This window comes from Pinus tabuliformis, chromosome 3_2 (assembly GCF_031772625.1).
Source record: "Pinus tabuliformis cultivar Carrire ecotype Pingquan chromosome 3_2, CPIR1, whole genome shotgun sequence".
Classification (NCBI taxonomy): Eukaryota; Viridiplantae; Streptophyta; class Pinopsida; order Pinales; family Pinaceae; genus Pinus; species Pinus tabuliformis.
The window spans coordinates 241,748,910-241,820,998 of record NC_142302.1 but is presented as its reverse complement, the minus strand read 5'-3'; the positions used below and the strand labels follow the sequence as shown (position 1 = coordinate 241,820,998).

General features: G+C 39.7%; 1 pseudogene; it reads left to right on the top strand.

The window, feature by feature from the left end:
- The first annotated feature begins 36,580 nt into the window (after nt 1-36,580).
- Nucleotides 36,581-40,637, top strand: LOC149180584 (ABC transporter C family member 2 pseudogene; annotated as a pseudogene).
- Nucleotides 40,638-72,089: the final 31,452 nt, after the last annotated feature.

Here is a 72,089-nt window from a genome sequence, read left to right as displayed (position 1 = left end):
AGATGAAACACTTCATCATTATCTCCATCTTGGAGACCAAATAAACTCTTCCCAAGTCAATATTAACATTACATGCATGCTTAAAAACAAAGGAATCAACCCTTCAAGTTAATTACACATACATGTTCAAATACAAGGAAATCATCAGCATCCCTGTGTTCATGCACATCATTCTCGTGCATGCATTTTGTCCTTCAACTTTCACTTAAGTACACTGTACTTTTGAAGTTGAATTGAATATAATGTTGCAGCAATAAAGTGAGTCTCCTACTCAACTTTTTCCATTCACCTTCTTTGTAGAACCCTGCAACTTACATTCCATTAACAAGGAAATGCAAATAGATGCATTATATCAATAGACATGCAATCTTAATTGGATAAGAATTTTAACCATATCTTACCAATCCATTTCAAAGGTCCTTCCTTTTCTGCACATCAGCATCAACATGTGTATCATCCTGAAACACATCAATCATGGAATCCTTCTTTCCATTCCTGCCATTCTTTCTTTCCACCTTCTTCAAGTTTAGTGGAAGCATTGTTGGATTCAGAGTCCAAAACTTTTCAGCAATGTGTCCTTGCTTACGGCAATAAGTGCAACACATGTGCATCTTCTTGACAACATGATTTGCCTTGTCTAATGGACCTTTGGCTTTTTGCTTCTTTTCCTTCAAAAGTTTCCTGTATGTGGCCATTCTCTTCCAACATCTAGAAACATTATGTTTAACCAAACCACAAAAGGAACATGTAATTCTTTCCCATGCTTATATGGAATTTATCATGCTTAACATAATCAAAAGGAATATGATTAGAACCAGATTTATACCTTTCTTTTTCACCTTTATTACCTTCATGAGGAGGTGAACTGAATGAAGAAGTGGCTCCCTTTCGAACACCATCAACCTCTTCAAGGCTTTCAGAGTTTCCACAACTCTCTGATTCAAGTGTATGCTTATGAACACCTTCTTCCTGAAAATGATGTTTCAAGCTATTGCATTCCCCATTAATACAACCTTTACACTTCTGAGGTAGAAGACCTGAAATGAAACTCCTTCTTGGAACTGTTTCAATTGTCTTCATGGTAGCTTTGGAACTTTCTCCATAAGATTGTCCATAGCCAAGACCCAAATACTTAGGCCTTTCCTCAACCATTATTGGCTCAACAATACCCTGTGCATGTTTGCCCAAGCCTTTTCCTTCATAACCCATCTTGGACATTAACTTGGAACCTATGCCTCTGGTATGTTTTTCAAAAGAACCAATATAAACATTCTTAAAGGAAATTGAAGGCAAACTGGAATTATTTACCTCTTCTTCAAGCTGATACTTGACTAAGGATTCTTTGACAACAAAGAGTTGTGTCTCCAACTCATGCATCCTTTCTAGGTTCATATTTGCAATATGAAGTTGTCTCTCCATTTCCTACAATTTGTGAGAAAGCAACGACTTCTCTTCCTTCATGGTATTCAACTGCTCTCTAAGTAAAATTTTCTTCCTTCCATCCTCATACATTTCTCTAACCATATCCATCATGGTGAATAAGTCTTGCTTCATGTCTTCATCAAAGAATCTTGTGACGAAAGGAGAATTTGGGGACTCACTTGTAGAAGTTGTCATTATCAGAATGAACAAAAGAACTTCAAACAAGATTAACAAAGAGCTTATTCAAGCAACCTTTTGCAACAAACCTCTTATGCTTCAAGGATTGATTTGAGGTACTTTGGGATAAGAAGTATGCCTTCAGCCATTCTTCCTTCTTTTCCTCTCCTGGACTTAGCTATCAATAGCTTTCCATTCACCTCTGCAAACTCAAACAATAGTCAGTTTACAAACATCAAACAATCAATCCTTGATTGTTTAAACACCTTTCAAGTTAAGCAAGCAAATAGATTGCTCTGTCAATCAAGCATTTTGATCTAATACCACTTGCATCATGATACCATCTGCTTCATGATACCTCCTGCTCCATGATACCACCTGCTCTAGTATAACCAGTTCTGATATAACCTTCTTTGAAGGTGGGGTTAATCAATCGGGCTCTGATACGACCTGATCTGAAAATGGGGTGCTAAAGGCTTCTTGTCAGCTTACAATAACCTCTCCCACTCCAAAGATTAAACAATTTCCAATATCTATGCTTAGATCGATAATTTGCTGATTTAAATGTGCTTAAAAGAGGTGAATGTTTGTGTTTGTTTTTAAACTGTTCAAGTGCTTATATATATTTTCTTTTGCTGATATTTAAACACACATAATAGCAAATAAAGTAGCAAATCAACAAACACATAAGACAACAATATAATTAGGAGTTCACCCAAACCTCTTGGGCTACGTCTCCGTGAGCTCTAGTCAACTCGACTAGGCTCTCTGGGATTATGCTAATCTTTCTTTTACAAGTTCCACACTCAACTCGATTCGTTTACAACTAAACCTATGGGTTTAGAATACCATCTTATCCCTAGCTATCCTTACTCTGCAGACAGATCTAGGCTTCTCTAGACTAGACTCCTTCAATCAGCACTCTGAGCTATCTTGAGCTCTAGCTTGCACCAAATCCCTCACAGTTATTTTAACTGTCTTTGGAACTCCTTCTTCTATCTTCAACACACATTGGACATCAGCAATAACTTGATCATTTCATCTCTTTGCTGATCTCTGGCTCTGTCTGCCCTCTGGCTCTCTGGCTCTCAAGATCTCAGGCTTTGCAACTCAGCTGTGTTCAACTCTCTGGCTCTGCAACTCTGTTGTGCTTAGCTCGCTAAGGAATAACCCCTTTGCCATTGCCCCCAACCTCTGGTGGCTTCTCTGGGTTTCTCTGGAAATGCGGCTCTGCCTCCAACCTCTGGTGGCTCTGCCTCTATCAGCTCTCTAAAGGGAAAAATTGCTCCTTCGCTTGGCTCTCTTGACTTTGAGGAATCCTCTAACTCTGTGGATTCCATCCATTCCTTTGTCCCCAATCATGAGGAATCATTCCCTTGCGGCTCTTCAGCTCTGCGTGCTTCATAACGCATCCCCATTACAGAAATGCCCTCTCATAGCATGGCACAAGTGTGATGGTTGTTTCCAAATTGAAATTAACTGGCGGCCTCTTTCCATAATGAAATCCATGAAATAAAGCATTCTTCGTTTGGAATGAAAATACAAAGGAATACACAGAAAAACCCATCATGGGCCTTAAGCCCGAACTTCAAATGGCCTTTAATCGAATCTACATCCCTCTCGGGTCCGTCCTGTCATCGCAAATTGCAATCGCACAGGCGGAATGCTTAAAATTCAAGAATTTTACAAATACACAGAAAATCAGAAATTCCAGATTTCAAATTATATGCAATCGTGTTTATAATCCTATCGGGTCTGTGCCTTGATCGTTAATCGCAATCGCGTTGCACATATGTCAACGACCCTTTATATGGTTGCGATCCCAATCGCCGATCGCCGATATCGGTGTATCGCATATCACTATTGCAACGGCCCGGGGATCTATACAACTTTCCAATGGACTGTGCCGACCCGATATATATCACTGATGTCGATCCGCCGATCTGATCATCGCAATCGCAAGTCACACATCGCATGCCTAGGGTTCCGATATCACATGGAAGCCTACCTCTGATGCGATATATCAGAGATTTCTATCTGGGAGTCCTTCCGCCTTTGCTTAAGTCCTCCCTTTGCTCCTTTCCGATGTGATTTTCCTTAAGGAATGCATATTCTCCATTAAGTCCCATTTATAAGAAATTGCCTCCTTTTCTAAGGATAATGGGCAAATTTCTTTTTACAATAACTTCTTCATCTGAAGTCCATTTTAGCCCATTCAAATTGTGTTAGATTCAGAATGAAGAGATCTATGCAATGAGACTATTTCCAAGAGAATCCTTTGACTTTAATTTTTTTCTGTGAAGAAGATTTTTTAGACTTGGAAGTCTATGCTAGATCCGTTTTGGATCACGCCTTCCCACTAAAAAGATTTTGGACTCCAAAATACTGATATACTGATCTAAACAGTAAATGAGAGTACCTCACCCTCTTCTTTCATCCTCCATACACTTGCCTTGCATAGTGCCTCTGAACCAAAGCCTTTGAACACTCCCTTCCTGGATGTGCTTGTCCTCCTGGGAAGAACTGTCTTCCTCCTTGACTTCCTGCAGAACTCCTGCTGAGAAGGTCACAGAAGGTAGTTTGAACTTCTCTGCCTCGATCATTGATGAAAGGTGGATCAAACCAATGTGAAGTTACATCTGCTTCACAAAATTTTCATTTGTACCTGTTTGAAGCACTATCAACAAGAACTGTTAACAACAACATGATTACAAATAATAACTGGATGGCCTAAACTCTTGCTTCAACAAAAGAAATAGATTTCACATCTTGTGAACACCTCCATGTCTTTACATCTGCATACAAATGATTGACTATATAACAAGCCAACAAAACATGCCTTTAAAACAATTGACCCTTCAAGTCAAGCATGTAGAAAAAGAATTCTAAAGTTCTTTTTTAAAGATGAAACACTTCATCATTATCTCCATCTTGGAGACCAAATCAACTCTTCCCAAGTCAATATTAACATTACATTCATGATTAAAAACAAAGTAATCAACCGTTCAAGTTAATTACACATACATGTTCAAATACAAGGAAATCATCAGCATCCATGTGTTCATGCACATCATTCTCATGCATGCATTTTGTCCTTCAACTTTTGCTTAAGTACACTATACTTTCGAAGTTGAAATGAATATAATGTTGCAGCGGTAAAGTGAGTCTCTTACTCAACTTTTTCCATTCACCTTCTTGGTAGAACCCTGCAACTTGCATTCCCTTAACAATGAAATGCAAATAGATCCATTATATCAATAGACATGTAATCTTAATTGGATAAGGATTCTAACCATATCTTACCAATCCATTTCAAAGGTACTTCCTTTGTCTACACATCAACATCAACATGTGAATCATCCTGAAACACATCAATCATGGAATCCTTCTTTCCATTCCTGCCATTCTTTCTTTCCACTTTCTTCAAGTTTCGTGGAAGCATTTTTGGATTCAGAGTCCAACACTTTTCAACAATGTGTGCTTGCTTATGGCAACAAGTGCAACACATGTGCATCTTCTTGACGGCATGATTTGCCTTGTCTAATGGACCTTTGGCTCTTTGCTTATTTTCCTTCAAAAGTTTCATGTATGTGGCCATTCTCTTCCAACATCTAGAAACATTATGGTTAACCAAACCACAAAAGGAACATGCAATTCTTTTCCCATGCTTATATGGAAATTTATCATGCTTAACATAATCAAAAGGAATATGATTAGAACCAGATTTATACCTTTCTTTTTCACCTTTATTACCTTCATGACGAGGTGAACTGAATGAAGAAGTGACTCCCTTTGGAACAACATCAACCTCTTCAAGGCTTTCAGAGTTTCCACAACTCTCTGATTCAAGTGTATGCTTATGAACACCTTCTTCCTGAAAATGATGTTTCAAGCTATTGAATTCCCCATGAATACAACCTTTACACTTCTGAGGTAGAAGACCTGAAATGAAACTCCTTTTTGGAACTGTTTCAATTGTCTTCATGGCAGCTTTGGAACTTTCTCCATAAGATTGTCCATAGCCAAGACCCAAATACTTATGCCTTTCCTCAACCATTATTGGCTCAACAATACCCTGTGCATGTTTGCTCAAGCCTTTTCCTTCATAGCCCATCTTGGACATTAACTTGGAGCCTATGCCTCTGGTATGTTTTTCAAAAGAACCAATATAAACATTCTTAAAGGAAATTGAAGGTAAACTGGAATTATTTACCTCTTCTTCAAGCTGATACTTGACTAAGGCTTCTTTGGCAACAAAGAGTTGCGTCTCCAACTCATGCATCCTTTCCAGGTTCATATCTACAATATGAAGTTTTCTCTCCATTTCTTGCAATTTGTCAGAAAGCAACTGCTTCTCTTCCTTCATGGAATTCAATTGCTCTTTAAGTACGATGCTCTTCCTTCCATCCTCATACATTTCTCTCACCATATCCATCATGATGAACAAGTCTTGCTTCATGTCTTCATCAAAGAATCTTGTGATGAAAGGAGAATTTGAGGACTCACTTGTAGAAGTTGTCATTATCAGAATGAACAAAAGAACTTCAAACAAGATTAACAAAGAGCTTATTCAAGCAACCTTTTGCAACAAACCTCTTGTGCTTCAAGGATTGCTTTGAGGTCCTTTGGGATAAGAGGAATGCCTTTAGCCCTTCTTCCTTCTTGTCCTCTCCTGGACTTAACTATCAATAGCTTTCCCTTCACCTCTGCAAACTCAAACAATAGTCAGTTTACAAACATCAAACAATCAATCCTTGACTGTTTAAACACCTTTCAAGTTAAGCAAGCAAATAGATTGCTCTATCAATCAAGCATTCTGATCTAATACCACTTGCATCATGATACCATCTGCTTCATGATACCATCTGCTTCATGAAACCACCTGCTCCATGATACCACCTGCTTTAGTATAGCCAGTTCTGATATAACCTTCTTTGAAGGTGGGGTTAATCAACCAGGCTCTGATAGCACCTGATCTGAAAATGGGGCACTAAAGGCTTCTTGTCAGCTTACAAGAACCTCCCCCACTCCAAAGTTTAAACAATTTCCAAGATCTATGCTTATGATTGATAATTTGCGGAATTAAAAGTGCTTGAAAGAGGTGTATGTTTGTGTTTGTTTTTAAACTGTTCAATTGCTTATGTATATTTGCTTATGCTGATATTTAAACACACATAATAGTAAATAAGGCAGCAAATCAGCAAACACATAAGACAATAATATAATTAGGAGTTCACCCAAACCTCCTGGGCTACGTCTCCGTGAGCTCTAGTCAACTCGACTAGGCTCTATGGGATTATGGTAATATTTCTTTTACAAGTTCCACACTCAACTCCATTGGTTTACAACTAAACCTATGGGTTTAGAATACCATCTTATCCCTGGCTATCCTTACTCTATAGACAGACCTAGGCTTCTCTGGACTAGACTCCTTCAATCAACGCTATGAGCTATCTTGAGCTCTAGCTTGCACCAACTCCCTCAGAGTTCTTTTAACTGTCTTTGGAACTCCTTCTTCTATCTTCAACACATATAGAACATCAACAATAGATTGATCATTTGATCTCTTTGCCGTTCTCAGGCTCTGTCTACCCTCTGGCTCTCTGGCTCTCAGGCTTTGCAACTCTGTTGCGTTCAGCTCTCTGGCTATGTAACTCTGTTGTGCTAAGCTCTCTGAGGAATCACCCCTTTTCCATCGCCCCCAACCTCTAGTGGCTTCTCTGGATTTCTCTGGAACTTCGACTCTGCCTCCAACCTTGTTATAGACATTTTTGTGCCCTACAACTCCAAGCATGAAATGTCCATAAACTAAGGGTTCCTAAGTCCCTAAAAGTGTTGTTATAACCCCTAAAGGAACAAGGTCAACAAATTACAGCTTCTCCCAGAAGTTCTCCACCAGAAACTGCTCAGAATTGGTCAAAACAGGATCATTGCAGTTGCTCCATTGGCTAAGTGCGTTGCATCTCACCTAAATACACTATGAGGGTGCACTGCATTTCAAAAGTCCCTTCTGTGGGGTGCGATGGGCGAGAAATGACAAATGGAAGTGTCATTCCACGAGGTGGAGAGGCAATGGAAGCTTCCAGAATCTTCTCTTGTGACACTTGCCTCACTGAATTCGACCAAGGATGAGTAAGAGGCCCTCAGTCTCCAAGTGGAAGCAAGAACTGACAGAGAGAAGACACTAATCAAATCACAAGCTGACTCATCCCCCTTACAGATATCTATATATGGATCCCTCATCCCAGAGATCCAGAGGCTGGAATTTTGCATATTGTAAGGAATTGTTGTTGGTTTCTAGAGACAAACATCAGATTGTTGGGTGATCTAAGCTTTGTTTGAGGTGAAGAGGGGTTTCTTTGCTGGGAGGTTGATGCTGGGTCGGAACAACTGGTTGTAACTCCTCCTGGATCTTTTCTTGTTTATCAATAAAAACTATTTGAGTTTTCCTCCATGCTTTTGTATCATTGATGCTTGTTACATTTGTATGGTCAATTTACATCTGATCCTAGATTGTTTATGAATATAGATCCATGTCTTTGTATAGTGCTGTGCTTCTGTGATCTTACAGGTACTTTGTGGAGCTGGGCGTGCAAGGGAGCATGTAGCTGAGGACTATCAAAGAAGAGAGGGATCGAATCGAAGGATTAGCACAAGACAGAGGTTGGTCTTTCTGTTCCTCTCTATCTATAATTCATAAAGGAAAAACAAAAGTAGTTTTTCTCTGTTTGTTTCTAAGGCAGCTGTCACACCTTAGTGGGATAGAGTAGTTCTATATAGACACTTTTCCCTGTAACAAACCTCTGGTGGCTCTGCCTCTATCAGCTCTCTGAAGGGAAAAACAACTCCTTCGTTTGGCTCTTTGGCCTTTAAGGAATCCTCAGACTTTGCGCTTCCATCCGTTCCTCTCTTCCCAACCATGAGGAATCATTCCCTTGCGACTCTTCAGCTCTGCGTGCTTCATAACGCATCCCTGTAACAGAAACGCCCACTCATAGTGTGACACAGGTGTGATGGATGTTTCCAAATGGAAATGAATCGGCAGCCTCTTTCCAGAACGAAATCCATGAAATAACGCATTCTTTGTTTGGAATAGAAATACAAAGGAATACATAGAAAAACCCATCATGGGCCTTAACCCCGGACTTCAAATGGCCTTCAATCACATCTACATCCCTCTCGGGTCCGTCCTGTCATCGCAAATCGCAATCGCATAGGCGGAATTCTTAAAACCCAAGAATTTGACAAATACATAGAAAATCTGAAATTCCAGATTTCAAATTATATGCAATCGTGTTTATAATCCTATCAGGTGCGTGCCTTGATTGCTAATCGCAATCGCGTCGCGCTTATTTCAACGACCCTTTATATGGTTGCAATCGCCGATCACCGATATCGTCATATCGCAAATCGCTATCGCAACATCCCAGGGGTCTATACAACTTTCCAATGGACTGTGTCGACCCGATAGATATTGCCGATGCCAATCCACCGATCCAATCATCGCAATCGCAAGTCACACGTCGTATGACCAGCATTCCGATATCGCATGGAAGCCTACCTCCGATGTGATATATCGAAGATCGCTATTAGGGAGTCCTTCCGCCTTTGCTTAAGTCCTCCCTTTGATCCTTTCCGATGCGATTTTCCTTAAGGAACGCATATTCTCCATTAAGTCCCATTTATAAGAAATTGCCTCCTTTTCTAAGGATAATGGGCAAATTTCTTTTTACAATAACTTCTTCCTCCGAAGTCCATTTTAGCCCATTCAAATTGCGCTAGATTTAGAATGAAGAGATCTATGAAATGAGACTATTTCCAAGAGCATCCTTTCACTTTCATGTTCCTATGTGAAGAAGATTTTTAGACTTAGAATTCTATGCTAGATCCATTCTAGATCAACCAGGTTCTCCCAGGTATGAGAGGATAACCACTAAGCTTGGCCTTAGGTTGGAGAACTAGGAAGTTTGCAGGGTACTCCCAAGAGTCGATGGAGACCATCACATCCTCAATAATCACCTTAGGGGATATTGTGGAACGGTTTGCAAGATGCAAGACTGTTATGGTCTTTCTTAATGAACCCTGGAGATTGAGCTTGAGCATGGTGTCCTTAGTCATTATATTAATGGAAACCCCAAGATCAATCAAGGTATGTGGGACAATGGTGCCATTGATGTGCACATCTACTACATGGCTTCCAGGATCTAAATAATTTGGGCAAATTATCTGCCCCACGATTAATTTAGACCACTGTCCAATGACATTAATGGTAGGGGTGTCTCTTTTTCGGCTCCTTGGATGTTTGAAATACTTCTCTTTGATAAGTTTGTTGTAAATAGGTACATCCTTAATGGCTTGGAGAAGTGGAATTTTTACACATAGATTGTTCAATTCACCCAGAAGTTCATTCTCTTCTGGGGTAGGCTGGATTGGTTGAGTTAATATTTCAGGAAAGGGTGGTGGATTCACTCTAGGCATACTTTCCTCTCTTTCCTCCTCACTCTCCCTAGGTGGAGATGGGGGTTGTTTGTCTGGGAGTACTCTCCCAGACCTTTGGTTGATTTCCTGAATCTCCACAACATAAGCAAGGTAGGATGTCTCTCCACTGTATACTTGTTGTGCTTGTCTGTTGTTCAGGTTTGGATTTGGCTGGCCAGGCATCTGAGGTTGTTTAGGTGGAGCACGGTGTAAAATTTGTGATTGAGTAGGAGGTGAAGGCAACAAAGTTGGAGCATTGATGTATGGGGGCCTCCACCCCTAGGGTGGTGCATTCCATTGAAGCTATGGCAGAGTATATGGCTGAAATGACTAGTTGGTCGACTGGGAATGGTACTGAGGTGCAAAAGACCAAGGAGAAGGTGTAGACCAGGAAGGATGAGCAGGGGGGCCCCAAGAGGGACTAGATGTGTTCTGGTTAGGGTTGTAGTATGCATAGGATGACCCTTGCATGCCCTGCTAGTATGGTCGAGGCCCATGAGGTCTTCTTTGATTTATGTAGCAGAGTTGTTTAGTCACCCCTTCAGTTCCCTGATACACAACTTTTAGTCCAGGTAGAGAAGGGAACTTGTCTGTGGAGTGGTTTTCTTCACAGACCGAGTAGATTTCTATCAGGTTTAATGGACATTCATTCCTAGGGTGCCTCCTTGTGCATCTAGGGCAGAAGATGGCTAATGCTCTCTCTACTTCCTCCTGCTTCCTCTTGATGTGCATAGTGTCCATCTGTAGGGCAAGGGTTTGCAACATTTCACTCTTGAAATCTTCCAGCATATTTCCAATTTCACCTTTTATGGATGTGTTGGAAGAGGATGAGTTGGCCATTGGTTGACTACCCCTACCCTTTTTCCTAGCTGCCCTAGAATGGTTCTTAAATATAGTCTTGATATCTTCATAGGGTAGCTGGTAGATGTCCCCACCTGCTAGTAGGTTTAGGGTATCTAGAATATCTTCCCTTACCCCTCTGAGTAGGACTAGCTTCAGTGACTCAAGGTCAAGTGTGCACCTGGCCCTTTTGTAGCTAAGATGGAATATTTCCTCATAATCCTCCAAGGATTCATCATGCCCCAAGGTCATTCTAAAAATTTCCTCTTTAGTGTCTTTGGACCTGCAGTAGTCCTGATACTTATTGTTGAAGGCTTGCTACATCTGAGCCCAGGTTGTGATGCTATCCCCAAGTAAACCCATGAACCAGCGCAAAGCTGCATCCTTGAGAGTGGATGGGAATAATTTCAACTTCTGATCATCAATGGTGTAATCATAAGTTCTGCATATGACAACGAACTCAAACAAGAAAGTATCTGGATATTCTGAGGCCAGGCCATGGAAATGAGGAAGAGAAGAGGGGATTATGTTTTTCATCTTGGTATCCCCATTAGTCTCTCTGATGGGAAAAGCACCCTCAATTCTTTATCTATCTCCTCTGTCATTTCTATTTTCAGCCATTAAGTCAGTTGGAATGGGTTCTCCTTCTTCTTATCCCCTTGTAGGCTCTTCAAAAAGCTTTGGTTGTTCGCCTAAGGGGTGTTATCGGGAAATCTAGTGTCCACTCGAAGCTGCTAGTCCCACTAAGACTGGTAGCTATCTTAGAAACAAACAAACTAAAACTACTTTCGCTTTCCTTTATGAGAAGTAGATAAGAGGGGAACAAAAGACACCAACCTCAGTCTTGCGCTTGGTTCCTTGCTTGGTTCCTCTCCCTTCTGACAATCCTTACCGCTTTTCCTTCGTCCTGTGGAATCAAAGTAGCATAATAATATCAAAGAACAGAGATCTACAATCATAAACAATATAGGACCAGATATATATTGACCACACAAATGCATATATCTTCAAACATACAAGAATGTGGAGGAAAACTTGAATAGCTTTATTAATATCAAGAATAGCAAAGAGGATTACAACCAATTGTTCTGACCCAGCGTCATCCTTCCAGCATGAAAGCCCTTCTTCACCTCATGAAAAGCTTAGATCACCCAACACTATGATATTCCACCAAGAAACCAACAACACTTCCTTACAAGATACAAAATTCCAGCCTCTGGATCTCTGTGATGAGGGATCCATATATAGATGATTGCAGGGGGGTGAGTCAACTTCTGGGATTTTGATTAGTGTCCTCTCTCTGATAGTTCTTGATTCCACTTGGAGATTAATGATCTCTTACTCATCCCTGGGCGAATTCAGAGAGGCAAGTGTGATAGGAGAAGTTTTTGGAAGATTCCATGACTATCCACCTTGCAAACTGTCTCTGCCATTTGTTTACTCTTGCCCATCGCACCCTACAGAAGGGATTTCTAGTATGCATCGCACCCTTTACACTGAGCAGGTGAGATGCATTTCACCCTCTGCACTGGGCAATCTGTATGGTCCAGCTTTGACCAGTTCTGAGCAGTTTTCTGTGGAGAACTTCTGGGAGATGATGTAATCAGCTGAACTTGTTCCTTTAGGGTGTGAAGCAACACTTTTAGGGACTTAGGATCCCTAGGTTTATGGACATGTATGATTGGGGTTGCAGTGCCCAAAAATGTCTATAACAGTTGCCCCCTAAAGCATGAGGTTGTTAATCTTTTGATGTCGGGTGAAATGCTTTATCATGAGGATCCGAAGTTTTTTCGAGCTGGAAGGCGACCTGTAATAAGATACAATACAATACATTATCTTCATAATATTTTTCATGATCTAGCTGAGGCGGGCATTCCCATGCTCAGCTTTATAAATTCATTTTCATGTACATAGGATAGACAACCGTCTGTGTGGCATACTGATGATTCTGATAGAGCCATCATCCCTTGATTTGGATGATTATCTATGCAGCAATGATGTACATTTGATGTCTTTAATTTTCCTGAATATGTCGCAGCCCGGATGGATGAAACTAGATCCGGGGTTTTCAAACTCGTCCAATCTTCACTCGGAGTACAAGTCGATCCACGTGAAAGATGTTCTGGAGTCAAACATGGAAAGACATTGCCTAATTACTAGCCAGTGATGTAAGCTATTAACAGGCGCGAGAGGAATCACCGATAATGATGATGACCCTCAAGGTACTATAATACAATTCGCGTGGTGTGAAAAAGGGACTTGGCGTCGAACACCACACAAAATCTTTTGGTCGAAGGCCATTGATGTAAACCTCTCGCCGGAAGTGAGAAACTTGCCATTGAGGCATGAAAGCTTCAAAGTACTGAAAGGGTTGTTCCCAAGTCGACTTCTTGGATAATGAGCTGATGTCGACAAGAAGCAACCCGTCGTAGGAGGGCCTTAATGAATCCCACATCTACGACACGGAATGGAGTAAATGATTTTGGAGGTGAAAACGATTTGATGATACAGGGTTCAGGGTGGCGGTCATGAAAGAATGGAGCGTGAATGTATTGCAGCGGATGAGACACAGGTGAATTCTCTGAGTGACTTCTCTTGAACATACCGGTGACACTGACATGGATTGGTAGCGTTAACCCCAAATATGGATGGTGCGATGGACCAATGGTGATATGACCGGTGAACAGAATAACCCAACCCGACTCGGATGTGGAGTGAAAGTGTCATGTTCAAGAGCGACTTGCTACCAATAAAGTTTCTTCAAGTTTTCTTCCCAATTTTCCCCAGTCATTTCTGACCAGTACCTCTTTATTTTTATCAAGCTTGAGGAGGATAACATATGCTTTTTCTATAATTTGCCCTTCGGGCAAACCCGTCGCTATGATTTAACGAGCCTAGCGACAGTGAAACTCGTTCTTGTCTATATGGAAAAGTTTGTCGCTATTGGTTTTAACGAGTTTAACGACAAAGATAACTCGGTCCTTTTCAATTTTAGAGAGTCTGAAAGGGACGTAAAGGAAACTCCAACAATCCTTTTTCGTCATATAATCCCTTAAGTCCAAAAAATATAAAATAATACGAAAGGGATGAATTTTCGATAATTTTAACGAGCCAAACAAAACAAGCGCTCGATCTTTTTGTGTAATAATCCCTCAGGTCCAAAAAGATTAAAATCTAGAGGAGGGATAGCACTTCCAGTAGCTTTAACGAGCTGGAGAGGCCAATTGCTTGACAATCTTTTCATATTTTACGAGTCAAATGAAAAGATCTTAAAGGAGACTTGTCTTTTGAGGAACGAGTGATAATTTCAGGTAACAGCTGATTCCAGGTAAGGTTTGGAATTTTCCAATCACAACACTGTCACAAGGATGGCTAACAGGATCACTCTTTGTGTCTGTTCCTCAAAAGGGGTAAAAAATCAAATGGAGGTGAATGATCGGCTAAAACAGAGTGGAGGTGATGATGAGAACACGACCAAGGCTCAAAAGCTGATGATAATGCATTCACAATGGTTATTTACCGGAAATTGGTTCATTTTTTAATGAGCTTAAACTCTGGGGGAAACATTTGCTCATTGCTTAGGTTTAATTTTTAACGAGCTTGAACTTCACATAAAAACTGCTTGTGATAATGGTCATTGATTATTTGATTTCACCGCTAACCACTTTGTTCCTTCAATGGTTGTACTGCCTGTTCAATTGCTTCATCAAACCGATTAGAAATGAACAATACATGCTTGTAAAAGTAATTTAAAAGTGGTTTTTACCCCTCATTTTACCATTTCATTTGAACTTTGGTTTGTTGGAGCTCTGGAGGTGCCTTTCCCCCTTGATTTTCACTAGATGATTCCGGGAGATTCTGCGGACGATTCTCGGCGTCGTCTAGACTAGGTAGGAGCTAAACCTGAGCTCTTTAGTTGCATTCCTTCCTTTTTGAATTCTGAGCATGTTTCCCTATTTTTCTGAGCCCCGGGGGTTTCAAAAATTTGCCCTGGCTCCATCGCACCCTTTCTATATCGAAGGGTGTGATGCATACTGGCCTAGCCATTGGCCAGTCAGTATGCATCTCACCTAGTACACTGCCGGGGTGCGATGGGCGCGAGAAGGGAAACTTTTGCACTATTTCCTCATGGAATTTTTGCCAGTTTTTTGTCAAATCAGGACCCTGACTCCTCTCTTGTTTGTTTTGTAGAGATTCATCGGAGAAAAATGGTTGTTAGATGGCGAGAACGCAAGCATGAAGAAGAGACATGGTTGCTTTACATGATCCGGTTAGGCTAATTGCACTGCGGAACTGTGACCTGTTCAAGTTTTTCCGCATCTCTAGCATGAGGCAAAATGTCTATCTAACACATAATTTTCTAATGAGTCCGTTAATGTGTTTAATTTTCTGGAAATATGCTGATATTGAATAGAATTAAACTGCCTTTCCAAAATCTTGACCCTTAGGAATTTGCGATAGATAGCTGGATTCCGTACGGAGTAGATACCGGTGAGTTGTAGGATGACGAGTTGTGAGTCTAGTCTGACGATGAGTTGGTGTATGCCACGTGTGATGGCCTTAGAGAGGAGTTCTATCAATGCGTTGTATTCAGCAATATTGTTCGTTGACCGATCAATACATACCCCTCTGAAACTTACTAACTCGCTGCTTGGATCGAAGATGGTCCAGGCCGTAGAAGATAAGTTCCGCGAACTACGACTCACTCCTACGACATATCCAACAAATGATTCCAATAGGTCCGACATCTGCAACGAATGTAAAAGCGGATCACTTAACCAAAACAATTACCCTTAGCGAAAAAAAAATGTAACAAAAGCATAGGGGTTACTATCTTGATTCAAGCATAGTAACGCTTAAGGTACAACCCATTGCGGGGTTGCGCCAGTGGAATCCCATCATAATCCACTAACTCGTAGGCTCCTTTTGCTAATACACGCTTAACAATATAGGGGCCCATCCATAAAGACTTGAACTTGCCTGCTCCCAATTTATCGGACTCCTGGTCGTAAAGTAAGACCAGGTCACCTTCTGAGAAGACACGGGGTTTGACATTCTTGTCGAACTGTGCCTTAACTCATATCTTATGGGCTTCTTTAGCCAAAGCGGCATCACGATGGGTTTCATCTAATTGGATTAGTTTCAGGAAACGAGCCTCCTCTTCTGAAGTTCCGGGGAGAAGGTCGACCGCGAGTTTGAGGGACGAGATTTCACACTGAACTGGTAAGATTGCTTCCAGGCCATACACCAGTTGAAAGGGTGTAAACCCGGTTGCATTCCTCATTGATTTTCAGTATGCCCACAAGGCTGAGTACAGGATCAGGTGCCAACTCCTTTTATGGACTCCAATCATCCTTTGCAGCATCCGCTTCAGGACCTTGTTGATTGCCTCAACTTGTCCGTTAGCCTGCGGATAATACGGAGTAGAGCTGTTGTGGGACAAACCTAATTTGGCAGCCAACTCAACCATCATGTGATTGCGAAAATGCGATCCATGATCTGTAACTATGGCCTGTGGAACGCCGAATCTGGAGACTACATGATTGAAAAAGAAGAGGGCAGCCGTTTCTCCGCTGTTGTTTAATGTAGGCATTGCCTCGGCCCATTTGGTAAAATAGTCTACTGCAACTATGATATACCCATGCCCCTCGGCCGAGGTGGGGTTACATGTCATGAAATCTATGCCCCATTTGGCGAATGGCCCAACAACAACTACTGGTTGCAAAGGTGCAGGTGGTATTCTGGTTTTGCGATCGAAGATTTGATAGGCATGGAAAATTCTGACTGTGGTTATGCAATCTTTGAACATGGTTGGCCAGAAGTATTCTGCTCGTAAAATCTTTTGTGCTGTAGCGTAACCGGATTGATGCCTCCCACACATGCCTAAATGGAAATCATTCAGGACGTTTTCGGCCTCCTCGTGGGTGAGGCACCTTTGCAGAACTGTATCGACACCACGACGGTAAAGCATGTCACCGACGATCATGTAGTCTTTTGCTTGGTATCAAATTCATCTTTGTTCCACGTGTGAGGTATTAGACCTATATGTTTGGGTTTGGAGATAGATTATTATGTCTCCATACGACTGATTGCTTGAATATATCATAAACAAAGATTCGTCCACGACCGCTTCTTATGAGGTTGCATCGTTGGACGACGATGGGAGATCGCATAGTAACTCCGCGGAAACCAGGGATTTCTTCGATTTGGATTTTATAAATTCTAGATCAAACTCTTGTAGAATTGCTATCCATTTTGAATATTTTCCCCCCAGCAACTGTCGCGACAATATATAAGTCATGGGGTTGAAATCTGACAAAATGGTAGTTTTCGAAAGAGGACATAGTGTCAAAATCTCTGTATCGCTTGAACAGCTGCGAGAGCCAGCTTTTCAATGTAGGAGTACTTGCTTTCTGTATCATTTAAGTTTCTACTCAAATAATATATACGATGTTCAATTCATTGTCTTCTTGAACTAAAACCATTGCGATGGTCGTATCTGCTATAGCGAGATACAGGTTGAAGTCTTCTTGATAATCATGAGTGTACATTAATGATGCTTTTATTAGGGATTCCTTTAAAGCATCAAAGGAAGCTTGCGCGACCTAATCCCAGATGAAGGGTGTTATAGACATTTTTGTGCCTCGCAGCATGGAGCATGAAATGTCGATAATTACAGGGATCCAAAGTCCCTAAACATGTTGTTCTTACCCCTAGAGGAACAAGGTCAGCAAACCACAGCACTTCCTATCAGTTCTCCACCTGAAAACACTCAAAAACAGGCTATTTTTGGATCATGTCAGCTGCTCCACTGAGCATCTGCGCTGAATGTCAACTGCTCCTCCTTGTACCTGCGCTGAAAGTCAAATCCAATGAAGGCTACCTGCGCTGGGCGAGATTGGCCAAGTGGCACAGTCATTCTGCAAGGTGTCAACTGCCCAGGAAGCTTCCAAACTGACACTTGGTTCAAGGGATTCGCCCTGTGATGAGTAAGAGGTACTTGATCTCCATGTGTAAGCAAGGATCTCCAAGTGGACTCAAGAACTGAAGTTTAACTGAAGAAGGAGAGGACACAAGGCAGCTTTATGTCAGTCTCAAGCTGACTCATCCTCTCTTCTTTTCTCCTATATATAGAGCTCTTCTATGAGGTCTAAGGGGGCTGGAATTTTGTGCAAAGCAAGGAAGTGCTGTTGGTTTACAGTTAGAGCTATTGGGTGATTGCTTTTATAGAGGTGAAGAGGAGATTTCTTGCTGCTGGGGAGGTGCTGCTGGATTGGAGCCATTGATGGTTGTAACCTTCTCAGAACCTTTTACTTCTATCAATAAAGCTTTGAATGTTCTCCTATATACTTGTATTGCATTGATGTATTGTATTTACTTGTATATCTGATTCACTCTAATCCATGCATCAGTTATGAGTACATGTTTCTTGTAGTTTCCCTCTCTTGTTTGTGCAGGATCTTTGTGTAGCTGGGCCGGCAAGGGAACAAGGAGCTGGGAGCAAGGGACGAAGAGAGAAGACAAGATCGACAAAAGCGAAGGATATCGGTTGGTCAATCTTTTCTTCCTTCTCTGTACTTTCATAAAGGAAAATATCAAAGCTTTACTTTCAGTTGTTGCTAAGGAACTATCGCCCTTAGAGTAGGGATAGGGTCATTCCGAGTCGGATACTTTTCCCCACAACAAACTGGCGACTCCGCTGGGGAGCCTAGTATCTTGTTGGTGTTTGTAGTATCTTTGCTATTCATTTCCTGAACAAAAGAGTACCAAATCGAAAAGCTTTTGACTATATCAAAAGCGAAGTAGAGGGGCTGCTACTCTTGCTCATTTTCTGAGCAGATTCATGATTTGAAGAGCTGATCTACAAAAGACTCTTGTACTCTTTGTGATAGCTTTTCATCCTCTTGATCATCCCTTAGCTTGTACTTGACCTATAGCTTTTTATTTCAGCAAAAACAGTGAATTTTTGAGCTTTTTATGACCCGGAAACCCTTGTAAACGCAACTCTCGTGTCTCAGTGCAGGCTGTCCAAAGGCAGTTTGCATTTCAGCGCAGGTACTCCCTTCGGGAACTGCGCTGAGAGTCAGTTTGACAGACCAGAGCCTGCGCTGAACCAGTTAGGCTATGTCTTCCTGAGGTTTCCCACTGAGTCTTGGCCCTGTTTTCACTGTTATTTTGCTGCTGATTGCTTGTCATTTGTACTTGCTGTAAACCAACTTTCCTTGACATTATTCCGCCTCAGTTGTGTGATGAAACTGTGATTGTTCTTTCAGTATTTCTTGTTTCAGTTACAGTTTCCCATTGTGAAAAGCAAACCAGTATAGCTGTGGCCTCTTAGATCCTGAACTGTAAAAGTGTCTTTGTGATCTTAAGAGCTAGTTTTGTTACTGTTCATGGCTGTTTGAGTTTGTTTGTTTTTCGTTTTGTGGTTTGAATCTATACATTTCCAGTGTCTAAACAAGTTGATCTTAAGGTGTCTTTTGATTTTGGACAAGCTTGTTTACTTTCGCTTGAAATTAGATTCAAAGTTATACAACAGTTTCCTTTTTGTCTTACATCAACATTAAGGATAAAGAAAAGAAATATCTGCATTGTGCATGTGCATTATTGACAGTTTGCATGTTGATTTAGGAAAAAGTGCATTTAGTGTGTGTTCTATGATCTGTGTGAAAAGTTGATGTCTTTCTTTTCCTTCAGTAGATTAAGGTTTTCAAAGTTGAAAGATTGAAAAGTTTTGCTTCTCATCTTAGACTGCATTTAGGAAGTTGTATATATACATCTCGTGGTGATCCTTAAAGGCAAACTGCTAAGCAAGATCAACATTAAAATAAATCCAATTTACATAACAACGCTTTGTAACATAACGCAAACATCTAGAGGTCTAGGTAGAGACGTGTTCCGGCGTCGTTAAACGTAGTGACTGTCGATCTCTACGAAGGTGGGTGATTCCTCCTGAGAGTCGGTGGCACTAATACGGACTTGTGCTCCCACGTACCGTCGCGTATATATTGGGAGACCCCTATAGGCATTTATCCTTTATCCTTAGGAAGCCGTGTCGGCCGCCCTACTGATCGCGATGCAGTGAACACAGCATTCACGAAGATCGACCACCCGTACCGTAAAACGTATTCTGTGGTTTCGCGAAAGGTTTGGCACACCCTCTGCCTAGATCTCCAGAGCAGTTTCTTTTGGCCTTTTTCAAACTCTATAACTGAAAAAGTCCAACCGAGCATTTGTCACTTCGGGCTCGTTAATACATCGAAGGCGACTAGAGTCATCTTTAGCTTTTTCTCGACTCTTAAAATATGAAAAAGCAAGTTTGTGTCTAAAAGCGTCGTTAATAAAATTTATTTTAAGCGGAACAAAATCACCTGTTATTCCCACGTTGATCTTTCAGTTGAAAAGTATGGAGCCCACCAACCAAGGAGGCAACCTTGGCGGAAGTCCAAATCCCTTCTCCTCTTGGGGAGATGTTGGTGCGCCTCATATGGCGACATTGTCACTTCCAGGATTGACAATTGGCCTACCTGTATGGCTCTTTTCAACTAATGTAGTCCAGATCGCCACTAATCCTGAGCAGTCGAATCAACAGTCAGAACAGTCTAGAACTACCCACCAGCCTTCCACTTCTTACAATACTTCCTCTGATCCTTCATCTTCGCAAGGTGGAGCTGGCAAAATTCAACCTCCCAAGGAGAAGAAGGAAAAGAAGAAGAAAGAAAAGAAGCAGAAGGAGCCTATGGCGAAGGCGACTGGGGGCAAGCAGAAGACAACTGACAAAAACTCACACACTGCACCGACCGGGCCTAAATCGCCATGTGTCATTTGCAAAGGGACCCACTTCCATCGTGATTGTCCTTGTATTCCCCGGATACTAAGGGACTGGTCCCCGAGGTTGCACAATCCGGTAGCATCAACCTCTGATAGTCATGTTGATTGCAGTCCGTCGACTAGCGAGAGTGAAGGACGAAGAGGGAGATCAAGATCACCCTGTGTATTGTGTGAAGGCAAGCATGCCATCCACAAATGTCCATTCTTAGATGAGGCAAAGAGAGTTTTGGAAGATCGTCCGGTTTCACCGTTACGACTTCCTCCTGGATACCAAAAACTCGCGCCTAATCCCTTGATAGTTGAAAATCCAGCTGACCCGCCCAAGTGGTCAGCTGAAGTGTCGGTCATTGAGAATGAACCCACTGAATCCAGACCAGACGAAAGTCTAAAGGTCGAAACGGCAGTTGACCCGGTTCTTCCTTCAGAGGTTTCATCGTCCAATGACTCTGTCATTGAAGACCCATCTTCAAATGACACCGTCGCCGAAGAGTCATCTTCATGTGACACCCTCACTGAAGAGAATAAGGATGACACCATCCAGGTTCTTTTCATTAGCATCGACTCTGATGAGCGTCAGGGCAATGCGCCCATTCCTTTATCGCAGGAAGGAACATCATCAGGGTCATACCCGGCCGTATATTCGGTCCCACCACCAAGCAACCTGGTTGTATCCTTTGATTGGAATCAACTAGGCAGACCCCGGTTACCAGCCAGTATACCATTCAGAATCATTGTCCAGATCTATAGAATGATTATGGCTGGTACTATCATTGATGAGGGGGCGTCTGTGAGTATCCTTTCCTCTGTTGCTTGGAAAGCACTGGGTTCCCCGACGCTTTTACCTGAGTTAAGAAATCTCTCAGGTTTTGATAAAGGAACCAGTCGACCATTAGGAATCCTCCCCAATGTGCCTGTTACATTGAAAGGGAAGACCGTTAATTTGAACGTGATGGTCGTCCAAGGACCCTTGGATTATAACCTACTCCTTGGACGTGACTATATTTATTGCATGGGAGCGATAGTCTCCTCACTCTTTAGAGTAATGTGTTTTCCACACGAAGGAAGGATGGTCAAACTCGTAGACCCACTTTCGTTTCCGGGATCTCGCATCGCAAATAGTCAAATACCATTCCTAAATGGTCTGTTCACTCAAGATTCGCCTCCACCCCCAGTCCTACTTCCCGATGAGTGCGAGTGATTCGGAAAGAAAGACTGGAACCCAGGGGGCATGCACCCTGGTCTGCTCCGGGCAGAAGAAAACCTGGGTATAAGGTAGAATTTCCGCAGAAGAATATGACTAGTCCGTACCCCGTCCGTGGATGGAAGAGGGGTTGTTCTGGAATAGTATTCTTTTGTTAAAGTTATGTGTTTGGCAAAAGAGTCATTCACCTTTGTCTAAAGAGGTGGGCACTGCCCAAGTAGGAATTCCCTTATTGCGACAAGCAGTAACCATCTTTGGGGAAAAGCAAGCCTCACCCATCAAAACAAATGTTTTGAAGGATAAGTAGGGGCAGCCTCCAAAGAAGGAGATTCTGTTGTTGTGACAGAGGGTAACCATCTTTGAGTAACCCAATGATAGACATCGCCGAAGAAAGAGATTGATTTGCGGCAGCAAATAGAACCCTCTTCGGATAATAAGTAAGAGATGGCGGTATCTCGAAATTATACTTTATACCTGGGGGCATGCAAACTTTTGGAATGTGAGCGAGGGACGACTATTTATTTTTTTAAATTTTTAGGTCCTCCCTTTAAACCTGTAGGTCTAACCCTTTAAACTCGTAGGATTAGCCGATTCCGACCTTGCATGAAGAAAGTCTGTGGGGCAAAAGTAAAAACTTGCCAAAATTGGAGCATAGCTTCGTGAGATAAAGCTCCTTAAAAAATAGCTATCTCACAGGAGGCGTTCTTATTCTATGACTGGTATATCGAGCAGTTTTAGCACATAGTTCATGCTCGTTAAAAAATAAACGCAAGATCCGAGCAGTTTTAGCGCATAGTTCATGCTCGTTAAAAAATAAACATAAGTTTATGAGCAAGCTTTCCTTTAGAGTTCAAGCTCATTCAGAAAAAATGAACCGGTAAATACCCTTTTGAGATCGTAAATTCATCAGCCATAAAAGCCTTGGTCGTGTTTGTGCACCGTCACCTCCACCGTCATTTGGCCGATCATTCACTTCCATTTGTGTGTTTACCCATTTTGAGGAACATCTGCGAAGAGTGATTTCACCTAGCCATCCTTGTGACACTGCCGTGATTGGAAAATTCCAACTTGTACCTGGAATCAGTTGCTATCCCTGTTTATCACTCGTTCCTCAAAAGACGAGTCTTCTTTGAGCTCTTTTCACTGACTCGTAAAATATGAAAAGTTTGCCGAGTTTTGGCCTTCCAGCTCGTTAAACGACCGGAAGAGCTATCCCTCCTCTAAATTTTAATCTTTTTGGACCTGAGGGATTATTGCACAAAAAGATCGAGCGCTTGTCTTGTTCGGCTCGTTAAAAGTACCGAACACCCATCCCTTCTGTATTGTTTTATACTTTTTCGGACTTAAGGGATTAGATGACGAAAAAGGAATTATGGAGTTAACTTTCTGTACCTTTTCAGACTCTCTAAAAATGAAAAGGACCGAGTTTTCCTTGTTGTTAGACTCGTTAAAATGATTAAATAGCGACAAACTTGTCTTTAGACGAGAACGAGTTTCCCTATCGCTAAGCTCGTTAAATCATAGTGATGGGCTTGCCCGAAGGGCAGGTTATAGAACAAGCATATGTTATCCTCCTCAAGCTTGACAAAAATAAAGAGGTACTGGTCAGAAATGACTGGGGAAAAATTGGGAGAACATCGAAGCTTAATGGTAGCAAGTCGCTCTTGAACATGACACTTTTCTTCCGTACCACATCGGGTTGGGTTGTTTCATTCACCGGTCTCATCACCATGGTCTTCGCCAAACCATCCACATTTTGGGGTAATGCTACCGATCCATCGCATCAGTGTCGTTATATGTTCAAGAGAGGTCATTCTGAAAGTGTCAACCGTGTCCCATCCACTGCCATACATTATCCTTCATCCATTCATGATCGCCACCCTGAATCATGTGTCACAGTTTGTTTTCACCTCCACTAAAATCATTAGCTCCGTTCCGTGTCATTGATGTGGGATTCATTAAGGCCCTCCTTTGACGGATCGCTTCTTGTCGACTTCAGCTCATTATCCAAGAAGTTGATCTAGGAACAACCCCATCAGTACTTTGAAACTTGCATGCCTCAATGGCAAGTTTCTCACTTCCGGCGACAGGTATACATCAATGACCTTCGACCAGAAGATTTTGCGTGGCGTTCGACGCCAAGTCCTTTATTCACGCCACGTGAATTGTACTGCAGTACCTTGAGGGTCATTATCATTATCGGTGATTCCTCTCGCGCTTGTTAACGGTTTTCATCATTGACCGGTAATCAAGCGATGTCTTTCCATGTTCGACTTCAGCGAAATTCTCACATGGATCGACTTGTACTTAGAGTGAAGATCGAACGAGTTTGAAGACCCCGGATCTAGTTTCATCCATCCGGGCTGCGATACATATTCAGGAAATATAAAAGCATTTGTCATGTACATCATTGCAGCAGATGATCATCCTACTCAAAGGATGATAATTTCAGCAGAGAATTATCAGTCTACCATCAGACGATCGTCTGTTCTATGTACCAAAATGTATTTATAAAGCTGAGCATGGGAATGCCCGCCTCAGCTAGATCATGAAAACAGAATGAAAAATAATGTATTGTATTGTATTGTATTACAGGGCACCTCTCAGCACTTGAATGAACTTCGGACCCTCTGGATAAAGCATTTCACCCGATAAACGGCCTCATACTTTAGGGGGCAACTGTTATAGACATTTTTGTGCCTCGTAGCATGGAGCATGAAATGTCGATAATTACAGGGATCCAAAGTCCCTAAACATGTTGTTCTTACCCCTAGAGGAACAAGGTCAGCAAACCACAGCACTTCCTATCAGTTCTCCACCTGAAAACACTCAAAAACAGGCTATTTTTGGATCATGTCAGCTGCTCCACTGAGCATCTGCGCTGAATGTCAACTGCTCCTCCTTGTACCTGCGCTGAAAGTCAAATCCAATGAAGGCTACCTGCGCTGGGCGAGATTGGCCAAGTGGCACAGTCATTCTGCAAGGTGTCAACTGCCCAGGAAGCTTCCAAACTGACACTTGGTTCAAGGGATTCGCCCTGTGATGAGTAAGAGGTACTTGATCTCCATGTGTAAGCAAGGATCTCCAAGTGGACTCAAGAACTGAAGTTTAACTGAAGAAGGAGAGGACACAAGGCAGCTTTATGTCAGTCTCAAGCTGACTCATCCTCTCTTCTTCTCTCCTATATATAGAGCTCTTCTATGAGGTCTAAGGGGGCTGGAATTTTGTGCAAAGCAAGGAAGTGCTGTTGGTTTACAGTTAGAGCTATTGGGTGATTGCTTTTATAGAGGTGAAGAGGAGATTTCTTGCTGCTGGGGAGGTGCTGCTGGATTGGAGCCATTGATGGTTGTAACCTTCTCAGAACCTTTTACTTCTATCAATAAAGCTTTGAATGTTCTCCTATATACTTGTATTGCATTGATGTATTGTATTTACTTGTATATCTGATTCACTCTAATCCATGCATCAGTTATGAGTATATGTTTCTTGTAGTTTCCCTCTCTTGTTTGTGCAGGATCTTTGTGTAGCTGGGCCGGCAAGGGAACAAGGAGCTGGGAGCAAGGGACGAAGAGAGAAGACAAGATCGACAAAAGCGAAGGATATCGGTTGGTCAATCTTTTCTTCCTTCTCTGTACTTTCATAAAGGAAAATATCAAAGCTTTACTTTCAGTTGTTGCTAAGGAACTATCGCCCTTAGAGTAGGGATAGGGTCATTCCGAGTCGGATACTTTTCCCCACAACAAAGGGTACTTCTTTTTTCAATAGACGAGTATAACCTTTAGCAAGTTCGGCGTAATTTGGAATGAACCTCCTCAGAAAGTTTGCTTTCCCTTGGAGTTTCTGAATCTGAAGCAAATTTGAAGGTGGAGGCAAATTAATGATTGCCTGAACCTTACATGGGTCGAGATGAATCCCGTCCTTTGAGACCACAAAGCCAAGTAAACGACCAGAACTGACACAGAACACACATTTGTGTGGATTGAGTCGTATCTTGTAGTGTCGACAACGTAGAAATATCGCTCTCAAATGCTGCGGATGATCGGTTTGCTTTCGCGAATGAGCCGGAAGATCGTTGAGATATGGTTGAACGATGTTTTTGATGTCATGGAAGGCATAATTCATTGCCCTCTAAAATGTTGCTCCTGCGTTCTTTAAACCAAAAGGTAGCTTGCAATATGCAAATGTGCCCCAAGGACAAATAAATGAAGTCTTTAACTGGTCCTGTGGGTGGATATTTATTTGATTATACCTGGAAAATCCATCCATAAATGAAAAGATTTCACATTCGGGGCATTCATCAATTATCTGGTCAATTAAGGGTGTAGGGTAGTTGTCTTTCAGACAAGCTTGATTTACATCCCTATAATCGATGCACACTCTAATCGTTCCTTGTTTTTTCATTACAGGAACAATATTCGATACCCAATCGGTTAGAGGAACCGGGTAAATAAAACTAGCATGGAGAAGTTTTTCAACTTCTGCCTTGATGGCAGCGGCTTTCTTGGGGTGCACCTGCCATAGCCGCTGTCGTACCGGTTTGACATCTGTATACATCTTAATTTCGTGTTCAACTATGCTCGAGTCAATGCCTGGCATTTCATCATACGACCAAGCAAAGACATCTCTGAATTTGTGAAAAAGAGCGTAATATATTTCCAGTTATGTGTAGGAATTTACAGGGTAAGTTCCTCAGACAGAACACCAAAGGACACCGCTCACAAACAGATCACAGATCAATACACCAGTATTTTGACGTGGTTAAAACCCTCAAAGAGGGAAACAGTCCACGGCCTGAGCCAACGCGGCCACTTCAGGCAATTTATTAATAAAAAAATGAAAATTTACATATGCTTCTCTCATAGATGGATTACCCTACAAATGACCCTCCATGCTCTTTAAATAGAGATCATGGACCAATCGGGTGTTAAGCCACGGATCAAGTGTCGGTAATACCGAGGAGAGAATGAACCGTCGGATCACTACATATCGTGACCGTCGGATTGTAAGTTACAAAATGTACATAGTAAAGAAACACACTTTACCTAACTCTATACTAGACCAAGTTGTACTTAACTATTTCCTATGTGTCGGAATATCCTAACATCCCCCCTTAAGAACAACTTGGGATAGGATTGAAGGATTTACAAATATGACACAATAGGAGAAGGAAGGAGGCACTAGAGCCTATCCCCCCTTAGTGACAACTTCCTGAACTCCAACCATAAATCGAAGTTTAGTGAACTTCGCCTCTGTGAGAGCCTTTGTAAAGATGTCTGCAACTTGATCATCTGTTGAACAATATTGCACTTCAAGAACATGGTCGTGAATGAGCTTTCTGATGAAGTGCATGTGCAGTTCAATGTGTTTGCTGCGCTGATGTTGGACTGGATCTTTGCATAGCTGAATGGCACTTTGATTATCACACCAAAGTGTAGTCGAATGCTACTGCTGAAAGCCAAACTCTGACAGGATCTGACGAAGCCACAAGGCTTCCTCACTAGCTTCTACGGCACCACGATACTCTGCTTCTGCTGAAGAAAGAGAAATGGCACCTTGTTTCTTGCAAGCCCATGTAATAGGTCCTGAACCAAGAGTGAACACATAACCTGCAGTAGACTTCCGATCATCAGGGTCACCAGCCCAATCGGAATAAGTGAAACCAACCAATAGAGGAGCTGCTTCGGCACTGTAATGAATCCCAAACTGAACTGTACCTCAAACATAACGAAGTATTCTTTTAGCTGCTTTCCAATGACTTTCATGTGGGTTTTTCATAAACCGAGCAACAAGGCCAACAACAAAGGAAAGGTCAGGACGAGTATGGGTTAGATACAAAAGTTTTCCTACAAGTTGACGGTATAAGGTAGCATCAACTTTAGGAGAAGTACAAGTGACTGAAAGTTTGACTCCAGACTGAAAGGGAGAAGGGGCTGGCTTACAGTCTTCCATGTGAAAATGGCGTAGAATATCACAGGCATACTTGGACTGAGAAAGGGAAATACCTTCCTTGGATTGAAAGACTTGAGGACCGAGAAAATAATGTAAGTGTCCTAAGTCTTTCATTTCAAACTTCCTTTTAAGGCTAGACTTCACATGGTTTATAAGGTTGGGATCACTACCAGTCAGGATAAGATCATCAATATAAAGAACAAGAATGATAAGAGACTTGCCCACTTTCTTGGTGTAGACAATATTGTCAGAATGACACCTAGAGAAGCCAGATTCTAAAAGAAGGTTATCCATTTTGGTATACCGAGCTCGAGGAGCTTGCTTGAGACCATAAAGGGATTTCTTAAGCCGACATACAAGGTTGGAGTCTGTTTGTATAAAGCCAATAGGTTGTTCCATATAGATTTCTTCATGCAAGTCCCCATGCAAGAAGGCGGATTTAACATCCATCTGATGGACTTCCCATTTGAAAGAAGCAGCAAGGGAAAGAACAAGGTGGATAGAGTTCATTTTGGCAACAGGGGAGAAGGTTTCAGTGTAGTCAATGCCTTCAACTTGTGAAAAACCCTTAGCAACAAGACGAGCTTTATGTTTATCAACTTTCCCATCTGGTCCATACTTGGTTCTGTAAACCCATTAGCATCTAACAAGTTTTCGTCCCTTTGGTAGAGGAACAAGATCCCATGTATCATTTGCCAATAATGAATGATATTCTTCATTCATAGCTGCTTCCCAATCTGGATGGCCTGAAGCTTCTGCAAAGGTGTCAGGATCATAATTCACTGAAGCTTGAGCCAGTAAAGAAGATGCTCTCTCGAACTGAGAACGTGTACGTCGCTGATCTGTAGGATCACCGGCAAGATCACCTGCTGCATCCCGAGTAGCACGGACCCATTTTGGAGCTGAGGAGCTGAAGGAGGATCCTGAGAAGGTGGGGGAGGATTTTTATCCTCGCTTTCATCATCTGAAGAAGAAATATTTTCAAAAGTAGAAGAGATAGGGAGAGGTGGCACATCCGCCGGACTAGGCTCGTAGGCCGATATATTTTCAGCAAACTTTACATCTCTTCTAATGATAACATTTTTGGACTTAAGTGGAATAAGTCTATATCCTTTGACATCTTCAGACTATCCAACAAAAATACATTTTTCACTCTTAGGTTCTAAAGATTTATGTTTCTCATCTGGAATATGGGCCCATGCTTCACTTCCAAAAACACGAAAGTGACTTACATCTGGTTTGATTGAGCTCCATGCTTCTTCTGGAGTGATATTCTTTAAAACCTTAGTAGGAGTGCGATTTATTCTATAATTTGCACAGTTAATTGCTTCTGCCTAATAATTAAGACTAAGTCCTTTATATTGAAGCATACAATTAGCCATTTCCTTTAAGGTGCGATTCTCCCTTTCAGCTACACCATTTTGTTGTGGAGTATATGGAACAATATGTTGCATTTGAATTCCATTCTCAGTGCAAAAGTTGATGAATGTGTTTTTAACATATTCTCCGCCATTATCAGATCTTAGCTTAAGAATTTGATGTCCAGATTGTTTTTCAACAAAGGCCTTAAATGCCAAGAACATGTTAAATACTTCACTCTTGAGTTTTAAGAAGTATACCCAAGTGCGTCTGGAGAAATCATCAATGAAAGTTAAGAAATACTTGTAGCCAGAGAATGAAGCAACTGGAAGTGGACCACATAAATCACTATGCACAAGCTGTAAAGGGGCTGAGGCGTGCCAAGAGGCACGTTTTTCAAAACTGTCCCGATGATGTTTTCCGAGTACACATCCGGAACAAACACCATCTCTGCAAGATACCATTGGAAGACCTGTCACCATATTTTCTTTACATAGATTCTGAAGAGAGCGATAGTTTAAGTGACCAAATCGCTAATGCCAAAGTTTGCTCACTTCATCATTATGAGCAACAAATACTGAGGGAAGATTTGATGACCCAAAGTTGTGAAACTTATACAACCTTGTAGAATCATCAGCAATGCCAGTAGCTAAAATCTGTCTAGGATCTCTTAGGTCCTTAATTACAATATCGTGAGGTGAAAATTCAACGATTTTACCTTCACCTGAATGAGTTATCTGATATACAGATAGAAGGTTGCAGGATAAGGTTGGAACACATAATACATCATTAAACTGACCATTGTCTATATGAAAATTTCCAGTCCCTACAACACTAAGAGATCTATCATCACCAACATATATATTTTTGGTGTTACAGTCATTTAAAGAAGAAAACATGGCTTTGTTTTTGGCCATGTGATAAGAAGCTCCAGAATCAATGAGCCACTCATGAGAATGAGAAGAAGAAGATACATTTAGTGCATAGCCAGACCAAGATGCTTGACAACCACATGCATAAAGTGCCATTCCTGAAGATGAAGTTGAAGTTGAAGATTGCTCCAAATGGATATTATGCTTCTTCATTGCTGCTTCCAAGGATTCCATCTTCTTAAAGCATTTGGATTCTAAGTGGCCATCTCGATTACAAAAGTTGCAATGTCTATCAGTCTTCTTCCCTTTGTTTTTATTTGTCTTATCATTTTGTTGAAATAATTTTTCATTTTGAGGCTGAGATTGCTTAGGACCCTTGTTTGGTTTATGACCATTCTTTTTAGGATACAACTTCTTAGGATTATTTGGATTTGGTTGCTGCTGGGCGGCTAACGCTTTCTTAGAAGAGTTTCCAAGATGAAGAAGACCAAGGTGTAAGAGTTTTACTTGTTCTCTTATTAAAGAATCACAAAAGGAATCAAAGGAAGGGGACTTGTAGGTTTGTCCTTGAGAAATGAAGGCTTCTCTTGTAGAATGGAAGGTGGAAACAAACACAGAATAGGCTGGTCCCAACTTAGTAAGAATGGAGTAGATAAGGCTACTATCTTCTTTCTTAACCTTAACACCTTCCAAGAGAAGTCTAAGGGTCTTGAACTTGGACAAAAAATCTTCAATGCAAGAAAAATTGTTGGGGTCCAATGTAAGCAATTCATTTTCAAGTTGATGGGCTTTAAGTTCATTTTTAATTCCAAAGACTTTAGTAATCTTTTCATTGCTTCATTAGGAGTATCAAGTTCTGCAATATGGAATCTAAGATCTATAGAAATAGACATCCCTATCAACCCACGTGCTTGGTCTTGTCTATTTTCCCATTTAGCTTCCTTGTCCTCATCTTTCGGTTTGGTCTCTTGGCCTGTGGCTATTCTGTAAATACCTTTACTTCTAAGTAAATCCACAATGTAGGACCACCATTGGAAGTAGTTGGCGTGTCAAGAATAACTTGGCATGGACTTTCCATTTAAAAAAACTGAAGCTATAGATGCTGAAACTAAGTGTTGCAATGGAAAGATCTCGAAAAATTAGGCTGTTTCAAAAAAAACGGTTTTGAAAGCGGCTTCCGGATGAAGAAGTTATGGCTTTTTGAAGAAAATTTGATGAAGTCGCCGACGAAGTGCGGGAATGTGCGGAAACGAAAAATCCGCCCCCACAAAATGGAGACTTGAACCCAAGACCTCTACTCTCATAAATTAGCTTTGTACCAAGTAAGCTATACAAAAAGTTTGAGAGAGAGAGAGAGAGGGGGGGGGGGGGGGGTTGATGCTCTGGGTTGCGTGCTTGCTTTAAGAAAGCCCTTTTTCCCTACAAAAAAAAAAACAGAAAACCCAACACGGACATACAAAAAAAAATGAACCTCGCGGCTCGAAGTTAGCTTTAACCGGAAACTAAATATTTTCCTCAATGTTTCTGATCTTCCGAGATCACACTAAGGCGCAGCGGAAAAGAGCATATGCATGAGAAAAATCCTTCCTTTCTGTTTCTGATTTGCCCAGATCGCACGAGTTGCAGGGCAAAGAGCATACACAAAAATGAAAGGTATAGATCCGGTAATAAAAAAAGCTAAATAAACCGAAAACCGAAATAAACAGAGAGAAAATAACTGTAAACTGCAAATAAACACTGTATACCTACAGATTTTAAAAATGACGCAGCTAGGGCTACCAGAAACCTTTTCGGGTGAAACGAAAGGGATTCCTCACTGGAACAGATGCTCCCAACACAAAAGAGCAGTCCTCTTGGCCTGAAAGCAGTCAGAAACAATAGATCTAGGAAACGGTAGTCGGATGTAGTTCTACCGGCTTCAGATTTGGATCACCAACGGACGCGACCCTCAAATAGCTCTGATACCATGTAGGAATTTACAGGGTAAGTTCCTCAGACAAAACACCAAAGGACACCGCTCACAAACAGATCACAGATCAATACACCAGTATTTTGACGTGGTTAAAACCCTCAAAGAGGGAAACAATCCACGGCCTGAGCCAACGCGGCCACTTCAGGCAATTTATTAATAAAAGAATGAAAATTTACATATGCTTCTCTCATAGACGGATTACCCTACAAATGGCCCTCCATGCTCTTTAAGTAGAGATCATGGACCAATCGGGTGTTAAGCCACAGATCAAGTGTCGGTAATACCGAGGAGAGAATGAACCGTCGGATCACTACATATCGTGACCGTCGGATTGTAAGTTACAAAATGTACATAGTAAAGAAGCACACTTTACCTAACTCTATACCTAACTCTATACTAGACCAAGTTGTACTTAACTATTTCCTATGTTTTGAAATATCCTAACATTCTGAAGGAGAACAGGATTTGCCGACATGAATATTCTCTACAACATTTGTTTTGGTCGAGATATTTATGGCGATAGTCTCTTCAATATTGGACAAGTTTCATTTGGAATCCACTGTGTTTACAATATTTTATAGAAATTCAAAAGCTGATGGATGATGAAGGTCAGTAGGAGTATCTTCGTTGTAATCCGGAAGATGGGAACGATGGTGGTAATCTTCCCATGGTGCCCTGTCAATCATCATTGACTGAAAAATTCCTTCGTCTGCAGAAAGTACTTGCGACTAAGGATCTGAAGGGGTGCCATATTCCTTAGACCTATCTATCCAAATGCTTGATGAGCGTTGATTTGGGTTTGCCTCCCATGCTGAAAACATTGATTGCTACAATATTTCTATTAGGCTTGGAGGCAATACCTGTAGATGATCCATGTTAATATCATTTTCGAACATCTTTTGAATAGAAGATATCATATTGCAGGTTCCCACCGTTGCCACTTCCGCCATATTGATTGGAGGCAGTAGGGAAAAAGTCCCCATTAATATAGGGTCTTTTAGTAGGCCTACTCTGATATTTTGAAGCGAATTAGGGCTTCCGTGGATCATCGGAATGCTTCCCATAACTTGTGAACTGTTGGGGAGATGTTTTTTGGTCGACGATTGTAATTCCTCCTTGAAAGGGAAATGCAATCTTCCTGAAGTAGGTCGAAACAACGGTTGCCATAGCATATATCCAGGACCTTCCCAATAGGATGTTGTAATCGAGGTTTCTGTCAATTACTTCAACATCTATTTCTACTATTTTTCCCCCCAGTTCGACTTGCAAGTTACTTAAAATCCCATATGGGGTGTATGTTCATCCATCAAATGCTTTTAATGTCATCGAAGATCACGATAAGGGTGGAGATCCTAAAGTTTTCCAGCAACTCATCGACATAATACATGTAGATGCCCCCTCATCAATAATTGTTCAATGAACAGTTTTGTTGAGGGCTTTCACTTGAATAAGGAAAGCTAGTTGAGCTGGTAACTGAGGGTCATATCCTTTGTGATTAAAGGACACAAGATTGGAATCTGTTGGGTCAATCCCACCTATCGCTGATAATAAAGCCTACTTTTGGGAGGGGCAATTTTGCAGTACCTCAAGTGTCGACATAGCGGATGGCGATTGGGCCAGATCCTCCACTATATTATAATTTTGTGCTGCTCTGGCACGAGGATTAAATGTCGATTTGTGTACTACTCCCTTTGGCGGCTTTATAATTAGTTCAGGAATGATGGGTGGCACAACTTCGGTCGAAGTTGTTGTCGAACTACTAGGTTGATCATTAGCCTTGTTGTTCGACCGCTGTGGATTCCCGTAATATTTATTCCTTGTCGATATCAAAGCATTATTTTGTTGTTTTGAAACCAACAACATTAGCACTTGGGACGGGGAAGCATTTTCACTAGCAACTAGATTTGTTCTCAGATTTGGAAACGGATCAGTCAATACCGCCGAGGTTTTTGAATTCTTGAAGAATTTTCTAAGCTCAGCTTTATATGTGTTAGACTCTGTCTTGTATGTCAGTATGGGATTGATTCTTCTTCAAAACCCTGTTTTGAAGAAGAAATCATTAAATGTGTTGTTTTAGATTATGTAATTTATTCTCCAGCTCTTCAAAAGGCAGCAACGACTTCAAGCTCCTATCCCTGCACAAGCACAATTCAAAACATCATCAGCAATCAGCTTGTCAGTCTTCCATCAAAGTCAAATTCATCAAAATTTATCAACCGCTAAAGGAAAAATCTGTCAAAACAGTTGGTAGTCACCTACTCTGCTCTTCCATTAAAGGAAATTTGCCAACAGGCGCATGGCCTCTGATATTTATTATTAGTAGGACAAAGAAAATATCGAAGGAAGCATTGCAACATACAGACAAGAAGGTTGGTCTCATGAATGAAATTATGGCTGCAATGGACACGGTCAAATGCTATGCATGGGAAAATAGTTTTCGGTCAAAGGTCCAGACTATTAGGAATGATGAGCTCAGCTGGTTGAGGAAGGCTCAACTATTGGGATCGTGCAACAACTTCATTCTGAGTAGTATTCAAATCATTGTTATTGTGCTTTCTTTTTGGCTGTATACTTTGCTTGGTGGTGAATTGACACCCGTAAAAGCCTTTTCATCTATTTCCTTCTTTGCGGTATTGAGAGGTCCACTCTATATGTTCCGAGTCTTGATAAATAAGGTTGTTAATGCTAATGTATCTTTGAAAAGACTAGAGGATCTGTTTTCGCCAGAAGAAAGAATATTGCAACCAAACCCACCCATTCAGTCAAGCCTACCTGTTATATCGATTAAAAATGGAGCTTTTTCCTGGGACACAAAGGCAGAAAGAACTACACTATCCAACATTCATCTCGATATCCCGGTTGGGAGTCTTGATGCTGTTGTTGGTAATACGTGCCAGGGTAAAACTTCTTTGATCTCAGCAATACTTGGAGAGATATCTGCAGTTGCAGACACGGAGGTAGTTGTCAGGGGAAGTGTTGCCTATCTTCCACAAGTCTCATGGATCTTCAATGCAACAGTTCGTGACAAAATCTTGTTTGGGTCTCCTTATGATCCACTACGTTATGAAAAAGCAATCCATGTCAGCGCATTGGAACATGATCTTCAGTTATTGCCAGGTGGTGAGAGAGGAGTGAACATTAGTGGTGGCCAAAAGCAAAGAGTTTCTATTGCCAGAACCGTATATGCTAACGCAGAAGTTTATATATTTGATGATCCTCTAAGTGCACTCGCTGCCCATATTGGCCATCAGGTATTTGAGAAATGCCTCAAGGATGAACGCAGGGGGAAAACACAAGTTTTGGTTACCAATCAACTGCATTTTCTTCCACAAGTGGATAGAATTGTTTTGATCCACGAGGACATGATTAAAGAAGAGGGAACACATGAAGAGCTCATCATCCGTGGGCCATTATTTCAGAAATTGATGGAAAATGCTGGAAAAATGGAAGATGATGTAGAAGAAAGCATTCCTAATGGGCATCATGAATCAAAGTTGGCTACTGTTGAGGTTAATGGTGGGCAAATGAAGAGTGATCAAAATCCTTCATTCAAGAAAACAAGCAACAAAACTAAGGAGGGAAAATCAGTTCTCATAAAGCAGGAAGAGCGTGAGATAGGAGTTGTATTGGTAACGTTGACAGAGTCATTTTGGCTGGTTTTATCAACCCTTTATGCTGCTAAACAGTTGCATGACACTATGCTCAGTTCAATCTTGAGGGCTCCAATGTCATTCTGGAGAATTATCAGATTTGAGGGATATAGATAGATATGTTGCTGATCTTACCAGTTTTTTTTTATGAGCCAAGTTATTCAACTTCTTTCAACGTTTATTTTGATAGGAACTGTGAGCACAATATCTCTGTGGGCAATAATGCCACTTCTGATTGTGTTTTATGCAGCATACTTGTACTACCAGAGTACGTCACGGGAGGTTAAACGCTTGAATTCCATCACGCGGTCACCAGTTTATGCACAGTTTGGGGAAGTATTAAATGGTTTAGCTGCAATTCGTGCATACCAAGCACATGACCGCATGGCAATGATCAATGGGAAAGACAAAAGTTGGCCCTTTTGGAGTCTCACTCTTTGATTCTGCTATATCGGTGTCATCTAGTTCCAAGTCCGAAATCTGGACTCTGAAATTTGTTGACTTTCACAGAGAAATGCGGCGTGATGTTTGGCATGCTTTTATTAAAGAAATAATTTCTGTTTATGCATTCATTAGAGACTATGGCCCAGCGGACAATGACCCTTCAGTGACTATATGTGAATGAAACGAACAGTGGGAGCAGTAAAGCAGTAACTAGTGCTGTGCATGGCATTGCAAGACTCCAGTCTCTCCACTCCATCAGGATTTTGTTCCATGATTTCCGCCAGCGATTGTTGGGATCCTTTAGAGATTTTGTGGGATTACGGGGCATCTGTGGCTTTTGGATTGAAACGCACTGAATGGAAAGCAATTGACACCCAGTGCTGCTATGGGACCCTGGGATTCAAGCAATGCTCGTGATTTTATCCAGTATACAGTTGATCATGGTTACAAGATACAAGCATGGAAATTAGGAAATGAGCTATCCGGGAGTGGCGTTGGAAACAACATCAGTGCCGAGCGGTACGCAGCTGACGTCTTTGAGCTTCATAAGATTCTGAAAATGATTTACAAGAATCAGAAAGTGAAACCACTCCTCGTTGCGCCGGATGGAGTTTTTGACGCTGACTGGTTCACGAAGTTCATTAAACTAACGGAACCAAGAATTTTGAATGTTGTTACACATCATATCTACAAACTTGAAACAGATTTCGGTTGCCTATGTTTATTTTTAGCAATGGGATTGACACCTGGAATGCCACTTCATCAGTTATCAAGTAGAAGTATGCGCTATTCTCTCTTCAGAAGCGCTGAGTGTTTGTTTTTTTTTAGTTTTATTTATTAATAATGAAAAAACAAATCCATTGTCTTGGGGGTCGATTTGTTTTTTCTTAACAGATTTTTTATTTAATGTATCAAAAAAAAAAACAAAATCATTAGTAAGAGAGAGTAAGGAGGAGAGGGGAGATTTCTGAGTGCTGAGAGCTGGTGGAGAACAGAGCTTACCATGTACAGTTTTTGGCAGAGAGTTTAATGAAATTACACAGCTCTGACTTCTGAGATTCCTGTGGTATGAAAGTTAGCATGAGTTTTTCTTCTGTTTCATATGTAAACTGTTATGTTTCATTTCATTTCATGATCATTTCTAATTGAACAAATGAAGTGTTTAGGTAGAATTCATAGTATTATATGCTCTGCCTATAAGTTTGTTCATATTCAATGTTTTCTTTGTTTGACAAGGATTCATCTCCTATGCCCTTGTCAGCTCCTCACCAGTCTTGCCATCCCATTTAAATCTAGATTTGGTGTTAAATTTCTTGCCTACCTTGCCTCAGTCGATAATCTGTGTTGTTCATTATATTTCTCTGTTCAAGCTGTGATTTTGCCCATGCAGCCCAGAAAAACCCCGTCATTTAATTAAAAACCCCAAATCAACCTTTCTAATCAGTTTACTAGCCTAATATCAGTGTTACCTTGTTGGTCATCTCATCTATTGAAGATTTTACCGAGATAGACCGGAGAGAGCCTTCTCCTGCCCCGTAGGGCTAGCTACGAGGCTAAATGGTTTGATGTTGCCTTGAGGTTTACCTTTCTCAGCCTGAGGTGAAATTTCAAGCGCTAACATACTGGCGACCATACTGGGGAGAACATTCAACTTGTTGATTGTCTTGTCCCAGTACATGCAATCAAGGTGCAGATCTGATGTTGATGGTGGACAGCAGTCAGATACATATGCAGGCTGAACCATTCACCTGGCGACTCCAATTCGATCCAGACATTCCAACGCTTGCTGATCCATTCATGCAATGGTAGGGTATGTGGCAAACCCTACCCTGTGTGAAGCTCTAAACGAATTTAGAGAATGGTTAGTGAATATTGAAATTAATGAAGAATTTTTCAGTATCTTACTTCATTTGTTGAAATCTCCAAAGTTCCCTTGGTTTAAAACTAGTGGCTGTGAGATAGTTGTTGAAAGAATCGAAAAGGAGATTCAAGATTTAGATGAGCAGATCCAGTCATATGATTTCCAAGACCCTAAAAAGTTCTTGGAAATCCTTCCTCCATTGAAACAAGAAATCATAGACTTGCCTACAGATGTTTACATTGACAATGTGCAGCTGGAAGTATGTGTTGCAGAGTTGGGGCAGCCAACAGAGTCTAGCTTCCGTGATCCTATTGCAGCATATATGGAAATGTTTTTCAGTTTGATTGACAGATCAGGCTGTCTTTTCCGTGACCAGGGTCATTACGTGCATGAAGGGCTGCTAGCAACTGCATCTGTGACCTCGTGGAAGCATGCTCGAGCGGCATCATTCTCAGATTTAATTGAATGGTTAATTTGGCATTTTAGTATTACCTGATCTATTGTTTGTACAGCAAAGTAGGGTAGCTTTGTAAATAAATAAGAAGCCATAAGGGCAGCATCTTGTTTTAGTTTGCTTGAAGATTGTTTGAGTTCAGTTTCAGTTTGAAAATTAAGTCAAGAGTTGTGTCGATGATGACTCCATTGCCCAGTGGGTGGAGGCACTGTCTGCTCTCCCAAACTTCTGCGGTTCTTGGCACCTCCACGAAGTGGCAACTGCCATCCCAAGTGGAGCCGATGTTAGACTCTGTCTTGTATGTCAGTATGGGATTGATTCTTCTTCAAAACCCTGTTTTGAAGAAGAAATCATTAAATGTGTTGTTTTAGATTATGTAATTTATTCTCCAGCTCTTCAAAAGGCAGCAGCGACTTCAAGCTCCTATCCCTGCACAAGCACAATTCAAAACATCATCAGCAATCAGCTTGTCAGTCTTCCATCAATGTCAAATTCATCAAAATTTATCAACCGCTAAAGGAAAAATCTGTCAAAACAGTTGGCAGTCACCTACTCTGCTCTTCCATTAAAGGAAATTTTCCAACAGGCGCATGGCCTCTGATATTTATTATTAGTAGGACAAAGAAAATATCAAAGGAAGCATTGCAGCATACAGACAAGAGGGTTGTTCTCATGAATGAAATTCTGGCTGCAATGGACACGGTCAAATGCTATGCATGGGAAAATAGTTTTCGGTCAAAGGTTCAGACTATTAGGAATGATGAGCTCAGCTGGTTGAGGAAGGCTCAACTATTGGGATCGTGCAACAACTTCATTCTAAGTAGTATTCAAATCATTGTTATTGTGCTTTCTTTTTGGTTGTATACTTTGCTTGGTGGTGAATTGACACCCGTAAAAGCCTTTTCATCTATTTCCTTCTTTGCAGTATTGAGAGGTCCACTCTATATGTTCCCAGTCTTGATAAATAAGGTTGTTAATGCTAATGTATCTTTGAAAAGACTAGAGGATCTGTTTTTGGCAGAAGAAAGAATATTGCAACCAAACCCACCCATTCAGTCAGGCCTACCTGTTATATCGATTAAAAATGGAGCTTTTTCCTGGGACACAAAGGCAGAAAGAACTACACTATCCAACATTCATCTCGATATCCCGGTTGGGAGTCTTGTTGCTGTTGTTGGTAATACGGGCCAGGGTAAAACTTCTTTGATCTCAGCAATACTTGGAGAGATATCTGCAGTTGCAGACACGGAGGTAGTTGTCAGGGGAAGTGTTGCCTATCTTCCACAAGTCTCATGGATCTTCAATGCAACAGTTCGTGACAACATCTTGTTTGGGTCTCCTTATGATCCACTACGTTATGAAAAAGCAATCCATGTCAGCGCATTGGAACATGATCTTCAGTTATTTCCAGGTGGTGAGAGAGGAGTGAACATTAGTGGTGGCCAAAAGCAAAGAGTTTCTATTGCCAGAACCGTATATGCTAACGCAGAAGTTTATATATTTGATGATCCTCTAAGTGCACTCGCCACCCATATTGGCCATAAGGTATTTGAGAAATGCCTCAAGGATGAACGCAGGGGGAAAACACAAGTTTTGGTTACCAATCAACTGCATTTTCTTCCACAAGTGGATAGAATTGTTTTGATCCACGAGGACATGATTAAAGAAGAGGGAACACATGAAGAGCTCATCATCCGTGGGCCATTATTTCAGAAATTGATGGAAAATGCTGGAAAAATGGAAGATGATGTAGAAGAAAGCATTCCTAATGGGCATCATGAATCAAAGTTGGCTACTGTTGAGGTTAATGGTGGGCAAATGAAGAGTGATCAAAATCCTTCATTCAAGAAAACAAGCAACAAAACTAAGGAGGGAAAATCAGTTCTCATAAAGCAGGAAGAGCGTGAGACAGGAGTTGTATTGGTAACGTTGACAGAGTCATTTTGGCTGGTTTTATCAACCCTTTATGCTGCTAAACAGTTGCATGACACTATGCTCAGTTCAATCTTGAGGGCTCCAATGTCATTCTTCCAGACCAATTTAATTGGACGAATTATCAACAGATTTGCAAAAGATTTGAGGGATATAGATAGATATGTTGCTGATCTTACCAGTTTTTTTTTATGAGCCAAGTTATTCAACTTCTTTCAACGTTTATTTTGATAGGAACTGTGAGCACAATATCTCTGTGGGCAATAATGCCACTTCTGATTGTGTTTTATGCAGCATACTTGTACTACTAGAGTACGTCACGAGAGGTTAAACGCTTGAATTCCATCACGCGGTCACCAGTTTATGCACAGTGTGGGGAAGTAAATAGTTTAGCTGCAATTCGTGCATACCAAGCACATGACCGCATGGCAATGATCAATGGGAAAGACAAAAGTTGGCCCTTTTGGAGTCTCACTCTTTGATTATGCTATATCGGTGTCATCTAGTTCCAAGTCTGAAATCTGGACTCTGAAATTTGTTGACTTTCACAGAGAAATGCGGCGTGATGTTTGGCATGCTTTTATTAAAGAAATAATTTCTGTTTATGCATTCATTAGAGAGTATGGCCCAGCGGACAATGACCCTTCAGTGACTATATGTGAATGAAATGAACAATGGGAGCAGTAAAGCAGTAACTAGTGCTGTGCATGGCATTGCAAGACTCCAGTCTCTCCACTCCATCAGGATTTTGTTCCATGATTTCCGCCAGCGATTGTTGGGATCCTTTAGAGATTTTGGATTGTTGGGATCCTTTAGAGATTTTGTGGGATTACGGGGCATCTGTGGCTTTTGGATTGAAACGCACTGAATGGAAAGCAATTGACACCCAGCGCTGCTACGGGACCCTGGGATTCAAGCAATGCTCGTGATTTTATCCAGTATACAGTTGATCATGGTTACAAGATACAGGCATGGCAATTAGGAAATGAGCTGTCCGGAAGTGGCGTTGGAAACAACATCAGTGTCGAGAGGTACGCATCTGAAGTCTTTGAGCTTCATAAGATTCTGAAAATGATTTACAAGAATCAGAAAGTGAAACCACTCCTCGTTGCGCCGGATGGAGTTTTTGACGCTGACTGGTTCACGAAGTTCATTAAACTAACGGAACCAAGAATTTTGAATGTTGTTACACATCATATCTACAAACTTGAAACAGATTTCGGTTGCCTATGTTTATTTTTAGCAATGGGATTGACACATGGAATGCCACTTCATCAGTTATCATGTAGAAGGATGCACTATTCTCTCTTCAGAAGCGCTGAGTGTTTGTTTTTTTTAGTTTTATTTATTAATAATGAAAAAACAAATCCCTTGTCTTGGGGGTCGATTTGTTTTTTCTTAACAGATTTTTTATTTAATGTATCAAAAAAAAAAACAAAATCATTAGTAAGAGAGAGTAAGGAGGAGAGGGGAGAGTTCTGAGTGCTGAGAGCTGGTGGAGAATAGAGCTTACCATGTACAGTTTTTGGCAGAGAGTTTAATGAAATTACACAGCTCTGACTTCTGAGATTCCTGTGGTATGAAAGTTAGCATGAGTTTTTCTTCTGTTTCATATGTAAACTGTTATGTTTCATTTCGTTTCATGATCATTTCTAATTGAACAAATGAAGTGTTTAGGTAGAATTCATAGTATTATATGCTCTGCCTATAAGTTTGTTCATATTCAATGTTTTCTTCTGTTTGACAAGGATTCATCTTCTATGCCCTTGTCAGCTCCTCACCAGTCTTTCCATCCCATTTAAATCTAGATTTGGTGTTAAATTTCTTGCCTACCTTGCCTCAGTCGATAATCTGTGTTGTTCATTATATTTCTCTGTTCAAGCTGTGATTTTGCCCATGCAGCCCAGAAAAACCCCGTCATTTAATTAAAAACCCCAAATAAACCTTTCTAATCAGTTTACTAGCCTAATATCAGTGTTACCTTGTTGGTCATCTCATCTATTGAAGATTTTACCGAGATAGACCGGATAGAGCCTTCTTCTGCCCCGTAGGGCTAGCTACGAGGCTAAATGGTTTGATGTTGCCTTGAGGTTTACCTTTCTCAGCCTGAGGTGAAATTTCAAGCGATAACAATATGGACACTCTCTTATCCAATGATCCTCATCACATATAAGGCATGGACGATTTGGTTTCCTATCTCTAGAAGGGTTTGCAGAAGATTTTTCAGGGGACGACTCCTCCTGTTTCTTCTTCTTCCCTTTCTTTTTCTTCTTGCCTCCTAGTTGCTTGGTTTCTTTGCCTTTGTCAGTCGATACAACATTTACTTCCGAGGTGAGAAGTTTTTCATTTTCATTTTGACCTAAAACCATACGGGCCTTCTTCGACTTAGCCTTTACGATTTTCGTGCTGGTCGTTCCCACCATGCCGTCCTCGGCATGAGAGTCTTTGTTTGATTTAGGAGAGGGAGGAATGGAAAATTCCAGTCTAGGAGCATCAGGGATTTTATCGTAGAGCGTGCCAGACTGAGTATAGATCAAATGTAAATATTGCGCACGAGCAATGACTTTCTCTTCAGTGACAACTCCTCCCTTTGCCACATCCTCTGTAATGGAAGGTAACAATGACTTAATAAACCATTCAGCCAACAGCTGATCGGGAACATATGTTTTTACCATTCTACGACAACGTTGCCACTCATGAATATGATCGGATATGTGAGTGGCCATCGTTTGCTTGAAATTGGTAAGAAGCTTTGTTCCCATTTCGTACCTTATGGGTAACTGAAAATGGGTTAAAAAGGTTGTGGCTAGGGTACTGAAGTTATCAAACGAAGCTCTAGGCAATTCGATATACCATTTTGCTGCTGGACCAGTTAACGTTCGCTAAAAAAGGTGAAGCCTAATCGAATCATCATTTAGAGTGTTGGATGAACACCACAGATGAAAGGTCATCACATGATTTGACGGGTTTTCACTTGGATTTCCATTAAATTTAGGAATATCTGACGGAAGTTTGTGAGGTATCACTGGCCACCAAGGGGCATAAGCGATTGGATCATTTGTCAGCCGATTTAGATATGGTAACTCTAAAGTTGCCACGAAGGGCAACTGTTGATTCATGTTTGGCGAAGCATACCCAGGATAAGATGGGATTGCCTGAGCAATGGGTCTTTGCATACCAGCATAGTGCGTTTGATGCTAATAACTTTGGTAAGGTTGATGGGCATAACCATTATGAAATGGTTGATGTTGACTGTTTTGAATATACGGTTGCCCATTACTTGCAAAGATTTGGTGCTTAGATCCTTGGTAAACATGTTGGAATTGTGGTTGCTGATATTGCACCAGCCATGGTTGTGAGACCATGTGCTGTTGTCCAATACTGGCTGTTTGACCAAGATGAGGGGTAATGATACCCGTTTGAGCCTGGGTCACTCCAGTTAAGGAGCCACTAATCGATGATTGTGGTGGTGTCGCAGGGACAAGGGGCTGTTGGATTGCGACCTGAGAGACTTGAGGTTGGCATACAACAGGTAACACTTGTACTTGCGACACCGTCACAATAGCCGGTGTATTGGGGATATTTGACATAGGCAGACTTTGTTGCATTGAGTATAGAACTCTTGGTTGTTGAGGTAGTATTGGCATCCAACCACTGGATGTAATTCCAGCATAACCTGAATTCTGTTGCGAACTCTCGTATGTTTGTCCTCCCGGAGGAGACAATGAAAGGGCATATTGCCCCCCGTACGACGGTAATCCGGTGCTTAAGGGAATGATTTGCCTTTGAGGACCGGACTGCCCAAATTGACATTGCGAAGTATCAATTTGCTGAGACTCAACATTAGAGATTCCAGATATTATTCTGGATGAGCAAACGAGAACAGACCATACTGTCGAAACAGCTCCTGGATGAGAGCTAGTTGCGACAGATGGTATGCCGACAAACATTGTTGGAGTGGTAGCAGGAAGTTCTGCCACTGCTATGTCAGTTGACACAGTCCTAGATGTCGATGGTTGTTCCGATATATCTAGACTATCCAAAAGATTTCCTAGCGATTCTACAGGAACTTCCGATAACGGTAGAATAATTTACGACGAAGAAGGATATAGGGTGATCCCAACTCCAAAATGCGATGGAGTACTAGATGGGGGATCCTCCACAATCTCTTCTATAGCAATCAATCCAGGTGGAAGAGGTAGACCGTCAAGTCTGTAAAATATTTCCAGTGTCGGAGAAGGTATAGATTCTGCAGCGACAATTGTTTGGGTAATAACACCTTCCGAATCAGCTGTCTATGGAGCCGATTCAGGTATAGAAGTGTTTACCCTCACACTAGGATCAGTTCTACTGTCCTCTAGTGGCTGCAGAACTTCTTCTGTAAAGGCAGGGATACCAGAAATGTTTGGAGTAACTAGAGTTTTCGAGGGTGTCAGAACACTTGTTCCAACCAGACCAGGGGACTTTGAACCGGTTAAACGAGTTCGCTTTGTTCGGAATAGTTTTGATTCTGGGGACAAAGATGATTGACTCGTAAGTCTCCGCCAACGACGGGGTTCCAATTGACTTTCCTCCACGATTGCGGATTACTTGATCAACTAAAAATAAAGGGGAAAATGATTCCGAATTAAATGAATTTTAGACGCATTGACACAACTTGTTTTTTCAATTTTTAAGAGTCGAGAAAAAACAAAAGATGACTCTAGTCGCCTTCGATTTTTAATGAGCCTGAAGTGACAAGTGCTCAGATGGACCTTTTCCTTTAAGGAGTTTGAAAAGGAATGAAAGAGAATACTCTGGAAATCTAGACAGAGGGATTACCAAATCAATCGCAAAACTGCAGAATACTTTTTACGGTACGACAGTCAATCTTCCCAAATGCTGTGTTTAGTGCATTTCGATTGATAGGGCGGCAGACACGGCTTCCTATGGATAAAGGATATAGCCTATTGTGGTCTCCCAATATATACTCGACGGTACGGGGAAGCACAAGTCCATATTGGCACTTCTCGTCTCAAAGAGGAGGAATCACCCAACCAACAATGAAAGCGATAGTTACCAGGCTTTACGACGCTGAAATAAGTCTCTAGCCTAGACTTCTAGATGTTGTGCGTTAGGTTGCAAAGCGTTTTTATGTTCATTGAATTTATTTTACAGTTGATCTTTCTTAAGAAATTTGCCTTTCAGGTTCACCGCGTGATGTAGATATACAATTCCTAAAATGCAATCTAAGATGATAAACAATCGTTTAATCTTCCTTTTGCAATGAAAATCCTAGCTACTAAAGAAAGAGAGATGATATTCTTTCAACATAGAGCAGAGAGCACACACTAGATGCACTGTCCTAAATCAAACCAACAAGCAGTCTAAATGCAAATGCACATGCATGTATTTGTTTTCAGCTTTCTTAATGTGTGAATGACAAGAAGAATTCTAAGTACAAATCTGAATTATCTTTTCAAAGCGACAGTACTAACAAATTTCTCTTCAAAAATGAAAGGAAGATAATGATGACACTTTGCGATTTTGAACTGAAAACTGCTTTCGACACTTGAAAAACTACTAATTCAAATCAAATACAAGAGTAACTATATAATCGACCATCAAGAACAATAGAATTCTTTTCTTTGACTGAAAACGACACTTTCAAATCAAAAGACGACAGTTTGATTATGCTACTTCTTTGTAAAAGAGAACTGAAAATGGCGCATAATACATAAAAACATTCACAGTTCTTTTCACAATGGAGGCGTAATGATGGAAAGGAAGGGGGTTTCCACAGTGGTATACCGATCACAGACAACAAAACTCCTGAATAACGCTGAAGAGAGTGAACACAGAACCAAAATCTGAGAGCAGAAGAGGTCTTATCTGATCAGCGCACCTGCAACACAGGGAAAGTGCGATGCAGCGCACCTACTGCACACGGGAGGTGCGATGCATCTAGATTCCCAAGAGGAGAAAGTGCGATGGTCCAGGGACGAGACTTCAACTTGGTTCTGGGTCACAGTTTGCAGCTCAGTTCAGGGATTTAGGCCGAGTAAGTGATGTTCAGTAAATATAAATCACAGGGGTTGATCTAATGAGGTTACTAGAGCCACCACTAGGGCAATTAGAATGTTTTCAAATCGATTGTTTAGTTTGTAAACAAAACCCAGAGATAGATTGAAGCAACATTGATCTACTTTGCACTTGCATAGCAAATGCAGTTCGAAGGCTAGCTGGCTTGACTTCAGGGTCTGTCTGTAAGTTTATAAAACAAACAAATATAGACAAGCAAACAATCTATTCGTTCCCCATGGAGTCGCCATTTTGTTCTTTGGAAATCTAGTGTCCACTCGAAGCTGCTAGTCCCAGTAAGACTGGTAGCTATCTTAGAAACAAACAAACTAAAACTACTTTCGCTTTCCTTTATGAGAAGTAGATAAGAGGGGAACAAAAGACACCAACCTCAGTCTTGCGCTTGGTTCCTTGCCGCTTTTCCTTCGTCCTATGGAATCACAGTAGCATAATACTATCGAAGAACAGAGATCTACAATCATAAACAATATAGGACCAGATATATATTGACCACACAAATGCATATATCTTCAAACATACAAGAATGTGGAGGAAAACTTGAATAGCTTTATTAATATCAAGAATAACAAAGAGGATTACAACCAATTGTTCTGACCCAACGTCATCCTCCCAGCATGAAAGCCCTTCTTCACCCCATGAAAAGCTTAGATCACCCAACACTATGATATTCCACCAAAAAACCAACAACACTTACAAGATACAAAATTCCAGCCTTTGGATCTCTGTGATGAGGGATCCATATATAGATGATTGCAGGGGGGTGAGTCAGCTTCTGGGATTTTGATTAGTGTCTTCTCTTTGATAGTTCTTGATTCCACTTGGATATTGATGATCTCTTACTCATCCCTGGGCGAATTCAGAGAGGCAAGTGTCATAGGAGAAGTTTCCAGAAGATTCCATGACGATCCACCTTGCAAACTGTCTCTGCCATTTGTCTACTTTCGCCCATCGCACCCTACAGAAGGGCTTTCCAGTATGCATCACACCCTTTACACTGAGTAGGTGATATGCATCGCACCCTCTGCACTAGGGAGTCTGTATGGTCCAGCTTTGACCAATTCTGAGCAATTTTCTGTGGAGAACTTCTGGGAGATGATGTAATCATCTAACCTTGTTCCTTTAGGGTGTGAAGCAACACTTTTAGGGACTTAGCAGCCCTAGGTTTATGGACATGTATGATTGGGGTTGCAGTGCCCAAAAATGTCTATAACAAGGGGTCCTCCAATTCACAGCCACAAAAGAAGACAGAAGGTTGGCTGTTTGAAGTGGTGGGGGTATTTGGTAGATTTTTCCTAAGTTATCCCTATTATTACGAGGCATGAAAGAAGTGTTTTTGTTTTGTTTTTTGTTTTTTTTTCAAGCTTTGAGACTAATTTCATAATTGAAATAACAAACTGAATGGAAACTAACCGTTGAATGAAATCTCACTTGTGGAATGGAAAAGAAAGAAAACCAATTTACAATTACTTTTGCAGAAATAAAGATAATGGCAGAATGTCAGAGATAAGAAATGGAAGAAAGAAAGCATAAATGACATCTTACTCATACACCTCCTCGGCAATGATGCCAAAAAGTGATGAGCACCAGTATTGCTGCAAGAATGCTGCAACTCCTGGGGCCACCAAATTTCGACAATACTTGCCTTCTAAGAAAAGATGGTCAATTTTTAATTAACAGATCTTTCCCTCTTTGGATGTTTCAGATTTCCCTCTTTGGTTACTTATCTCTTTTTATATACTCACGTTGAAATATTTATGCACCTCGGATTAAATATTATGGATCATCATAAGAATAAATAATCAATGGTGTTTTGGACATATGTTATAAGAAGTAATGCCAATTATGAGGGGTTTATGTATTTCACCACTTCTTTTCTATCAGTTGCCTATTCAATCATAAATAGTTCTCCTTCACCTTGTATACTACCAAAGGCTTATTATCTCCTTCAACTTAGTAAAGATGTTAAAGTAGGTGATTGGTTATTATTTGAAGATTATACAAAGATTAGATTATATGGAGCATAAGTTCCCCCTACAGACTCCCCACATTTGTGCCCATTAGATTGTTTTCTTTAAAATTTATCAGGCGATGTTCAAATGTTGATCAAGTACATTTTGTTCCAGCAAAGAAAGGGCATTTATTTAAATTTCCAAGAATAGTTGGGCCTTTTATTGTAAATAATAGGCAAGCCATAAGAAAAGTGCAGAAAATCCTTGTAAGTGTGAAGTTACAACTGAGTGAGAAATGGTCATATGACCCTCACCATATTATTTCAAATAGAAGAGTGGAGAATTCCTATGCTCCTTATGTGCATGAGCCTCGACAAGATATCGAGAAACTAGAAAATGGAGGACAAACCAATGTATCGAGAGGGATGGAGGTTGAGACTCCTCATCCAAGTGAGAAGAATTTGAAATGAGGCAACGATGATATTATTGATTTGGAAGAGGAAGCAAATAAAGGTTCCAAGAGGATTAAGTTGTCTGAGGGGTGAAATTTTTCAATAGCAGTGGGCTTTTAATTGCAGTTGGGGGAAATCATTCATACACCTTCTTCCCATGTTCCAAAAGAGGCTGCTCAGAGTTTTGTTACAGTCATAAAATAATTATATTCTCAAATAAAAGAAAGGAACATAAAAGTAAAGGAAAGCATGGAGTCCTAATTTGAAGCTCAATACATCTCTGACTATTAGACTAGATTTCTTTTTTCCATAGATCTTGAGAGAAATAAACTAAAGCTATCTTTCTCTCACCTCTCTACTTTAACTGTCTCTTCTTCATCAAGTTTCAAAACTATCAACAAGACAATAGATGTTAGAGAGATCCCACTACCTGATAAAATCAATTTGCATAGGTAGACTGGAGAGCTGATATATAGTGATTTAAATAAAGCTTCCCTGGCTGGTAACAAAGATGAAGCCTTGTTAAAGAAAGTGGCCAACCATTTAAAGCTAGAAAAAGAAAATTCCATATATTTGACCTTTCAAAATGAAGAGCTGAATAAGTTGATTGTAAAGATTGGCGTGAACCTCGAAGACAAGAGTATTATCTAGAAGTTGTTGCAGGGAGTTGAGATAGAGATTCAAGTGCTTAGAAAGAAATTGAAAATGCCTTTTGTGGAACATCCAATGGCCTCAGAAGTAGCACAGAAAGAAAAATAAGTTCTGACTAATGAGCTCTTGCAAACAAATGATGAAATTTCTAAGTTGAAAGAGATGAATTCTGTTTTACAACAGAAAATTGACTCCCATGTTTGTACTATCTTAGTTGAACCAGACTCTGAAGACCCAATTGATAAATTAACCAGAGTAATGGCTAAACTGCAAATATCTGAAAATGAATTGAAGAAGGTTCAAAGAAATTATGATGATGATCTGAAAATTATAAAGGCCACTGAAAGGGAATTGACTATGTCTGAGGAAAATGCTTTAAAATATAGAAATGATTTTCATATTTCTTCCCAAGAAATTAAAGAGTTGAAGGACAAATTGAAGGGAAATATGTCACTTATTCAAGCAAGAGAGATAATATGGAATGATATTATCACACTGTGAATAATATTTGGGAATTCTTGTCTATAGTTGCAAAGTATAAAGCCATTATCAGAGACATGGAGAGTTTAATTATTGGTAGCAAGCATAAGCTACAATAGCGGGCCCAATTTTCTAGGAAAATGATTGATTTCCTTAACTCAAGATCGTCACGGAGTTAAGGGAATTAGGGTTTGAATATAGAACGAAGTATGTCCTGGAAATAAATAAAATGATTTTGAAAAATTTATGCAGGAAGGCAACAAAGACAAAGTTGTCAGAGGTTAAGGAAGTTGTAATGAAATTCAACACTGATTTTGATAAGAGGACTAGAGTAGGTTTGCCTTCATGTTGGGACCAATAGGGGAATTTATTACCTTGGGAGACCTATGAGACCTTATTGGTGGAGGCCAAGAGAAAAATCAGCTCTACACATGAGAAAAAAACAATGCTTAAGGGGGCAACAATTGTAAACTACTTGCATAGAGATTTTCAGCTACTGTGGTTAATGAGAACCCTCTTTGTTGACAAGCCAACATACAGCAAGATCACAAATTTCAGAATGGCACATACTAGATTTGTCAAGAGTCCAAGTTCAAACATGAACATTTGGAAAAAATGCAGAGAATGGATGTCACCAACAACAACAAGTGCAGAAGCTAGACCCTCAACTACACCAGAGTCCCAACTTACTCAGTGAATCAATGCCACCTGTCATTGCAACAATCTTTTTATAAACATTTCTGAAAATGATGTATTTATGTTTTCTTTTCATTTAAGAATGTAATGTTCAAAAGAACAAGTAATTTCAAAGTAGTTTAGGAGGTTAGCAGTTTTTGGCAGTTGACAGTTTCATAACTGTCCCTTTGAAATTTTGTATAAAAACAATTTGGAAGAAGAAGTGAGGGTTCCGAGTTTTGGACCTTAGAAGCAAAAGTTACTTATATTTTCAATCTTCTTGGTGATTTGAATAAATATTTCAAAGTGATTCCAAACACTTATTGAGTATGATATTTGTTTCATGTTATCTTTTCATCTTAATGTTTTTGTTCTATAGAAGAGAGTAATGAAATTGTTGGCCTTTAGCTTTACAATTTTTCAATCTTTGATTTCTGTGAGTTAAAGTTGAAAGAAACTTAATTATGCACTCCTCTTTTCTTTATTCATTCCATGTTAATCCCATATTTCTTCCAAAGTTAAAAGACAAAATATTTTGCACTAAGAAACCTGTTGTTAAAAGCTTTTCTTCATCTTCTCTTAATATACTACCATTAAAATCATATTCAACATCAAAAGGCCACTTTGAAAGATTGTTTTTCCCATATAAGACTAGGAAACATTGTCTATGTAATTAATATTTACGGGGTTTTGTAAAATAGGACAAACAATTGATTTCCTCACAGTTCTTAATAAATGCATTGGGAACTGACCTCTCCTCAGCTAGAGGTTGTCTTCCAAGGTACAACATTTTTTTGCGCCGTTGTCGGGGAATGGAGACACAAAGTTATTTTTCCCTAGGTTTTTCTTTGTAGTCATTTCTTTGTCTAGTGAGCAAAGAAAGTGTCTAGGTTAAGTGTCTCACCAAGAAAGTAGTCCTGGCTCCTAAAAGGCCTCATACGAGGTCTGATACCTCACAGCAAAAATCTCTTGTCCTTTCTAATCCAGAGAAATTAGTTTCTCGAAGAGTTTGGAAAGAAAAATCCCCAGTAACTCCAAACCCTACCTTATCAACTCCTGGTACCAGTTCTGTTTCTTAATTTCCAAGGACCTATCATTCAGAAGAAGTTGTAAAGAACCTTGAATTTTCTCAAGAAATATTATTTTCTCCTCAATTTTTTTTTCCAGAACCCACATTAGAAGGAGAATCTTTTGAGTTTGTGTCCTTTTCTTTTCCAGAGATTGAAGAAATCAAAATAGTTGATTTATCAGTTTTACATCAGACTATCTCTACTATCAGTCAACCAATTCCTATTTTTGTTATCCCACCTCAACCATTTGTATTTTAGGCAGAAAATTCTTCTGTTCCCCTCCCTAATCAAAATATGGCAATTCTAGCTTTTCTTTTGAATAGATATGCACCATTAAATCTTCCGTAGACAATAAATGTTATGCCTCATGATTATCTCAAGTTGTTACCCAGGTTCACAGGGGAAGATGAAGTAACAATAGAAAAGCATGTTGCCTCTTTTTGTGCTTTTGCTGAGAATTTAAATGTTGAATATCTGGATGTAGTAATGAGATTATTTGTACAATCACTGAATGGAGAAGCAAGAAAGTGGTTCAAAACACTTCCTGCTAATTCTATAAATACTTAGGAAGAATTAGAGAATGTATTTACACAAAGATGGGGTGAAAAGAAAGATCACAGTTATTTTTTGACTGAATTTAATGAAATTAAAAGAAAACTAGAGGAAGATGTAATTGAATTCATCAAAAGGTTTAACAAATTGTATAATAGTTTGCTAGTAGAAATAAAACGACCACCTGTAGGAGAAAAAGTGGTGTTTGTAGGAGCATTTGAATCTGACTTTGGTTTCACTTTCAGGGAGAGGAGATCTCCTACTTTAGACCAGATCTAGACTGATGCACTATAAATTGAAGAATTTTTTTCTGCTGCAGGCAAGATTAAATCAAAAGATCAAATTGAAGATAAGAATACCGGAAAAGAGGAAGTGAAGGCTGCTAGTCAGCCTAAAGATTCTCATGAACATAAGCTTGATGAAATGATTAAAGTCATTAGGGATATGTCCAATAAGCTTGTGAATCTAGGATTAGAAAATAAAAACTCTCCGAGGCAGATTCAACAAGGACAAGACATAAAATTTAATCCTAAGTTTAGGAGACAACCTCTGCAAATTATGCAAAGAGATAAAAAAAGACCAAGATCAAATACAACCACCTCTATATATTGAATATGAACCGGAGGAAGCAGTGGAGGAAACCCTTAAAGGACAAGAACATCAAATTTCTACTTTGTATGAGGAGGAGGGAGAAGTATTCATAAATGGGGATTCAAATTTGGAATCTCAGATATCTCTGGATGATGAAGAATTTGAAAAATAATGTAAGAAGTTTACAGACTTTATGCAAGCAGAATTGCATAGAAAATATGATCTTAGGTCAAAGAAAAGATTAAGAATTCAAGATATTGCAGATGGGAAAACCAATTAGATAGTTCAACAACAATCTCCAAAACAAGTTGATAAAGGAAAACAACTAGTGAATACAGTCCCAACAATCTCAATTCAACAAGGAGAAAGTTCCAACAGTAAGTAGGACACAAGGGTGTTGCACAAATATGTTTAGCAACCTGTTGTCAATTCCCAAAATGTGTCAAATCAGAAATTAATGAAGATGAACAATTGAAAACAGTGAAGGAGGGTTATTCTTTTAATTTATTAAAAGATTTGGAAAAAATTAAAGTTCCAATTCCTTTGGTTGAGTTATTGAAAACTACTAATTACAAAAAGTAAGTCTTTGATTTTATAAATCTGTCACTAGATAATCACTCAGCTGATGCAACCAATTTGCAAGAGGAAAGGCCAGTGGTGATGTTTGGCCTTCATGTAGAAGAACAAGATTCTTCTACACCTCCTTTTTATATTTCTCTTCTTATGCATACTTTCATTCTTCATAATTGTATGTTGGACTCAGGGGCTTCTCATAATTTAATGTCACTTTCAGTTACAAAGCAGCTAAATTTGCAAACTACAAAACCTTATAAATACCTTTATTCTTTTGATTCAAAAAAGGTCAAATGTGTGGGACTGATTAAATATCTGGTGGTTTCATTGGCTCAAATTCCAGCCAGGAGTATTGTGATGGATGTGGTTGTTGCAGATATTCCAGCTCGATTTGGAATGTTTCTCTCTAGATCCCGGGGAGCCAAGTTGGGAGCAATGCTCAAATTAGATTTCACATATGTTATTATTCCATTTTTTGGTGGAGAAGAAAGGAGGTTATATCAAGAGACCAGGTTTGTGAAGACCATCACCAAGGAGGGTTCAAGTAATTCTCCTGTTTACAGTCACGAAAATGATGAATTTTCTTGTTTCATGTTGCAAGAATCTCAAGAAATTGTTGAAGACACAAAAGTGCAATGCCCTTCAACAATTAAAATCAAGGAGCTAGTAGTAAGTGGAGTCTGGAAGTTGTATTTTGATGATGCATATTCAAAAGAAGGGAATGTAGCTGGAGTTCTTCTACTTTCTCCAAAAGGTCATATTATTCCCTTCTCTTATAAATTAGAATTTGATTCCACTAATAATATTATTGAATATGACGATTTGGTTCTTGATTTACGCGCTGCAAAAAAAATTAGGAATACAATGTATTTCCGTTTTTGGGGATTCTAAATTGGTGATTAAACAAATCAAGAATTAATGCCAAGCCAAACATCTGAGGCTTAAAGCATACAAGAATGAAGTGTGGAATTTAGTGGATAATTTCTTTTATGATTTTAATATACAATTTCTACCTTGGGAAGACAACAAACTAACTGATTCATTGGTAGTTGCAACTACTACTTTTAAGCCTCCATTGAATCCGAGGCTCAAGTATGAAGAGGAAATTAGGAATAGACCTTCCATTCCAGACAACATAAAGTATTGGAAGGTTTTCAAAGATGAATAACAGATTAAAAGATTTCTAGAAATGGTAGGTGAATTTTCAAATTTGGAGATTGACCAAGAGGATGAAATTGAAGAAATTCAAGAAGAAGAATCAAGTAGTAAATTACCTTTTAAATATTTTGGAGGAGATGAGAAGATAGTGCAACTTAATAACAATGTGATACGTAAAGGTTTGGTACCCTTGGAAATATTTTTTAAAGCAAATGATGTTACTGTTAATGCAAAGAAAACATATTTGGAAGATGATCTTGAAGACTATAACCTTGGAACAAAGCAACAACCTAAGTTGGTGAGATTGGCAAGGGATATTCCAAAAGAATTCAAACAGAGGTATGTAGATCTTTTCAAGAAATATGTTGATGTGTTTGCATGGTCTTATGAAGACCTAAAGACTTATGATACCAACATTATTCAACATAAAATTCCTTTAAAACTAGGGATTAAACCATATAAACATAAATTGAGGCAGATTAATCCTTTGTTGCTGCCATCAATTGAGAAAGAATTTAAGAAGTTATTACGAACTAAAATAATTGTTTCTATTAGATATTCTGTTTGGGTGGCTAATTTAGTACTGTGAGGAAGAAGAATGGGGAAATTTGGTTATGTTTTGAGTTACGAAATTTGAATAGAGCATCATTGAAGGATAATTATCCTCCCCATAAATGGATCACATTTTGCAAAAAGTAACAAGATCTTCTTGATTACCAATGATTGATGGATTTTCAGGTTACAACCAAATTTCAGTGCAACCAGAAGATCAGAGAAAGACAACATTTACAACCCCATGGGGTACTTTCATGTATGCAAAGATGCCTTTTGGATTAATGAATTCTTGTTCTACCTTCCATAGGGCTATGGATATAGCCTTTGTAGGTGAAAAGGAGAGGTTTGTGGTAATCTATTTGGATGACATTACATTATTTTCTAGGTTGGATGAAGAGCATTTGAAACATTTGCAACAAACTTTTGAAAAATGCAGAAGGTATGGCTTATCTTTAAACCCCAAGAAATCTCATTTTGTTTTGAAAGAAGGAAAATTACTTGGTCATATTGTATCTAAAGAAGGGGTTAAGATTGATCCAAAAAGAGTAGAAGAAATTAAAAACATACCTCTGCCAAGGAGTAAAAAGGAGATCCAATTTTTTTTGGGAAAAATAAATTTCCTCAGAAGGTTTGTCCCAAATTATGCAGAAATTGTAAAAGAAATCACTGACATGTTGAAAAAGGATGCAGAAGTCAGGTGGACCACAGCTGCCAGAGAATATTTCACAAGGATCAAGGAAGCCTTTCAAGAAGCCCCAATATTGGTGAGTCCTGATTATGAGAATCCTTTTCAGATATTTTCATTTTCTTCTCCTTTTACTCTTGCAACAATACTTTTACAAAGAAATCAAGACAATAAGGAACAACCAGTAGCATTTTTCAACAAGGTGTTAAGGGATGCAAAACTGAAGTATAATATCCTAGAAAAACAAGCCTATGCTTTGGTAAAAACACTAAAGGATTTTAGAGTTTATGTTCTTCAGTCTCAAATTACTGCATATGTTCCTAGTGCTACTGTTAAAGATGTGTTGACTCAGAGTGATAGTGATGGAAAAAGAGGAAAGTGGATAGCGAAGATCCAAGAGTATGACATGGACATCAAACCAACTAAGCTGGTAAAGGGACAAGGATTAGCGAAAATCTTGACAGAAGCTAATTATCAAGCTATGGGAATCAATTTGCTGGCTAAAGTTATTGAATCCAAGACTGAAGAAGAACAAGGTAAGAACAAAGAACCTGATAACAAAATTCAATATAAGTATCTTTGTTCTCAGTGGTATAAAGATATTGTCCATTATCTGTGTTTCCTTAGCTTTCCTCCTTGTTTAAATAGAACAAAATATAAAGCTCTCAGAGTCAAAGCTCAGAAGTATGTAATAACAGATGGAAGGTTGTATTGGAACTTGGAAGGATCCTGCTAGTATCTTGTTGCTCTGTTTGACAGAATGAGAGACTATAGAAATTGTCAATGAGTATCATGAATGTCTCCGTGGTGGCCATTATAGTTGGAAGGTTACAACACATAATTTATTGAAGGCCAGTTTCGCTTTACCCTCTTGATTTTTTGATGTTTATAGACCTGTAAGAAGTTGTGAGAAGTGCCAAATGTTTGTTGAAAATAAGAAATTGGTACCGTTACCACTGATTCCTATGTTTATCGAAGAACCATTTAGACAATGGGGTCTGGATTTTATAGGGGAGATAAATCCACCTTCTAGTGGATGATATAAATGGATCCTAACAAGTACAAATTATTTTTCTAAATGGGTGGAAGTTGTTCCAACTAGGAGGGAAACTGATTAAGTGGTCATCAAATTTACGGAGGAAAACATTGTCACTAGATTTGGATGCCCAAAAAGGTTAGTGGAATGTATTGCTGAGGTGTTTAGATATGCAAAGCTAATTGAGTTTTGGCAGAAATGTAATGTGTTACTCTCTAATTATGCCACTTATCGTCCTCAGGGGAATGGGGTGGCATAACCTTCATATAAAGCTCTAGTGAAGGTAATTAAGAAAACTATTGCAGAAAATAAGAAAAATTGGGATTCAAAGTTGAAATGTGCCTTATGGGAAAACAGGGTCACTACAAAGAGGTCAACTGGAAAGTCACCTTTTGAGTTAGTATATGGAGCAGTTGCCGTGTTTGCCAGTCAATTAGCAAAACCTGTTGTGGCACTAATCTGTATATGAAACTGCTTGAGGTATATGAAAAATTGCAAGTGATTAAATTAGGGTCTTTTAGCCTCTTATGTTAAATTCATAAATGCATAAACATGAATTAAAACTTCAGCTTTTGTAGAATATAGCATAAAACATCACCATAATAGGAAAACAAAAAGCAACAAGTGATGAAGGAGTTCACCCCTCCTGGGCTACATCTCCTGGTCGAACTTCCAATGGTTGGGCCTTTTCCATTTTTCTCATAAAAATGGTGTTTACATCAAGTTACAGTGCTCAAATGGCTTCAAAAATAGCTCCAATGGCTTCAAAACTATCAAAACCCTTGTCTATCCTCTTTCTGCTCCCGAAAAGGCCAAAAACTGAGAAAGTTATGCCTCTTTCTCCCTTTTCCCCAATTTTGCAGCTAACCACCCTACAATTCGGCCAAAACCTGGCTCGTGCGCCCCAAACGCGGAAACTTCCTATTAAACCTGGCATGATTCCTGCTCGGTGGTCAAAATTGTAGGATGGGTAAGGGCGCCTTTAAGCCCCCAGTCCTGAAAATTTCGGCCAAATGGAGGCCGTATGACCGCATGAAGTGCCGAAGTTAGGGGGCTCTATCTAGCGCCTCTCTGCGCATGCCCTTGGTCACATGGACGTTGCATAGAACTTGGGGTTGGCCCCTCTACGATTAGCCCCTTACCTCTACATGCCTGGTCACATTAAACCCATGCGACTTGGGGTTGAAGCTTAATGCTGGCTCCCTCCGGCTTCTGCGCTCGGTCATGGTTTGTGGGCTCATGGGTCTGGTTCTTTATAATTGCGCTATGTGGGTTGTATAATGCCATGTGGGCTGGGCTAGGGCTTAGTCCTTGGCCCCCTGCCCACGGTCTCGTGGTGCTGGGGTGACCAGGGGATAGGACTTAGCTCGACCCCTCCCCAAAAGTGTGCCAAACATGGCATTCAAATATACGTGGCCCACTCAACATAACAAGTAACATAGTTTGATGCAACGGTAATGCGGAAGGTTGTTGACTAGAAGGTCACAAGTACGACCCCCCGAAGTGTTGTTTGACCTTCAATATATTTTAGTGGCCACCAAGATGCCACGTGGTAGCCTCTAGTTGGTCCACCTCAACCCATCATTCACCAATAAAAATCGACCAACTCGCAGCCAGTGAAATCTTGCCAAGTGTCAAGAAGAGATTGGCCGATGGAGACTAGTCAACATGCCATGTCAGCAGGCCCAGTCAGCGATACAAACTGCTGGCTGGGGAACCCTGTAAACTGCCTTTTTGGAATTTTTGTTGTTTCCAAAAACGATGAGAAGGTGTTTCTGGGAGCATACGACATCCGTTTTTCACAAAAAAAAATTACGTTGCATTCATAACAACGAGCTCTATGGGATCATTTAGGTTTAAATCCAGTCTGACAACTTTGAAATTTGAGCATATTTTATCTACTAGATCACTCTTCCCCACTGGAAGCTTTTGGACCCCAAAATATATTTATTAGTGAACAATTAGATGAGGGTACAACCCCCTCACCCTTCCAGTCTCAACCCACTATAATTTTCCTGAATTCAACAATTTTATATTTTCATGAAAACTGGTCTTTTTCCTTAATTTTGGAGACCCTATCTTGTTGTTGTAGATACCATCTTGTTGCAATTTCCCAGAATTTGTAGAACAACGAACTGTCCTTGAAGGAACAAACATATTCGCTCCTCTATTGTCAATCAAAGGAAACTTAAACAACTTGAAATTCTTCTCACCTTGCACACTACCAACAAGATGATGCTTAGCTTGTCTTGCCTTGCGCTTGGCTCGACTCTTGACCAAATGTGATCGCCATCGCCATGCACCATCTCTTTTTGAAGACAATAAATTCTAAAACCCATAAGAAGAACTTGTGGAACCAATGCCCTCTTTTTCAAATTGATTTGGCACTTTCTCTTTGACCGTTGCACTCTTTAGCACTGACATATTGTTCCTACCCCTGTTCAACAACGATGTATGCTGCTGCGATTTTTCCTCATCTTGTTTACTCTTTTAGGAGGAAACATATTAGTTCCCTAAAAAAACTTATCACAACCATTAACAACTTTAATGAAATTATATTTTTCATTTGATTCATCTCCTTGAAAGGCCTCATTCACAACATCTTGATGCTTGAACATTAACAAAGAAAATTTTTGACTTGCATTCACAATTCTCTTCATTTGTCCAGCATGCATAAGAGACAAAATCATCTTCTTTCTATCCACTCTAACTATATACTCAATCCAATTCTTGAACAAGTGATACTTATTCTCATGGCGATGAAATATTTCTCTCATGTCATAAAGGTATGGGCTTCCCAAAACAATACCATAAATCTCAAGCAGAACTACATCAAGTTCAACTTCATCAAGAAAGTTTGCAGTGATTGCAAATCTAAGTATGCACTTCCTTGTCACCTACAAATTTGGATTCTTACATATCCAACCTAAAGGATAAGGTCTTGGATGTGGAATGGTTTCTAGATTTAACTTCTTGACTAAGTCTTCAGAAATCAAATTTGCTTGTGACTCACTATCAAATAGTGTGTCAATTTTGGTATGCTACTCTAATGTGGAAACGTTCAATTCTTGTTTCATCATTGTGAGTATCATTGGAACAAATTGAAGAACTAGTGCTTGTTATGTTCTTACCTTTCAAACCCATCATTGTAATCTTTGTTTCATCTCCTGAATCAGAACCTAAGTCATATTCTATAATTGCAGTTGTTTTCTCGTTGTTTTTCAGCTTGTTGGGTCTCATCTTTGGATGAAGTTTCCAACAATGGTCTTCATCATGGCCATCTTTCAAACAGTGTTTGCATGTGAGTTTTTATTTCTCCATCTTAATGGAAGCATTCTTCTTCCATTTTCCCTTAAACTTACCTTTTCCCTTTTCTCCAGTTTGAAAGGAATCCTCACTTTTCTCATCAGAAATATTTTTCCCTCTTGGCTCTAGATGTGTGGCTTGTACACAAACTTCATCTAAATTTGTGGGATTAAACATGATAATAGTGTGTCTTAGGTAACTATGTAAACCTCCGATATATTTTAACCAAGTTTTTTGAGTTGTCAAATCTACACCCAATACTAGTGCTCTTCTCCTAAACTCTTGAGTATAGTTTTGAAAACTTTGTCCTTTTCTTGGCCTAAAATTTTGCCAATCCATTATAGAATTTGCATGTATGCTAAAGGATAAAATTTTCTTCTCAATGTAGCAACAAAATTATTCCAAGAGGTTAAGACCTTACCATGATTTTTCATGTCCTCTTGTGTTTTGGCTTCCCACCAAATAAGAGTTGCACTTTCCAACCTTAATGAGGCAAGCTAAATCTTGGTGTCGTCATCCTTGATCCTTTGTATCCTGCAATACACTTCAAGTTGACGTACCCAATTATCTAGTCTTTCAACATTTACCTCTCCATCATACATAGGCAAATCAAATTTTATGTCAAGTTTCAAAAATGGAGTTTTACCATGTCCCTTTGGAGAATGTGGAGGTGTTTGTGAAGGGGTTGTTGTGGAAGATGAAGATGGTGAATATGGTGGTGAGGATGGAGGTGAAGAGAATGGTGGTGTCAAAGGTGGTTTGTCACCATTCCCTTTTGGAGGCTTGTCCTCATCTCCTCCTTTTCCTCCTGAAGAACCCTCTCCCTTTGGAGGCTTAGAGCTCTCACCTTGCAATCTTGTGTTTCTCTCTTCATAGAGAACTTTCACCATTTGGGTCATGTCAAAGAATGATTTTCTAAAAGCCTTCTCATCCTCTGACATATTATCAGGCCCTCCTTCATGTGACATGCTTGCTGAAGCTTCAGGTACAATTTGAGGTGAAATTTGTGGTAAATGTGCTCTCCTTGTCCTTATCCCTACTTGAGGACCTGCAACCACAAGCTTTTGTTCTCCTATTTTGAGCTTCAACCTTGTACGCATTAGAAAAAATTGCAAATAATTAAATCCCCACAGCAACAAAGAACCTAAGCTCTGATACCAAACTTATCTGTATATGAAACTACTTGAGGTATATGAAAAATTACAAAGTGATTAAATTAGGGTCGTTTAGCCTCTTACGTTAAATTCATAAACACATAAACGTGAATTAAAACTTCAGATTTTTCATAATATAGCAGAAAACATCACCATAACAACCAACACAAAACAACAAGTGATGAAGGAGTTCACCCCTCATGGGCTACATCTCCTGGTCCAGCTTCCAATGTGTTATCACAAAATCAGGTACTGAAGGCTGCCAATCAGCAAGATTCTGTGTAACTATTTCAAACCAGGCTTTGGACTAAGGCTTAGCCTCCTTAGTCTGAGAGGGCTCTCTCACAGATTATGAATATTGACTAATAACAAGGAAAGATGGCTAACTCTTAAAACACATGAAAAATAAGCTGGCTGGACAAATATCAAAGTGATTCCCATTGGGCTTATGGAGTCTCACACATCTCAGCAAACAAAAAACACTATCCTTTCATAGAAGTCAGGGCACTTTACATCTAATGTTCAAACATAACTTACATAAAACACAGTTTGCCAAGGCATACAGGAAGTCAGAGCATGACACATGAGTTCTGAGTGATTATGCAGTAACAAAACTGTAAAAGAACACTAAAGAGAATAAACCATCATACATTTGAACCATTAAATCCATTGTGAATCCTGAGAAGAAACAACAGACATTTGTATTACTGAAATCTGCTATACATAAACCAAAATAGTCTTGTCTTTTATCAAAACATCCAACCTCTATTACATCCAAATCTGATCTATATATAGAAATACATTCTTAACCATCTTGAGCCTCCTCCTCCAGCATGAGGGGAGCTCGAAGACTGAGCTATTAACTACTCCTATCTACTGTTTAACTAATTCATTAATTACATAAGTGCTGAACTGTAATTACAAAAGATCCTAATTAATTCAAAACTCAAATCTGTCCTCCTCGTAGCATGATGACTTTCTGATCCTTGACACCTGTATATTTTCTGTTTTGGCCGAGATATGTTGGAGGAGAATACACTGAACGAGCTGGCTTTGGATACTGGCTGCGTAGATGGCTCATTAATCAATTAAGATAAGTGCCCTGTTTTCACGGTCCTTGTCTCCCACTATTCTTCACTACTTAAAGAACATGTTCCCAGCTCTTTAATTCTTCAAAAACAACGCATATCACCATATTCCCAATGAGCTGGAAGCCTTGTGGACTGAACAGGTGTACAAACCAAATCACCGGAAACCATAACCAGAACCCTAACAATTCGGTCATAAAGTACCTTTAACAAAGCTTTAGCTAAAGACAAAATATTTCACCTTTTCTCCAAAAAGTACACTTGTCACTCTCTGAATAGCTAGGAGAGTCTTGTATGGTCCCCCTTACGTTCTTGAGGCATTTCATTCAAAAATTCACTGACCCCATCATTAAACTCTTTGTTTTTCTTATAAAACAACACCTACAGCAGTTTCGTAGCGCGTAGCGCGCTACGAAACTGCTGTTTTTGCTAAAACAGAGCGCATTTGTCTTAAGGCATTCTTTGCTTGAATTTCTGACTCTTTAGACTTCTTCCACAGGTATCAAAGACTTATATGACTTCAAAATAATGGAGCTTAAACAAAATTGACCCAAAACTAAGAATGGCACCTTTTTCTTCAAGTCAGTGAGCTAGTTGACCTAGCTGTATCTTCAAATTTACAACCTCCTTCTTCAAGGCTTTGTTTTCAGCTCTCAGGCTCACGTTCATTGTCATCAAGGGTATCTTCAACAACAGCTTTAGTAGCACTATCATTTGAGAAAACTTCCTTCACTTCAGCTTCATATTTAACCCATAAATCTGCAATCGAACCAACTATTCCCATATGTTCTAGCTGAAAAATATGTCTTGAGACAGAGCTCGTAATTTCTCACAGAAGACGTATTTGGAAAAACGGAAGGAGGTTTTTGTGAAACAATCCGTACTTAACAAAAACCTCTTTTGGTTTTTTAAAACACTACTCCAGCTGCCCAGAATCTGTCTTTGAAGAAGATGTGTAAAACAGGAAATTAAAAACTGCACCTACAGCAGTTTCGTAGCGCAACTTTAGTCACTCGTTTCTCCCAGCTCATAATCAATTTGAAGAAACTGAAAGAGGTTTTTCTAGTTCAGTATGTTAGGAATAAAAACCTCTTTCAATTTTCGAAAATATTCTTTCAGCTGCTCTAAATACCTCCTGGAAGTTGACAACTTAAAACAGAGAAATATGCCTTATTTGCCTTGTTTCAATATCATGATGACAGGTATTGCATGTGGTTACAAATGCAGGTGCTGTAGGATTATGTAAGTGATAAAGAACCATCATGGAAGAATGCTTGGCACGTGGCAAGGTATCATATTGGTAGTGATTTCCTTGACAAAAGCTAAGAAAGGCCTGACGGGTATCAAAGGATTCACTCTCCACAATTTCATCTTTGTCCCTAGTATCTGCAGGAACATCTGTGACTTCAACAGAATTAAATAAATGCTTTTTCCCTACTGTTGACAGGATGTCACTCCCTTTCATCAAGCTTTTGTTGTGTCTCGTAACAAATATCACATAATTGTCAACTCTTACATTAGCTGCAAGCCCAGCGTTTGCCAGAAACAATGAAGTGACAACAATGAGAACATGCATATTGCAAACGAACCACAATAAAGTCTTCTTTCATTGGAGATATGGACTCCCCGAGCTTTTGCATTAATAAAGCATCCTTTGAGGTATTGCTTGCAAGCTCAGCTTGTGATGCAGCTTTTGATGCTCTTTTGGTTGCAGCTTTCTTGGTCTTTCCTTTCGCTTGTTGAAGTTGCATTATCCTATCTTTTGCAGCGCCTGGCCAATAATCACCATCAAAATATGACAAGCTTGACAAACCTCGTTTCCTGCAGTATTTCCATCAATCCGCTTTAAATATCTGTCATTTCCCAATTTCGTAGCGCAGCCAGTGCAAAATATGAATTATGCGCTACGAAATCACCTAAAACAGGTTGCGCTGCGAAACTGCTAAAGGATTTATGCGCTGCGAAAACACTTTGTCCTTAAGCTAGTCTGAGCAATTTTGGCAACAGAATTTTCAGTGATAACAGTGGCTCCACTTGGGATAGTGTGCCCTTGTGGTACACTAAGAACTCGCAGGTCCAGTGCCTTATCTATTTATGACAAACAGAAATTTGCTTGACAAGCATCCCTTTCAAGCTTCTGGGGCATTCACCTTGGGCTTAAGCTTGCTGATCACTGTTAGGAAAAAGAAAACTACATCTACTAAAAAAAAAATGCTCAGTCAACCTTGAGCTTATTTGCATTTACCTACCTACCTACCCTAACAATTTCAACTTCTTTCTGCTCAATCAATATGAAATTTCCAATGTAGCCAATCCTCTGTTTTATCTGATATTTGAGTTTTTTGACTGCATCGGAGTTCAGAGCCACAATGATATTGTGATGACCACTGCCACTGAAATTGCCTCTGATCTTCATAGAAAAACTGAAAAACTTGAGAGTAAAACTCTTCCATGTAGTCAGCTACAGGATCCCAGAATACATGATCAGCTTGATGATGATTCTTGTAACTTTCAGGTTGTGCCAACTGATCTTCAACGACAATGTTCAGTTCCTCAATCGTGAAAGAGAAAGGAACCAGCATTCTCTCCTTGCGTTCTGCCATAGAAAACTTCTGAAAATAATGATCATGATTATGAAAACTATATGATTGAATTTGACCTTCTAAACCTTCAATTTCTTTTTCAAGGTCCTCAGCAAATTCATCCAAAAATCTCATCCTATCCTCTGCCTTGCAGTCAAAGGATTTTAGATATGAGGACAAGGACAAAGAAAAAGATTCATTTGTTTCTTCTTTACTATGATCATTATTCCATTGTTTGAAACCTTCAACTGAGGGAGAGTTTGCCACCTCCTCTGACCTATCTATCCATTCCTCCAAAAACATAAGCCAAAAGTCTTGAAATGACTTAATGGATTTGACAGGAAAGCTTTCAACCCACTGTTTTCATTTCCCTTGAAGTGAATCATAGAATAACATAATGCAAACATCCTCATGTTTAACTCTAAGAAGCTGTGCAAATTCACAAAAATCTGATATATGCTTCAAGGTTAAACTCAAATCTTCACCGTTGAATTTTGGACCATTCTTTAGAAAATATGCATCCTTGGGAAAATGATTTGGGAAACCATGAATTCCTGAAAAATCTATGCATGCATACCTTGAAATAAGAATGGTAGCATCTGGGTCCTTCATACCTCCAGTGGAATCACCATGAATGTATGACTTTTGAATTCTTTAACAATGGAGTCGCCAAGGTAGATTTGCAGCCTCAAAAAACCTTCTGAGCTCCTGCTACCTTCAGAAGTTCAGCTTCATGATTTCGGGAATAAGTAATCTTCAGACTCCCGGCAGACGCACCAAAATGTTATCACAAAATCAGGTACTGAAGGCTGCCAATCAGCAAGATTCTGTGTAACTATTTCAAACCAGGCTTTGGACTAAGGCTTAGCCTCCTTAGTCTGAGAGGGCTCTCTCACAGATTATGAATATTGACTAATAACAAGGAAAGATGGCTAACTCTTAAAACACATGAAAAATAAGCTGGCTGGACAAATATCAAAGTGATTCCCATTGGGCTTATGGAGTCTCACACATCTCAGCAAACAAAAAACACTATCCTTTCATAGAAGTCAGGGCACTTTACATCTAATGTTCAAACATAACTTACATAAAACACAGTTTGCCAAGGCATACAGGAAGTCAGAGCATGACACATGAGTTCTGAGTGATTATGCAGTAACAAAACTGTAAAAGAACACTAAAGAGAATAAACCATCATACATTTGAACCATTAAATCCATTGTGAATCCTGAGAAGAAACAACAGACATTTGTATTACTGAAATCTGCTATACATAAACCAAAATAGTCTTGTCTTTTATCAAAACATCCAACCTCTATTACATCCAAATCTGATCTATATATAGAAATACATTCTTAACCATCTTGAGCCTCCTCCTCCAGCATGAGGGGAGCTCGAAGACTGAGCTATTAACTACTCCTATCTACTGTTTAACTAATTCATTAATTACATAAGTGCTGAACTGTAATTACAAAAGATCCTAATTAATTCAAAACTCAAATCTGTCCTCCTCATAGCATGATGACTTTCTGATCCTTGACACCTGTATATTTTCTGTTTTGGACGAGATATGTTGGAGGAGAATACACTGAACGAGCTGGCTTTGGATACTGGCTGCGTAGATGGCTCATTAATCAATTAAGATAAGTGCCCTGTTTTCACGGTCCTTGTCTCCCACTATTCTTCACTACTTAAAGAACATGTTCCCAGCTCTTTAATTCTTCAAAAACAACGCATATCACCATATTCCCAATGAGCTAGAAGCCTTGTGGACTGAACAGGTGTACAAACCAAATCACCGGAAACCATAACCAGAACCCTAACAATTCGGTCATAAAGTACCTTTAACAAAGCTTTAGCTAAAGACAAAATATTTCACCTTTTCTCCAAAAAGTACACTTGTCACTCTCTGAATAGCTAGGAGAGTCTTGTATGGTCCCCCTTACGTTCTTGAGGCATTTCATTCAAAAATTCACTGACCCCATCATTAAACTCTTTGTTTTTCTTATAAAACAGCACCTACAGCAGTTTCGTAGCGCGCTACGAAACTGCTGTTTTTGCTAAAACAGAGTGCATTTGTCTTAAGGCATTCTTTGCTTGAATTTCTGACTCTTTAGACTTCTTCCACAGGTATCAAAGACTTATATGACTTCAAAATAATGGAGCTTAAACAAAATTGACCCAAAACTAAGAATGGCACCTTTTTCTTCAAGTCAGTGAGCTAGTTGACCTAGCTGTATCTTCAAATTTACAACCTCCTTCTTCAAGGCTTTGTTTTCAGCTCTCAGGCTCACGTTAATTGTCATCAAGGGTATCTTCAACAATAGCTTTAGTAGCACTATCATTTGAGAAAACTTCCTTCACTTCAGCTTCATATTTAACCCATAAATCTGCAATCGAACCAACTATTCCCATATGTTCTGGCTGAAAAATATGTCTTGAGACAGAGCTCGTAATTTCTCACAGAAGATGTATTTGGAAAAACTGAAGGAGGTTTTTGTGAAACAATCCGTACTTAACAAAAACCTCTTTTGGTTTTTTAAAACACTACTCCAGCTGCCCAGAATCTGTCTTTGAAGAAGATGTGTAAAACAGGAAATTAAAAACTGCACCTACAGCAGTTTCGTAGCGCAACTTTAGTCACTCGTTTCTCCCAGCTCATAATCAATTTGAAGAAACTGAAAGAGGTTTTCCTAGTTCAGTATGTTAGGAATAAAAACCTCTTTCAATTTTCGAAAATATTCTTTCAGCTGCTCTAAATACCTCCTGGAAGTTGACAACTTAAAACAGAGAAATATGCCTTATTTGCCTTGTTTCAATATCATGATGACAGGTATTGCATGTGGTTACAAATGCAGGTGCTGTAGGATTATGTAAGTGATAAAGAACCATCATGGAAGAATGCTTGGCACGTGGCAAGGTATCATATTGGTAGTGATTTTCTTGACAAAAGCTAAGAAAGGCCTGACGGGTATCAAAGGATTCACTCTCCACAATTTCATCTTTGTCCCTAGTATCTGCAGGAACATCTGTGACTTCAACAGAATTAAATAAATGATTTTTCCCTACTGTTGACAAGATGTCACTCCCTTTCATCAAGCTTTTGTTGTGCCTCGTAACAAATATCACATAATTGTCAACTCTTACATTAGCTGCAAGCCCAGCGTTTGCCAGAAACAATGAAGTGACAACAATGAGAACATGCATATTGCAAACGAACCACAATAAAGTCTTCTTTCATTGGAGATATGGACTCCCCGAGCTTTTGCATTAATAAAGCATCCTTTGAGGTATTGCTTGCAAGCTCAGCTTGTGATGCAGCTTCTGATGCTCTTTTGGTTGCAGCTTTCTTGGTCTTTCCTTTCGCTTGTTGAAGTTGCATTATCCTATCTTTTGCAGCGCCTGGCCAATAATCACCATCAAAATATGACAAGCTTGACAAACCTCGTTTCCTGCAGTATTTCCATCAATCCGCTTTAAATATCTGTCATTTCCCAATTTCGTAGCGCAGCCAGTGCAAAATATGAATTATGCGCTACGAAATCACCTAAAACAGGTTGCGCTGCGAAACTGCTAAAGGATTTATGCGCTACGAAAACACTTTGTCCTTAAGCTAGTCTGAGCAATTTTGGCAACAGAATTTTCAGTGATAACAGTGGCTCCACTTGGGATAGTGTGCCCTTGTGGTACACTAAGAACTCGCAGGTCCAGTGCCTTATCTATTTATGACAAACAGAAATTTGCTTGACAAGCATCCCTTTCAAGCTTCTGGGGCATTCACCTTGGGCTTAAGCTTGCTGATCACTGTTAGGAAAAAGAAAACTACATCTACTAAAAAAAAAAATGCTCAGTCAACCTTGAGCTTATTTGCATTTACCTACCTACCTACCCTAACAATTTCAACTTCTTTCTGCTCAATCAATATGAAATTTCCAATGTAGCCAATCCTCTGTTTTATCTGATATTTGAGTTTTTTGACTGCATCGGAGTTCAGAGCCACAATGATATTGTGATGACCACTGCCACTGAAATTGCCTCTGATCTTCATAGAAAAACTGAAAAACTTGAGAGTAAAACTCTTCCATGTAGTCAGCTACAGGATCCCAGAATACATGATCAGCTTGATGATGATTCTTGTAACTTTCAGGTTGTGCCAACTGATCTTCAACGACAATGTTCAGTTCCTCAATCGTGAAAGAGAAAGGAACCAGCATTCTCTCCTTGCGTTCTACCATAGAAAACTTCTGAAAATAATGATCATGATTATGAAAACTATATGCCTGAATTTGACCTTCTAAACCTTCAATTTCTTTTTCAAGGTCCTCAGCAAATTCATCCAAAAATCTCATCCTATCCTCTGCCTTGCAGTCAAAGGATTTTAGATATGAGGACAAGGACAAAGAAAAAGATTCATTTGTTTCTTCTTTACTATGATCATTATTCCATTGTTTGAAACCTTCAATTGAGGGAGAGTTTGCCACCTCCTCTGACCTATCTATCCATTCCTCCAAAAACATAAGCCAAAAGTCTTGAAATGACTTAATGGATTTGACAGGAAAGCTTTCAACCCACTGTTTTCATTTCCCTTGAAGTGAATCATAGAATAACATAATGCAAACATCCTCATGTTTAACTCTAAGAAGCTGTGCAAATTCACAAAAATCTGATATATGCTTCAAGGTTAAACTCAAATCTTCACCGTTGAATTTTGGACCATTCTTTAGAAAATATGCATCCTTGGGAAAATGATTTGGGAAACCATGAATTCCTGAAAAATCTATGCATGCATACCTTGAAATAAGAATGGTAGCATCTGGGTCCTTCATACCTCCAGTGGAATCACCATGAATGTATGACTTTTGAATTCTTTAACAATGGAGTCGCCAAGGTAGATTTGCAGCCTCAAAAAACCTTCTGAGCTTCTGCTACCTTCAGAAGTTCAGCTTCATGATTTCGGGAATAAGTAATCTTCAGACTCCCGGCAGACGCACCAAAATGTTATCACAAAATCAGGTACTGAAGGCTGCCAATCAGCAAGATTCTGTGTAACTATTTCAAACCAAGCTTTGGACTAAGGCTTAGCCTCCTTAGTCTGAGAGGGCTCTCTCACAGATTATGAATATTGACTAATAACAAGGAAAGATGGCTAACTCTTAAAACACATGAAAAATAAGCTGGCTGGACAAATATCAAAGTGATTCCCATTGGGCTTATGGAGTCTCACACATCTCAGCAAACAAAAAACACTATCCTTTCATAGAAGTCAGGGCATTTTACATCTAATGTTCAAACATAACTTACATAAAACACAGTTTGCCAAGGCATACAGGAAGTCAGAGCATGACACATGAGTTCTGAGTGATTATGCAGTAACAAAACTGTAAAAGAACACTAAAGAGAATAAACCATCATACATTTGAACCATTAAATCCATTGTGAATCCTGAGAAGAAACAACAGACATTTGTATTACTGAAATCTGCTATACATAAACCAAAATAGTCTTGTCTTTTATCAAAACATCCAACCTCTATTACATCCAAATCTGATCTATATATAGAAATACATTCTTAACCATCTTGAGCCTCCTCCTCCAGCATGAGGGGAGCTCGAAGACTGAGCTATTAACTACTCCTATCTACTGTTTAACTAATTCATTAATTACATAAGTGCTGAACTGTAATTACAAAAGATCCTAATTAATTCAAAACTCAAATCTGTCCTCCTCGTAGCATGATGACTTTCTGATCCTTGACACCTGTATATTTTCTGTTTTGGCCGAGATATGTTGGAGGAGAATACATTGAACGAGCTGGCTTTGGATACTGGCTGCGTAGATGGCTCATTAATCAATTAAGATAAGTGCCCTGTTTTCACGGTCCTTGTCTCCCACTATTCTTCACTACTTAAAGAACATGTTCCCAGCTCTTTAATTCTTCAAAAACAACGCATATCACCATATTCCCAATGAGCTGGAAGCCTTGTGGACTGAACAGGTGTACAAACCAAATCACCGGAAACCATAACCAGAACCCTAACAATTCGGTCACAAAGTACCTTTAACAAAGCTTTAGCTAAAGACAAAATATTTCACCTTTTCTCCAAAAAGTACACTTGTCACTCTCTGAATAGCTAGGAGAGTCTTGTATGGTCCCCCTTACGTTCTTGAGGCATTTCATTCAAAAATTCACTGACGCCATCATTAAACTCTTTGTTTTTCTTATAAAACAGCACCTACAACAGTTTCGTAGCGCGCTACAAAACTGCTGTTTTTGCTAAAACAGAGTGCATTTGTCTTAAGGCATTCTTTGCTTGAATTTCTGACTCTTTAGACTTCTTCCACAGGTATCAAAAACTTATATGACTTCAAAATAATGGAGCTTAAACAAAATTGACCCAAAACTAAGAATGGCACCTTTTTCTTCAAGTCAGTGAGCTAGTTGACCTAGCTGTATCTTCAAATTTACAACCTCCTTCTTCAAGGCTTTGTTTTCAGCTCTCAGGCTCATGTTCATTGTCATCAAGGGTATCTTCAACAACAGCTTTAGTATCACTATCATTTGAGAAAACTTCCTTCACTTCAGCTTCATATTTAACCCATAAATCTGCAATCGAACCAACTATTCCCATATGTTCTGGCTGAAAAATATGTCTTGAGACAGAGCTCGTAATTTCTCACAGAAGACGTATTTGGAAAAAATGAAGGAGGTTTTTGTGAAACAATCCGTACTTAATAAAAACCTCTTTTGGTTTTTTAAAACACTACTCCAGCTGCCCAGAATCTGTCTTTGAAGAAGATGTGTAAAACAGGAAATTAAAAACTGCACCTACAGCAGTTTCGTAGCGCAACTTTAGTCACTCGTTTCTCCCAGCTCATAATCAATTTGAAGAAACTGAAAGAGGTTTTTCTAGTTCAGTATGTTAGGAATAAAAACCTCTTTCAATTTTCGAAAATATTCTTTCAGCTGCTCTAAATACCTCCTGGAAGTTGACAACTTAAAACAGAGAAA